A 72,089-nucleotide genomic window follows, 5' to 3' on the forward strand; every position below is an offset into this window, starting at 1 on the left:
TAAGCTCTTTTACTCAAGAACTTACCTCGGGTGTTGTCGAACGATTGCGATAGCTATTCGACCACTTTTTCCTTCCCTTTATCGGATTTAGTTCCCCTTTGCTCTTGAGCTTAATTAAACAAATAAATTGATCTAATCATTTGAGCATCGAAAAGAGGAACACAAGGCACTTAGCCCATATTTATACATTAGACATTAAAGTCACATATGTACGGAATCATGAATCAAACTCAACATTTTAGCTAATTTTTCCCCCTTGGCCGAATATGCATGTCTATTTTGGGGCCGATTTCAACACTTAATACATTCTACAAGTATGGTCACTTGTATTGACTAAACACCCTTTTGTTTCAAGTTCAAAACTTGGCTAATACACACATATACACACTAGTAAAGCATCCTCTCCCTTTCCATCAATTTAACACATGCATTGCTCATTAACATGCAAAAGTTATATTCGGCCTTAGCACACAACTTGCTAGCCGATTCTTCTCCATTTAGCAACCAATGCACATATGTGCTCACTCAAAAATGCTAAAAAGGAGGTTCAAGAATCATCAAGCCACCATCACATGCATCATTAACAAGCTTCATATTTAGCATGCAATGGCATTAACACAAACTCCACCTAGGCCGAATCTTAACTCATCCTCATGCCTCATCACCACAACATCAAACATCAACCAAGAATGATGCATCCATGGCCGAGTGTCATTTCCATAACATAGCAAGATTTAGACCATGGGCTAGGTAGAACTCAAGCTAACAACTAAAACATGCATGCATCTCATGGAACATCATCAAACATACCTTAGCCTAGCTACATGCATGGCCGAACCTCTTCAACCTTTCTTCTTCCTTCCTCCTTAAAATTTTTGGCCAAGGATGAACCAAAGGATGAGCATTTTTTTTCTTTGTTTTTTTTCTTTCTAGTTTCGGCTAAATGAAGATGAGAAAGGATGAACAAAAATTTTCTCCTTTCTTTTCTTTAGCTCACGGCAATGGGGGGGAAACAACTACACACATTTTTTTTTGTATTCATCATACTCCTTTTCATTATTTTATGCCCATGCCCCTTATTTTATTTTTTTCCTACATACCTCACTAGGCCAACATGTTCCCAACATGTTTCCACCCATAGCATGGCCAACCACTAGCTCAAATTTTGGGTAATTTGACATGCAAACCCATCATTTTCACAACATGCATTAATAGACCATTTTAAATTAGCCTATCATATTTTCACCATGTCTCATATCAATCCCTATTTAATAATTTCTCATGCAATTGGCAAAATTGGAGAATGAAACTTCCACATACTCATGTACACACATAATAAGCATAGAATATGGAAATCAATTATTTTTATGACTCAGTTTTGTGGTCCCGATACCACTTCCATACTAGGGTCAATTTTGGGCTGTCACAAAGGTTCCTTGCTGTTTCTTTAAATCGAAAAACACCTAAGAAACATTTTGAGACTCGGGTCAACAATTCATTATTGTTGGTTCATTCTTGGTCTTAGCCAGTTAATTTGTTATTGTTTCTTATCTATTTTTTTATTATCTTTATTTGAAGCCATTATCTCTACTTTGTTTGTTTAAAATTGAAATGAATCTATTCTACTCAATTCACGATCGGGTATCACTAACAACTCGAATCAATCACGAAACGAGTTCGTATCAAATTGGTATCAGAGCTAGCAAATTTGGAGTAAGAATCGATGTTGTCGGCATTACGGTATAGTAGTTTCTAGGAAAAAATCTCGAAAAAAAATTTTCGTGAAAAAAAATAGGGAAAAAAAGCTAGTTTTGAAATTTTGGTTTTGTTTACTACCCAAATTTTAGTCATTACTACCTTCTATTGTTTCGCCACACCTAACCTTTTCATTTCTTTTTTTCAAGCCTACCTTCCTTTGTCCTACAATATTCTTACCAAGCCCAAACATCAAGTTTGTAAGCTGACCCACAACAACTGCCATTTAAGTTTAAATAATTCCTAAGAACTTAGAGAGGAGGAGTGAGTGGAAAGAGGCAAGAGAGTAGTGAGACTAATCGAGAGTATGAAAGCCAAGTGTGTGAGATTTCTTTGTGAGTGGATAGTGAGGTTATTTGTTGGGAGTTCTTAAAAAAATGTCACGAAGTCCGAAAAGAAATTTAAATGTGGAAGGCAGGTTCCATCCTGTAAGAAACTTTGGAGGAGGTATGCCAGATTTTACACTCCCAGCCTTTACACATGAAATAGAGCATCTATTTGATAAAAAACTCGAACCCATCAAGAAAGGATTGGTTCGTGTCAAAGAGCGGGGCCATTGAGCAAGAACCCAACGGGATCAAATTTATCCAAGTGAAAGGACGAAAATGAGATCATTAAGGAAACGAACATCCAATGAATGTTCAAGAAGAGATTCTTATTTTGACTCCTATTCATTAAGGAATTCAAGACAAAGAGAAGTAAGCTTCGACTCTAAGATCTTTCAAGGTGACAAACGAGAAAGTACAAGTTATTCTTCATATGCCTCAAAGAAACCATCCACGGAGGAGTCCTTACGAAGGAGTGAACATGAATCATATGTAAATCATTCCATTCATACTCGACGGAAAACATCTTATTCTGATTCTTTTGTTTTATCTTCATCTTGTAAAGAAAAAATGAGAGAAAAAGAAATAAAAAGAAAAGAGAGACAATAGATGATAATGAGAGAAAATGAGTGGATACTAAACGAACTCGAGAGAAGGAAAAAAGAGAGTGAGAGTGAGAAAAAGAAAAACGAGATTGAGATTGAACAAAAATGTGAGAAAGAAAAGAAAATTGAAAAAGAGATTGAGATTGAAAAGATAAAAGACAGTATGGAAGAAACAAGTGTTGTCGATGAAATAGAAATGAAGGAAAAAGATGATAGTGAGCAAGAACAAGTGAGAAATGATTTAACTAACCAACGAGTGATTTGTCCTCGTGTTGTTTCTTCTTTTCAGGTTTCTAAAGATTCGAATGACAAGTTTCAACTTCATTACCTTCCTGATGAGAGATGATTCCATCTAATCGAAAAAGGTAAGGATGAAAGTGAAATCAAACAACAAGCGCTTAAAGGTGAGCAAGGTAAGGATTATTTGTTTTGCGAGTCTCAGAAAATTCACTCGCATGTTATTGATGAGATTGCCAAAAACTTAGTTTTTGAAAGAACTCCTCACCATGATCTGGCTGATTGTCATATTTTGAATGATGATGATTTTATTTTACCTAGCGATACGAAGCACTTTTCTACTAAGGAGCATAACATTGGCAAGATTGTTCATAAAGTAAGATTAGATCAGCCTGAACAAAATTTGGTATTTTGTGATAAAAAGTGGGCATGCGAAGCGCCTAGTCTGCTTGTGTGTAGTGATAATTTGAAATTTCTGATTTGTTGCGTAAATTCTCCATGTCTTTGCAAGTCTGTTCGAATGAGATTCATCATGTATGATTTTTTGAATGTTTTTATGTTTTCATCTTCTTTATTTGGCATGTGTGATGTCTTGGTGAAAGTGAAGTTTTTGTTACGTTACAGAACGACCGATCAAAATCATGTTTTTAAACCCGGAGCTTGTATTCCTATGTTGACGTCAAGCTAAGGTGAGTATCAAAATTGTATTTTGAATCAATGTGTTGACCCCTTCTATTTGCTTCAAGTTTTATCTTTATTTAGTTCGAAAACCAAACATGTGAATTTCGTTAGCTTGCCAAGTCAAAAACAAATTTTTGATTTTGGAGGTTGTTGTATATTGTTGCTTATTGGATTCGAACTTGTGTTGCATGATTTTAACTTTAATGTGCTTCAAGTTCTTCATAAGTTACTAGCTACAAATTTTTCTGGTCAAATTGAAATGGTGAACAAAAACTTTGTCTTTGATCCCGGTGAATGCTGTTCCAAATCATTGTTCGCGGGATTTGGACCATGGAATTCTAATTTCTGAAACTATAATCTTCAAATACCTTTTGAATCAGATTTTTTCCATTGAAGAAAAAGGTAATACCAATTTCTGTTTTTGATCCCGGCATTGATTCATGTGTTGTTCTTTTAAGTTTATTTGCTCAAGTTGTGACTAAAATCTTGGAAAGTTCTTTTGTGTTTAACCTTCATTGTGTCACTAATTTTTTTATTGTTTTGTAGGTGACGATGTTAGGTGGTACCCTTCTAAAGAAGGAGGGCATGCAAATAATCTACTTTCTTGTCGAGCCGTAAATGATTCTCACGTTCTTGAAAGTGACTTTGTCAGGTTTATGACCAACGGGGTTTGTGACCTTGAGAGCTTTGTCACGAGCAAATGGCCTGATTTAAGGACACCTTATCTTCAAGAGGGAGGGTATGATACGATCCCGGCTGCATCATGTTACGACACAACTCGATGCTACGGAGATTGGCCCAAACTCGAGGGGCCCAAGTGCAGAATGAAGTTTTTAATTTCAGTTTGTCAATTTGGCTGCTGGAAAGTAAGGACTTTGATTCATTAATTTTTAGTTATTTTAGTTTGTGTTTTTAATTATGTTATAGTTTGCACATCATTAATATGTTTTCTGCATTTAATAAAGTCATGCATTATGTAACTTTCATGTTACTTAAGTTTGCATGATTAAATTAAGTCAAGTTAGTTTAATAATGTAACTTTCATGTTAGTTAAATTTGCATTTCAAAACCATGCATTTAAGCATGTTAGTTTAATAAATGAGTTGTTGAACATTTATTCAACTCATCTTAGTTTTAATTAATAAGTGTTTTTGTTGAACTTTATTTAATAAGTGTTGTTCTTAATTAATCTAGTTCCTAGGATTATTTATTGATGCATGAGTTAAGTTCATTTAATTATGCTTCTTTAATTAAACTAGTTGCTGGAATAATTATTGCATATATGTTTTAGTTCATTTATTTAAGTAAGTAATAATGTGTGTTTTGATTAATAAGTGTTTTCATGTGTTTAATAAACTCATTTTAATGTGTTTATTCTAAGTGACTTTTCAGCTCACAGTGGTTACAATTTAAGGCTGTTATACATTGAATTAAGTGGTTGTTCAAGTTATTTTCAGTTACAATTAAAGGGGCTGTTATAAAGGAAGCTTAAAATTATTAAAGGAGTTTTTAAATAGCATTTTATGCCCTTTAAAATTCGACAACAACCCTTCTTGTTCCAGCCGTTTTTTGGAGCTTTCAAGAGAATTTAATCAAGCCTTTTAAATGTCATTAAGGAGCTGGTTAAAAGATGGTGTCTATTCAGCTGACCAAGGACAACTCAAGAGTCATTTTTAAGCCATTAAAGACATTCAAATCAACTGAATTGAAGTGATTTTATGGAAGGAGTTATTTGGTTCAAGCATAAGAAAAGACATGAGTGTTTATGGCACATTAAGTTGGATGTTTTTGACCATTCGGTTACCTTGTTCTAGCATTATAAATAGATGTAATCAGCCTGAGAGAAGAGACTTTTTTTGCTGAATATATATGAAATCTTTGAATTGTGAGTTATCCAATTCTCTTTGTTCTTATGGAATTGATTTGACTTATCAAGCATAGCTTGTGGCGTCTATCTTTTCTTGTTTACCGAACTTATCACATTTGGTGTGGCGTTCAATATACCTTTGGTTCCTATCATAGTTGATAGTGGGTCAAGGTTCCTTGCTCTTTCTTTAAACTGAAAAACACCTAAGAACTATTTTGAGACTCGGGTCAACAATTTGGAGTAAGAATCGATGTTTTCGGCATTACGGTATAGTAGTTTCTCGAAAAAAAACTCAAAAAAATTTGTGAAAATTTTTTTTTTGAAAAAAAAGCTAGTTTTGAAATTTTGTTTTTGTTTGCTACCCAAATTTTAGTCATTACTACCTTCTACTATTTCGCCACACCCAACCTTTTCATTTCTTTGTTTCAAGCCTACCTTCCTTTGTCCTACAATATTCTTACCAAGCCCAAACATCAAGTTTGTAAGCTGACCCACAACAACTGCCTTTTAAGTTTAAATAATTCCTAAGAACTTAGAGAGGAGGAGTGAGTGGAAAGAGGCAAGAGAGTAGTGAGACTAATTGAGAGTATAAAAGCCAAGTGTGTGAGATTTCTTTGTGAGTGGATAGTGAGGTTCTTTGTTGTGACCTCTTAAAAAAATGTCACGAAGTCCAGAAAGAAATTTAAATGTGAAAGGCAAGTTTCGTCCTGTAAGAAACTTTTGAATAGGTATGCCAGGTTTTACACTCCAAGCCTTTACACGTGAAATGGAGCATCTATTTGATCAAAAACTCGAACCCATCAAGAAACGATTGGTTCGTGTCGAAGAGCGGGGCCATCGAGCAACGACCCAACGGGAGTAAATTTATCCAAGTGAAAGGACGGAAATGAGATCATTAAGGTAAGGAACATCCAACGAATGTTCAAGAAGAGATTCTTATCTTGACTCCTATTCATTAAGGAATTCAAGACAAAGAGAAGCAAGCTTCGACTCTAAGATCTTTCAAGGTGAAAAATGAGAAAGTAAAAGTTATTCTTCATATGCCTCAAAGAAACCATCCACGGAGGAGTCCTTACGAATGAGTGAACATGAACCATATGTAAATCATTCCATTCATACTCGACAGAAAACATCTTATTCTAATTCTTTTGTTTTATCTTCATCTTGTAAAGAAAAAAATGAGAGAAAAAGAAATAAAAAGAAAAGAGAGACAAGAGATGATAATGAGAGAAAATGAGCGGATACTAAACGAACTCGAGAGAAGGAAAAAAGAGAGTGAGAGTGAGAAAAAGAAAGACGAGATTGAGATTGAACAAAAATGTGAGAAAGAAGAGAAAATGGAAAAAGAAATTGAGATTTAAAAGATAAAAGAAAGTATGGAAGAAACAAGCGTTGTCGATGAAAAAGAAACGAAGGAAAAAGATGATAGTGAGCAAGAACAAGTGAGAAATGATTTAACAAACCAATGAGTGATTTGTCCTCGTGTTGTTTCTTCTTTTCAGGTTTCTGAAGATTCGAATGACAAGTTTCAACTTCATTACCTTCCTGATGAGAGATGATTCCATCTAATCGAAAAAGGTAAGGATGAAAGTGAAATCAAACAACAAGCGCTTAAAGGTGAGCAAGGTAAGGATTATTTGTTATGCTAGTCTCAACAAATTCACTCGCATGTTATTGATGAGATTGCCAAAAACTTAGTTTTTGAAAGAACTTCTCACCATGATCTGGCTGATTGTCATATTTTGAATGATGATGATTTTATTTTTCCTAGCGATACAAAGCATTTTTTTGCAAAGGAGCATGACATTGGCAAGATTGCTCATAAAGTAAGATTAGATCAGCCTGAACAAAATTTGGTCTTTCGTGATAAAAAATGGGCATGTGAAGTGCCTAGTCTGCTTGTTTGTAGTGATAATTTGAAATTTCTGATTTGTTGCGTAAATTCTCCATGTCTTTGCAAGTCTGTTCGAATGACATTCATCATGTATGATCATTTGAATGTTTTTATGTTTTCATCTTCTTTATTTGGCATGTGTGATGTCCTGGTGAAAGTGAAGTTTTTGTTACATTACAGAACGACTGATCAAAACCATGTTGTTAAACCCGAAGCCTGTATTCCTATGTTGACGTCAAGCGAACGTGAGTATCAAAATTTTATTTTGAATCAATATGTTGACCCCTTCTATTTGCTTCAAGTTTTATCTTTAATTAGTGTTAAAACTAAACATGTGAATTTCGTTAGCTTGCCAAGTCAAAATCAAATTTTTTATTCTGAAGGTTGTTGTATATTGTTGCTTAATGGGTTCGAACATGTGTTGCATGATTTTAACTTTAATGTGCTTCAAGTTCTTCATAAGTTACTAACCACAAATTTTTCTGGTCAAATTGAAATGGTGAACAAAAACTTTGTCTTTGATCCCGGTGAATGTTGTTCCAAATCATTGCTCAAGGGGTTTGGACCATGGAATTCTAATTTCCAAAACTATAATCTTCAAATACCTTGTGAATCAGGTTTGTTTCCGTTGAAGAAAAAGGTAATACCAATCTCTGTTTTTGATCCCGGCATTGATTCATGTGTTGTTCTTTTGAGTTTATTTGCTCAAGTTGTGACTAAAATGTTGGAAAGTTCTTTTTTGTTTAACCTTCATTGTGTCAGTAATTTGTTTTATTGTTTTGTAGGTGATGATGTTAGGTGGTACCCTCCTAAAGAGGGATGGCATGCAAATAATCTACTTTCTTGTCGAGCCGTATATGATTCTCACGTTCTTGAAAGTGACTTTGTCAGGTTTATGACCAACGGGGTTTGTGACCTTGAGAGGTTTGTTGCGAGCAAATGGCCCGATTTGAGGACAAATCGTCTTCAAGGGGGAGGGTATGATACGATCCTGGCTGCATCATGTTACGACACAACTCGATGCTACCGAGATTGGCCCAAACTTGAGGGGCCCAAGTGCAAAATGAAGGTTTTAATTTCAGTTTATCAATTTGGCTGCTGGAAAATAAGGATTTTGATTTATTAATTTTTAGTTATTTTAGTTTGTGTTTTTAATTATGTCATAGTTTGCACATCATTAATATGTGTTCTGCATTTAATAAAGTCATGCATTATGTAACTTTCATGTTACTTAAGTTTGCATGATGAAATTAAGTCAAGTTAGTTTAATAATGTAACTTTCATGTTAGTTAATTTTGCATTTCAAAACTATGCATTTAAGCACCTTAGTTTAATAAATGAGTTGCTAGACATTTATTCAACTCATCTTAGTTTTAATTAATAAGTGTTTTTGTTGAACTTTATTTAATAAGTGTTGTTCTTAATTAATCTAGTTCCTAGGATTATTTATTGATGCATGAGTTAAGTTCATTTAATTATGCTTCTTTAATTAAACTAGTTGCTGGAATAATTATTGCATATATATTTTAGTTCATTTATTTAAGTAAGTAATAATGTGTGTTCTGATTAATAAGTGTTTTCATGTGTTTAATAAACTCATTTTAATGTGTTTATTGCAGGTGATTTTTCAGCTCATAGTGGTTACAATTTAAGGTTGTTGTACATTGAATTAAGTGGCTGTTCAAGTTATTTTTAGTTACAATTAAATGGGTTGTTATAAAGGAAGCTTAAAAATTATTAAAGGATTTTTTAAAGAGCATTTTATGCCCTTTAAAATTCAGCAGCAACCCTTCTTCTTCCAGCCGTTTTTTGGAGCTTTCAAGAGAATTTAATCAAGCCTTTTAAATGTCATTAAGGAGCTGGTTAAAATATGGTGTCTATTCAGCTGGCCAAGGACAAATCAAGAGTAGTTTCTAAGCCATTAAAGACATTCAAATCAGCTGAATTGAAGTGATTTTATGGAAGGAGTTATTTGGTTCAAGCATAAGAAAAGACATGGGTTTTTATGCACATTAAGTTGGATATTTTTGACCATTCGGTTACCTTGTTCTAGCATTATAAATAGATGTAATCAGCCTTAGAGAGGTGACTTTATTTGCTGAATATATATGAAATCTTTGAATTGTGTGTTATCCAATTCTCTTTGTTCTTACGGAATCGATTTGACTTATCAAGCATAGCTTGTGGCGTCTATCTTTTCTTGTTTACCGAACTTATCACCTTTGGTGTGGCGTTCAATATACCTTTTGTTCCTATCATAGTTGATAGTGGGTCAAGGTTCCTTGCTGTTTCTTTAAACCGAAAAACACCTAAGAACCATTTTGAGACTCGGGTCAACAATTCATTATTGTTGGTTTACTCTTGGTCTTAGCCAATTAATTTGTTATTGTTTCTTATCTATTTTGTTTATTATCTTTGTTTGAAGCCATTTTCTCTATTTTGTTTCTTTAAAACTGAAACGAATCCATTCCACTCAATTCACGATCGGGCATCACTAACGACTCGAATTAATCGAGAAACGAGTTCGTATCAATACCGTCATGTAGCAATCGTCGATCAAATTGCCACGGTCGTCCAAGTCACAAGTGGTCCGCGTGCATAGGGACGACGTCACATAGCACTTCGTCGGAATATTTTCCTATAGAGAATGAGACACGTACTTGCTTTGTCACTTTTAGCTCTCCTCCATCGTTGATCCATTGGAATTTGTATGGATTTGGATGTTTGGTGGTTGGCAAATTTAACTTCTCCACCATGAGAGTGCTTGCCACATTCGTACAACTTCCGCCGTCGATGATAACATTACAAAGTTTTCCTTGGACTTGGCAACGAGTATGGAAGATGTTTTCTTGTTGTTGCTCATCTTCCACGCTTTGAATGCTTAGGCTCCTTTTAACTACAAGGGGTTCTCCATTAAGGGCATGTTCGACTTCTTCTTCATTTTCAGAAACCGCTTCAGGCTCATCTTCTAGTTCTTCCTCCTCCGATTCAATTTCTCCATTTGTACGAACCACCATATTGCTACGATTGGGACATTGGCTGGCAATATGCCCCCTTCTGAGGCACTTAAAGCACTTGATATCCCTCGTTCGATTGGCAAATGAATCTGTTGCCTTGCCTTTGCTTGTGACGCCAATAGATTTATTTGTCTTAGCAGGCACCATTGGATCTTTAGCAGGACTTGGTGGATTATTTTTACTCGTGCTGTGTCCCCATCTCGTTGTGCTCGTGGTAAGATAACTTTAAATGGTGCCCTTTCGCTTGAGTTGCTTCTCCACCTTAATGGCCATATGCACCATGTCCACGATCTCGATATAATGTTGTAATTCCACAATGTTGGCTATGTCTCGATTGAGACCAACAAGAAAACGCGCCATCGTTGCTTCGCGATCTTTTTGGACGTCCGTACAGATCATTGTAATCTCCATTTCTTTAAAATAATCTTCAACACTTCTTGAACCTTGAGTGAGATTTTAGAGTTTCTGATAGAGTTCCCGATGATAGTAGAGTAGGATAAATCGTCGTCACATCACAGCCTTCATTTTAGCCCAAGTGGATATTGGTCATTCCCGTTCCTTCTCCTGCTTGTAGTGAGTTGGTCCCACCAAATCATGGCATAGTCTGAAAATTCAATGGCTGCCAACTTTACCTTCTTGATTTCGGAATAATTGTGGTAGTCAAAAACTAATTCAATATTTTTCTACAATTTTAAGTAGGCTTCCAGATTAGATTTTCCTTGAAAGGATGGAATGGAAAGATTGATATTCTTCAAGTCATCGTCCATCCATCCTCGATCCCGATTGCCTTGATTCCTTAGCCCTCTTTGCCTTTCATTTTGGTTCGACCCTTGATCACTTTCGGCTTCACTTGGGTCATAGAGGTCTTCTTGTTTGATTTCTGGTTGGCCTCGTTCTCTTCGTGGCTCTTGGGGAGTTTGTTCTCGTTGAGTCCTCTCTAGACTCGTTCGAATCACTCATTGAATGATTCCATCTCGTTCCGGAGTATGCTTTGGAATTCTCGCAACATGGCTTGTTGAGCCAAATCCGACACTCCACCTCCTCCGGGTGCAACATTTCAGATTGGTTGTCTTCCACCTCCTTCTGCCATTTTTTGTTCAGGACTTTGAGACATGAAAATAAAGACCTCACAACAAAAACCTCACAAATCTCTCAAAAAGAAAAGTTGGTGTCACTCACACTCGTGTTTGCGCTCGTTTTCAGCTTTTACCTCCACTATAATGCGCTCACACACTCGTACCTTGTAGTCTGCCGTACCCTTAACATCCAAATGAGAGATGATTTAGATAACCAAAGGACCAATATTTTCCATTCTAGGTGTTTTATAAAGGGTAACTTATGTTCACTTATTATTGATAGTGGGAGTTGTTCGAATGTAGTTAGCAGTTATTTGGTGGATTCCTTAAAGTTACCTTTTACCAAGTAGTCCTTGATCACTTTTAATCTCAAAAATTACGAGGATGAGGTATGGTGTGATGTGGTCCCAATGCATGAAGCACACTTGCTCCTTGGACGGCCTTAGCAATTTGATCGTGATGTTACACACCAAGGTAAGTTCAATAGATAGTCTATTGTGTTTAAAGGCTAAAAATTTACTTTTGCTCCTTTAAATCCCAATGATGTATATAAAGATCAATTAAAACTGATGAAATTTTGTGAGGGGGTGAGGGAGAAAGGACAAATAAAAAAGACAGAGAGAAAAGAGGCTAGTAGTGAAAAAAGTCAAAATTTAAATGGCCCAAAGGGGAGTGAATCCGCAAGTGGTAAAACTAGAGTGAAAATTTTAATTGCAACAAAAAAAAGATGTGCAGAGAGCCCTACTCAATAAACAGCTTTGTATCCTTGTGAGGTTTAGGCAAAACTATTTATCTCTATCTAACATTAATGAAAATTTGCCTTGTGTTTCAATGTATTTTGCAGGATTATGAGGATGTTTTGAGTGAGGCCCCTAAAGGTTTACCACCTGTACATGGGATAGAACACCAAATTGACTTAGTACCCGGAGCGTCAATACCAAATCGACTAGCCTATAGAAGCAATCTCGAGGAGACAAAGGGATTGCAAAGGCAAGTTGAGGATTTATTAGACAAAGGGTACATTCGTGAAAGCTTAAGCCCTTGTGCCGTTCCTGTCTTATTAGTACCTAAGAAAGATGGTACGTATAGAAAGTGTGTTGATTTTCGTCCAATTAACAAAATAATGGTAAAGTATAGACATCCAATTCCTCGACTTGATGACATGCTTGATGAATTACATGGTTCAACTATATTTACTAAAATTGATTTAAAAAACGGTTATCATCAAATTTGAATGAGGGAGAAGGATGAATGGAAAATAACCTTTAAAACAAAATATGGGTTATATGAATGGTTAGTTATGCCTTTCGGCCTTACTAATGCACCGAGTACATTTATGAGATTAATGAATCATGTTTTAAGGCCTCACTTGGGTAAATTTGTAGTAGTTTACTTTGATGACATTTTAATTTACTAAACTACATTAAATGATCATGTTTTCCATGTTAGAACTGTTTTAGACATTCTAAGAGCTGAAAAATTGTTTGCCAACCTTGATAAATGCACATTTTGTTGTGATAAGCTAATATTTTTAGGTTTCATAGTTAGTGCTCAAGGTATTCATGTCGATGAGGACAAAGTTAAGGCAATCAAGGAGTGGCCAACTCCTAAATCGATAATTGAGGTAAGATCTTTCCATGGTTTAGCTAGTTTTTATAGACGATTTGTGAAAGATTTATCCACTATTGCTGCCCCATTAATAGAAGTTATTAAAAAATATGTGGGTTTCAAATGGGGTGAAAATCAAGAAAAGGCTTTTCAAACCCTAAAAGCTAAGTTATGTTCTGCTCCTCTTCTTAGATTACCTGATTTTACTAACACTTTTGAACTTGAGTGTGATGCTTCAGGAATTGGCATTGGCGCCGTTTTAATGCAAGATAAGCAATCAATTGCTTATTTTAGTGAAAAATTGAATGGTGCACAATTAAATTTCTCAACTTATGATAAAGAACTTTTGGCATTGGTTCGTGCACTTCAAGTATGGCAACATTACTTGCTGCCTAATAAGTTTGTAATACATATAGACCATGAATCCCTTAAATGGTTAAAGAGACAAGGTCAGTTAAGTAAACGGCATGCCCGATGGGTGGAATTCATTCAAACATTCCCTTATGTGATAAAATATAAAACATATAAAAAAAATGTAGTTGCGGATGCTTTGTCTAGATGGTATGCTTTAATAACTACATTAAATGCTAAAGTATTAGGGTTTGAACATATTAAAGAGTTATATAATGATGATGCTGATTTCGGCCATATCTATAGTAATTGTGGAAATACTACTTTTGAGAAGTTTTACCTTGTAGATGGATTTCTTTTTCGTGTAAACTGGTTGTGCATACCAAATTGTTCCATGCGGGACTTATTGATTCATGAGGCCCATAGTGGGTGTTTAATGGGACATTTTGGAGTGACCAAAACACTAGACATCTTGCAAGAACACTTTCATTGGCCACATATGAAGAAGGATGTCGAAAAGGTATGTTCTAAGTGTATCACATGTAAACAAGAAAAATCTAAGGTAATGCCTCACGGCCTTTACACTCCTTTTCCGATTCCTACTTCACCATGGGTAGACTTATCCATGGATTTTATTCTAGGTTTGCAACGAACTGAGAAAGGAAGAGATAATATATTTGTTGTTGTTGTTGACAGGTTTTCCAAGATGGCACATTTTATTCCTTGTCACAAAATAGATGATGCTACACATGTGGCAGACTTATTTTTTAAAGATGTGGTAAGACTTCATGGCATCCCTAAAACAATTGTTCCCGACAGAGATGTCAAATTTCTTAGCCACTTTTGGAAGGTATTGTGGTGTAAGCTTGGTACGAAATTACTGTATTCAACTACATGTCACCCCCAAACCGATGGCCAAACTGAGGTAGTCAATCAAATTTTAGGAGCCTTATTACGATCTGTTGTGGGAAAGAACATTAAAAATTGGGAAGAATGTTTTCCAGTTGTTGAATTTGCATATAATAGATCTATTCATTCTACAACTGGCTATTCACCATTTGAACTTGTTTATGGTTTTAACCTACTAACAGTATTTGATCTTGCGCCATTACCACTAGAACATATTGTTAATTTAGATGGCAAATAGAAAGCTGAGTTGGTGAAATCCTTACACGAGAAGGCTAGGCAACGAATAGCCAAAATAAATGCCATCAACACCAAGAAAGCAAATAAGGGGTGCAAACGAGTTGTCCTTGAACTCGGAGATTGGGTTTGGGTCTATATGAGGAAAGAACGATTTCCTACAGAAAGAAAGATCAAGTTGGACCCAAGAGGCGATGTTCCTTTCCAAGTACTCGAGCGGATCAATGATAATGCATACAAAATTGACCTACCCGGTGAGTACAATGTAAGTTCTACTTTCAATGTGGCTGACTTATCTCCATTTGAATTTTCAAATTTGAGGACAAATCTTTTTGAGGAAGGGGGGAATGATACGAGGTCAAAGGCCAGGAAAATGCGTATGAAACTAAATGGAACCGTTCAAGACTTCATTAGCAAAGCCTTAGATGCGTATGCAAAGGAAAAAGAAAATCAAGATTCAATTTCTTGTTTTCAAAAAAATCAAGAAACCGAATCTTGGTCCAATTTTGCTGTTTTGAGCGATTTCAAGAATCAAGAAAATCAAGATTTCAAATATTGGAAATCTTGGTCCAAGAAACCGAATCTTATAGTTAAGGCACATTGGATCTCAGTTACGAGCATCAACGAACCAATTTCGGGAGAGAACGGATTACAAGCCCAAGTTCTTGAAGCTACGTCCCAATAAGATGTTCCAAGCCCAACCAAGAAGTTTAAATTAGACTTAGTTGAAAATCTAGGCAAATTGTCAAAGTGGCCCAATTTTTTAAATTTTAATTCTTTACATACTTAGTTTTAATTTTTAGACCGTATGAATAAATTTCTATGTAAAAATTCAGTCCAAGAGGCCCATTTAAAGGCCTTGGACAAAATTCCCTTGATAGTCAACAATTAGGTTTTTTTTAAGTTTTCCTAGTAGGGCTAGGAAAGTAGTTAGAAGGCCTATATGTATGGCTTGGCTGACCACCCTTAGGGGATTACATTGAATATCACATTAGATTCAGATTTTTGTTGAGTGAAAATTCTCTTTGAGTTTCTCCAAGAATTTTCTCTTGAGTTTTCTTTAGAAGTAGTTTTAACAATCTTTTTTATTGTGGGAGCCATCTTCAACCTTCTTCTTGCCGTGTTTTTACATTGGAGGGTAGATTCGAGCCGTTTGAAAGGAGTTGTGAAATCGTTCTTGATTTCAAGGCTTCTTAGGACTTTCTTTATCTTTCTTGCTGTTTGTTCTTCTTTATTTATTTTTTTATTTGCGCCGATTGGTTGATTAATTTGGTTTAATTGTTCTAGTTGCGTTTTCAGCCATTCCAAGACTCAAGAATCTGTTTTGCAACATTCTTTGGCATCAAGAAACGTCCTTTATTCATAATTTTCAATCTTTCTTGCCACCCAAGAATCCTATTTCTATTTCAATTTGGCTTTCTTGGTCTTGGAGTTTAATTTTCTATTTTTTTTGTGTTTCCATTTCAGATCCAAGTGTCACTAGTTTTCGTAGGATTTTCCCGTGACTTGGAAACTCGATCTTGGTCCACGCGCAACCTCCTATCACAAATTCGGCGGCAATTCATTAACAATATGCCAAAAAGTTCTTTTACAAAATGAAATTAAAAACTATTTATAAGCAGAGCCTAAGCTAGCCGAATAGTCACATACATTCTTATGAACTAAGCAAATGAACCCAATTAATTGAGCTAGCAAGATTTGGCTGAATGTAAGCTCCAATGGGCAGCTTCTAGAATGAACAATGGACTTGGAAGCTTGGGAAGATGCATGGAAGCAGCTAGGTTCGGTTAATAGGCTTAAATAAGCTCAATTAAATTGCAACTTTTGCTGGAAAGTGATCCGTAATTAAGGGGGAAATGATCAGCCATTTAAGGTGTGAAAACTCAGCTTTGAAGAGTCCTTGAGTGTGAACACTATGAACCGAACAGCCAAGATGTATCCAGCAATGTAAAAGAAATAAATGGGCAGCTTTGGAGAAAGAAACATCAGCTCCTTTGGCCGAATAGTCACATAGGAAACTTCAAAAATCAGCACACCATTTTGATTGTATCCCATGCATGTATCGCCAAATACATTGAATCTAACATGCACGTACCTTGCTTAAATGCACTCCCACATTCGGCCAACCTACAAAAGGAACAAATGATCTTAAATTGATTTTTATTCAGCTGAACATAATTAATAACATAATTCTGGACAAGTTAAATTCACATAAATAGAACAAGACACAATTAATTAAGTTAAGACCCAATTAATTCGGTTAAGACAAGACACATTGAAATCATGCAATAAAAACATATTTATAAGCTGTAGGAATTAAGATGACTTAATAACATGTAAGAAAAACACAATTAACATGCACACTTAAATTCGTCCAGATTTTAGACCAATTAAACAATGAAAATTAATTGAGCTGTGTATAACTAATTAACTAACTCAAATAAATATTTTAGCAATCAAATTAATGTCTAAATGATATTGAGCTGAAATTGAGCTAAGTTCAGCTCGCAACAAGGTGCATGGAAGACTCTTAGGGCTGGTTCGAGTCTCCTCGAGGTGTCCAACTAGGGTATCGTCTCACAGTTTGTCTATCAAAGTCATTAGTGCCCCTTTGAATTGCTTGGCACGCGATCAGGTAATAAGGCCTTGGGGCAGCTTCAAAGGGTCCTTGCTCGAGCTAGTTGTGACTTGGGGAGTGGCTGTATCATTCATGTGCTTTACGGATCAATATATCACGCATTGAACCCTGTGGAATGCATATCTTGTTTTCTTTGAAAAGATATATCCATCATGCCTGTAGAATTTTCCATCTGCTCATTTCTCACAAGCATTATACTTATCTCTAAAATCAGGATCATCAAAATATAATTCTCTAATATATGCAAATTGGATCAATTGTGAATCAAGGTAACTCAAAAGGGTATATCTACGTGATAATGTATCAGCAACGACATTGTCTTTCCCCTTTTTGTAACGAATAACATAAGGAAAAGATTCCAAAAATTCAACCCATTTAGCGTGCCGTTTATTCAATTTATGCTGGCCTGTAATATACCGCAAAGCCTCATGGTCAGTGTGGATGACAAACTCTTTAGGCAACAAATAATGCTGCCACGTCTCCAAATCCTGGATCAGTGCGTACATTTCCTTGTCATAGACAGGATAATTCAACGTTGCTCCGCCAAGTTTCTCACTGAAATATGAAACAGGCCTCTTTCCCTATTACAAAACAACACCTATACCATCTCCAGAAGCATCACATTCAATTTCAAACATTTTATCAAAATCAAGTAATGCTAAAACAGGCGCTTTTGTCAAATAATCTTTTATTTTTAGAAAGGGATCTTCTTGTTCTTTACCCCAAGAGAAGACGAAATTCTTCTTTATAATCTCGATTAAGGGAGCGGTAATAGAACTGAATTGGGGAACGAATCGACGGTAAAAACTGGCTAAACCTTGAAATGATCTAACCTGACTAATGGATGTCGGTCGTGGCCAATCTTGAATCGCCTTTATCTTCTCAGGATCAACCTCAACTCCCTGACAACTAATGATATAATGAAGAAATGTAAGTTTGTTAGTACAAAACACACATTTCTCCATGTTACTGGACAATTTCTCTTCTCGCAACGTCTACAAAATAGCTCGTAAATGTTCTATATGATCCTGCAAAGTCTTGCTATAAATTAGCATGTCATCAAAGTATACAACACAAAATTTGCCTATAAAAGATCGCAGAACATGATTCATCAATCGCATAAAAGTACTAGGTGCGTTCGTTAATCCAAATAGCATCACTAACCATTCGTACAAACCTAGCTTTGTTTTGAAAGCTGTCTTCCACTCGCCACCTTCTTTCATGCGAATCTGGTGATATCCACTCTTCAAATAAATTTTGGAGAAGATAGTCGCTCCGCATAATTCAACCAGCATGTCATCGAGTCGAGGAATGGGGTGTCGATACTTGATTGTGATTTGATTTACTGCTCGACAATCAACACACATCCTCCAAGTCCCATATTTCTTAGGTACCAGTAGCACTGGTACGACACACGGGCTTAAAGTCTCTCGAATGTAACGTTTGTCCAACAACTCTGAAATCTGTCTTTGAAGTTCCTTTGTCTCTTTGGGGTTACTTCGATAAGCTGGCCTATTTGGAATCATGGCTCTAAGAATGAAATCAATCTGGTGCTCAATGCCACGAAGAGGGGGTAAACCCTTAGGTGTTTCATCCGGAAACACATCTTGAAACTCCTGCAAAAGAGATGAAATGGAAGTAGGCAAAACATTAGAAGTTTCAAACAATAAACAAGAATATTTATACAACAAAATGAGCAAAGATTGTTGAGAGGAAAGACATTTCCTGATTTCTTTGCTACTTGCATACACATTCATCTTGTTTTTCCCACGAACTTCTTCAGTATTCTTTCACAATATCTCCTGATCTTCTTGCACTTGACTCGGTGTCAAAGGTGCTAAGGTGAACTTCTTTCCTTTGTGCATAAAAGAATATCTGTTTGTAAAACCATCGTGCATCGTCCTCTTATCAAACTTCCACAGACGACCTAATAGAAAATGGCTCGCATCCATTGAAACGACATCGCAAAGTACTTCATCCTTGTACTTTCCAATAGGAAACGGAACTAACACCTGCTTGTTTACTTTAATCTCTCCTCCATTATTCAGCAACTGCAACTTGTAGGGATTGGGATGCTTTGTCGTCTTCAGTCCTAACTTTTCAACCATCACGAAACTAGCAACATTAGTGCAACTACCACCATCGGTAATTACAACACATACCTTGTCATTGACGAGACATCTTGTATGAAAGATGTTCTCTTGCTACTGTTCTTCTTGAGTCGGTTGAGTGTTCAAACTTCTCTTGATAACAAGTACTTCACCAGTTGCAAATCTCTGCACATTGTTATCATCTTCATCAACATCTACTGTAAGGAGTTCTGGCTCTTCTTATTCTGTCTCGGACTCAATCTCGCCACTCTCTAATAGTATCATGGTCCTCCGATTTGGACATTGACTTGTAATATGTCCTCTACCAAGGCACTTGAAGCACAAAATGTCTCTCAAATGTTCTAGTTGCATTTGTTGTTTCCCACGCCCAACATCAACAACTGGAGCCTTGGGTTTGCTCGTTTCACCCTTTTCTTTGATTTGGAATGGTGTTTTCTTCCTGAAATTGTTAGGAGTACCCAAAGGATTGGAAAATGATTTAAATGGAGTATTACCTCTATTAGAAGACTTTCTACGTTGCTGTTTTTCAACTTTAATCGCCATATGCACCATGTCCTCTAACTCAACATAATGCTGCAACTCAACAATGTTAGAAATTTTAGAGTTTAAACCTACAAGGAATCGTGCCATAGTAGCCTCTCGATCCTCAACAATGTTGGCTCGCATCATGGACACCTCTATCTCCTTGCAGTAGTCTTTTACACTCCTATTTCCTTGTTTTATCGGTTGCAATTTCTGGAATAAATCACGATGATAGTAAGAAGGAACAAATATTTTGCACATGATTTGCTTCATTTCTGCCCAAGTTCTCACGGGACCTTCACCGGTACGTCTTCGACTTATCAATAATTGATCCCACTAGATCAAGGCGTAGTTTGTGAATTCCATCACAGCCAAACGAACCTTCTTCTGTTCTCAGTAATTATAACACTCGAAAACATGTTCTACCCGGCTTTCCCAAGCAAGATATGCATCAAGATCTGTTCGTCCCTGAAAAGAAGGTAAGCAACTTTTATGTTAGAAATATTATCATCAGCTGCGCATCCTGGTCGTTGATTCACCCTTGGTGAATGTTCGACGTCATTTTCATGATTCTGTTCATTATGGACAGATTGGGAACCACCCCCATCGATCTTGTCCAAACAAGAATGTATAGGCTCTAATGCATTTTCTAACAGACGTTGCAAGGTGCGAGTAAGAGCCTGCATTTACAAATCTGGTGGTTGATTTTCATCACGAATATGATCTTCTGATCCTTTCATACTTAAACAACACAAAGAATACTGATAAAAAGTTAAATAAAACAAAAATAATAAAATTCCTCACAGGACACTCACAAAACCTCTCGATTTTCACTCGAAAGAACAATGCACTCAAAATAGTCTCAATGCTCGTGTTTCACTTGAGAGAATGCTTGAATGGCTCTTTTTGTCTCCCCTTCTATTCTCACAACGCTCAATGCCTTTTTTTTCACTCGATCACTTGCAATCAGTTCTTTAGGGAACTAACCCGATCCTTCGGACTTGTTAATTGTGTCAAACTTACAAGAGAAAGGGAAAAGAAGAAAAATAAAGTTTAAAGAAACAAAAAGTTAAAGAAAGATATAGGACTGGAAAAGAGAAAAAAATGAAGAAACGAGGATGATAACAAGAAAGAAAACTCAATAACTTACTACAAAAGAAATGCTGACAATGATCCTATCACCGAATCAAACAAGAAAAGTTGATTCGGATGATTTTCACGCATTTCAAGGTATAATTTGAGCATCTTCCAACATGTCACACACAATTCAACACTATTCTTTTGTAATTTGCACAAAATTTCAAAAACTGATTTTAGATATTCGACATTTTTTATTATTATTATTTTTCTTTTTTTTTTAACTTTGATAAATATATTTTTTTATTTTGTTTATTTTTTTTCTTTTGGTGCAGAACGTGCTAAAATCCAACCTAAGCTCTAATTACCACTTGATATGACATTGCTTATCGAAACAACGAACCTTGAAGGATTGCAGATCTAGGATTATAGCAAACATCCTTTCTGCAGCATAAACAACAAAATCGAGGATGAAATACTCGAAAGAACCTGCACAATAGACTATGCAAACCTGAATCGAATATGTTTCATGTCGAAGGACTTGGACCCTCTAGATAGCAATCTAGGAACCCTAAGTATCAAGGAAGTTTTGACACAACAAACTAAGTCGAAATGTCAAAAGAAAGTTCAATGAAGAACCGAAATTGAGAGAAAATTCTCACAAGTATTTGTTTAATAACAATCATCTTCCCAGATTACATTGTTTGAACATCTATTTATAAGTACAAGGAAGGGGTTGTCGAATTTGAACTTGTGGCTGTAAATAAAGAATTCAAATTTGAATATGAAAGATTTATATCCTCTCTTAGCGCCATCAAATACCAGCCACACATTTAATATGTGTGAAACGTTTGAAATTCAAACATTTGAACTCTTGTTCTTATCTCTTTGAATTTTGGCGTCATATGTAGAGAAGAGGGCTGATTTCGGCCACACATGCACAAACATGTGTCAAGGCTATTATGTGTGTGATTTTTATACTGGGATGCCACCTAGGCTGCAACATGTGTATGGGACACTCCCCAACACATAAGACACCTTCCAGCTACTTCTGGACTTATCAGCTAGAGTTGAGCTGGTGGACCTAAAATTGAGCTAGCTGGAAATGTACTGAGTTGAAATGAGCTGGAAACAAACTTTCAGAACTATTTCAAGCTGAGAAGAGCTGCACACACATATTAAAGCTTCAACCGAGCTAGAAATGAGGCCTTAAGCTGCTGTCTATTATTATACCTATATCAAAACATATCAAACTTCCATCAAAGTCTTGTAAATTTAATGGAAAACACAATTACAAGCTGGAACACTTGCGATTCCTATTCGTTAACACACTTACAATTTAGAAACAACTTAGAAACAATACAAACACTATCAACCCAATTTCAGAAACGTACTTAGGATAACATATACATACTTAAACGCATGAACTAGTAATATAACCGAGATATGTCACATATCAGCATGCAACATGTTATAAAGCCTATGTTATAAGGCATGAACATAATCGAATGAATCTGGAATTGTAGCACAAGTAAGGAACAAGACTTCCCTGAATTTCTTTGCCTTAGAACGGGTAATAGATCCTAATGGTAAGACCTCTGGATCGGTTTGCTTTGTTGGCGTAGATGATAGAGGATCGCGCGTGGACCAAGATCGGGTTGCCAAGTCACGAAAAACTCCTATGAAAACGCTAGACACTTAGATATGAAATGAAACAGAAAATTAAACTTAGAACTAATAGATTTGAAACGAAACACCCAAAACAAGAAAGAATCAGCCAAGAATCGAAACACTTATTAATAGAGTTGATTGGAAACAAAGAAACAAAAATTTAGATTCAAGAAAAGACTTTCCCAAGCCGAATCTGCAAAGGAGAACACAAAACAGCGAAATAAACTCAAAACCCAGCAAACCGAATTGAATCAAAATTAGGAGGCTTGGGCGGAAAGATCTATTGAACAGTATGACTAAGGGACATTTCTTTAATGCCAAGAATGGTGCCAAACAGATTCTTTAAGATTGGAATGGCTAAAAATGCAACAAGAGAAATTAAATCAAGTTAATCAACCAATCGACATAAACAGAAACAACTAAAGAAGAAAGAACAGCAAGAAAGATGAATAAAGTCCTAAGAAGCCTTGAAATCAATAAAGATTTCATAACTCCCTTCAAATGGCTCGAATCTCCCCACCGATGTAGAACAACAGTAAGAAGAAGGCTGAAGATGGCTCCCACAATCAAAAAGATTGTTAAAACTACTTCTAAAAAAAACTCAAGAGTGAATTCTTGGAGAAAACACAAAGAGAATTATTCACTCAAGAAAAAATCTAATTTCAATGTGTTGTTCAATGTAATTGTGTATAAGGTGGCCGATCAAGCCTTATTATAGGCCTTCTATCTATTTTCCTAACCCTATTAGGAAAACTAAAAAAAAACCTAATTATTAACATCAAGGGAAATTCGACCAAGGCTTTTTTAATGGGCTTCTTAGGTTGAATTTTTTTACATAGGAATTTAATCATAAAGTGTAAAAATTAAACTAAGTATTTAAAAAAATAAACTTTTACAAATTGGGCCACTTTGACAATTTGGCCTGATTTTCAACTAAGTCTAATTTAAATTTCTTGATTGGGCTTGGAACATCTTATTGGGTCGTTTCTTCAAGCATTTGGGCTTGTAATCCATTCTCTCTCGAAATTGGTTCGTTGATGCTCATAACTGAGATCCAATACGCCTTAGCTGCAAGATTCGATTTCTTGGGCCAAGATTTCTAAGATTTGAAATCTTGATTTTCTTGATTCTTGAAATCGCTCAAAACAGCAAGATCGGACCAAGATTCGGTTTCTTGATTTTCTTGAAAACAAGAAAGTGAATCTTGATTTTCTTTTTCCTTTGTATACACATCTAAGGCCTTGGTAATGAAGTCTTGAATGATTCCATTTAGTTTAGTACGTATTTTTTGGGCCTTTGACCTCGTTATTGGGCCTTGTGGTAATTTCAACCCATCACGTTCTTAAGCTTGAGTTGGGCCTTTGTGACTCGTATCATTTCCCCCTTCCTCAAAAAGATTCGTCCTCGAATCTGAAAAATCAAATGGAGATAAGTCAGCCACATTGAAAGTAGAACTTACATTGTACTCACCGAGTAAATCAATTTTGTATGCATTATCATTGATCTGCTCGAGTACTTGGAAGGGCCCATCGCCTCTTGGATCCAACTTGGTCTTTCAGAAAATTGAATGAGCTCAAGACATAATGAATTCAGCAGTAAGACAGAGTAAAATTCGGCTGAATTTAGACATATGAAATAAAAAACAAGACACATTAATTAGATGTAATGAAGCAGACTTATTTATGCTATGTAATAACTAAAACATATTAAAAGCATGCATGAAACACATTAAACACAAATAATTAAATTTGTCCAGATTTAAACAAATTAATTACTAACACTTATTTAAGCTGAACTAAAATTAATTCTAACACTTATTTGAGTTGAATTAAATTTAATAAACTAACTCATTTAATTTATTCCAGCAAATTAAAAAAGCATGAAATTAAATAAAAGCAAATTAAGCTCAATGAGCTAGAATCAGCTTGAATTGAACTCGATGGAGCTGGAACTGTAACAGCCCAAAATTGACCCTAGTCGGGAAGTGGTTTCGGGACCACAAAATCGAGTCATAAAAATAATTAATTTCCATATTCTATGCTTATTATGTGTGTACATGAGTATGTGGAAGTTTCATTCTCCAATTTTTCCAAATGCATGAGAAATTATTAAATAGGGATCGATATGAGACATGGTGAAAATATGATAGGCTAATTTAAAATGGTCTATTAATGCATGTTGTGAAAATGATGGGTTTGCATGTCAAATTACCCAAAATTTGAGCTAGTGGTTGGCCATGCTATGGGTGGAAACATGTTGGGAACATGTTGGCCTAGTGAAGTATGTAGGAAAAAAATAAAATAAGGAGTATGGGTAATAAAGAAAGGAAAAACAAAAAAAAATGAGTGGTTGTTTCCCCCCCCATTGCCGTGAGCTAAAGAAAGGAAAAGAAAAACTTGTTCATCCTTTTTCATCCTCTTTTGACCGAAAATTCTAAGGGAGGAGGAAGGAGTTCTTGCTTCATGTTTGGTTTGGAAGAGAATTAGGAGGAAGTTTGGCCATGCATGTAACTAGATTGAGGTATGTTTGATATTATTCTTTGAGATTCATGTATATTTTAAGTTGTAAGTTTGAAATCTACCTAGCCATGGTTCAAACTTTGTTAAATGATGGAGATGATATTCGGTCATGCATGTTACATTCTTGGTTGGTATTTTGATGTTTGATGTTGTGGTGATGAGGCATGAAGATGAGTTAAGATTCGGCCTAGGTGGAGTTTGTGTTAATGCCATTGCATGCTAAATATGAAGCTTGTTAATGATGCATGTGATGGTGGATTGATGATTCTTGAATCCCTTTTTTTTTAGCATTTTTGAGTGAGCACATATGTGCATTGGTTGCTAGATGGGGAAGAATCGGTTAGCAAGTTGTGTGCTAAGGCCGAATATAATTTTTGTAGGTTAATGAGTAATGCATGTGCTAAATTGATGGAAAGGGAGAGGATGCTTTACTAGTGTAGAAATTATATAAAGATTTTAGAAATTATTTTTGGTTAGGTGTATGTATGATTAGGTATATTCGGCCATATGAGTAAATATATAGATGATGTTAAATTTGATTATGTATAATGGGCCATATAGGGTACACATTGTGATATTAACTTTGATTCTCTATAATTGGTCAAGTGGGTGATTAGTAAGGGTGATTGCCGAATATACTAACATACATATGCATGTGTAATTGGATTGTAAATATTTAGCAAGGCGGTTAAACTAGTTGATTTATTGATTAAGCTCAAGGAGTTAAAGGAGGAGAATCGAGCAAAGGCAAAGAAAAGATCATCGAGTAGCCGAGTTGGAACCATCTTACCCAACACAAGTAAGTCATTAAGCATATCTTTGGTATTGATTTAAAGGATCGTAATACCTATACCATTGTGTTTAATGAGATGAAATGTATACAAATGTATATGTAAGTAGAGATGAAATTTGTCGAATGTAAAAAGGAAGTGAAGCCTATTGAGTGGCTGGTTTTCGGCACTAAGTGTGCGGGCAATAAGTGTTCACGGTCATGAGATTGGCACTAAGTGTGCGGGTTTAAATTGTACAGCACTAAGTGTGCGAGTTTAAAGTACATGGCACTAAGTGTGCGCGGTTGATTATTAAGCACTATGTGTGCGAACCCAATATATATTTTCTATAAATTATTTACATTAAGGGTGCGACTTTACCGAGTCGATTTTGGACAGCGGAAAAGGTAAGTGTGCGAACTTGAAATGCATGGCACTAAGTGTGTGAGTTTAAAGTGCATGGCACTAAGTGTGCGCGGTTGATTATTAAGCACTATGTGTGCGAACCCAATATATATTTTCTATAAATTATTTACATTAAGGGTGCGACTTTACCGAGTCGATTTTGGACAGCGGAAAAGGTAAGTGTGCGAACTTGAAATGCATGGCACTAAGTGTGTGAGTTTAAAGTACATGGCACTAAGTGTGCGCGGTTGATTATTAAGCACTATGTGTGCGAACCCAATATATATTTTCTATAAATTATTTACATGAAGGGTGCGACTTTACCGAGTCAATTTTGGACAGCGGAAAAGGTAAGTACCTTGAGTTCACGGCTAATAGGCGCTATGTTTATATTTGGAGTTGAGCTTGGTAAGTTTTGAACCTATGTGACGATTATAGTTGAAGTCACGTACATAAGGTTCATTGTGGAATAGGTGAAAGTTCATTTAATTGTATGATTATAACGAAAATAAAATGATGTATGAAAGGCCAATGTAGGACTTGGTATGAGATTGAACCATAGGGTTTAAGGAACTATGGTATAGTTTGGTATGGATGGAGTACTTAACCTCATTTCATTGTTTCCTGTTGTGATAATTTTATTAATGGATGGTTGTGGAATGCTTATGGCTTACTAAGTTATATACTCATTCGGTGTTTGCTTGTCACCTATTCTAGGTTTCTTGGACTCGTCTCTTTTTGCGTGATCGTGCCGTCGTCGAAGTCATCACACCGGCTAGCAACCTTTGGTATTTTCTTCTTAGTTGGTCTAAGAGAACATTTCGGCATGTATAGGCTAATATGTTTTGTTGAAGTTTGGTATGTAAACTTTTAGCCATGCGAAAATGGCATAATATTCGGTTGAATTTGGTTCTAATGTTGGGTTGTAAGTCTTGGTAATACGATTTTTATGCCATATGTCATGGTTGATTATTTTGGTGTTAAAATTCATGATATGGCAATAGTGTAGTAGGGGGATGTTTGGCAATGATTAGCCTTTGGCATGGCTAGTCATGATCATAATTTGTGATATGTATGACGAATTACTAGTTAGATCAAGGAGAAATCACGAAATGGGCATAGTTGCTTTCATAACAGATGCTGGCAGCAGCAGTGACGTGAGATTGAAAAATCACTAAAAATAGTAGGAGTGGAATTAATTGATGAATAAATTATGTATTCGAAGCTCGATGAGTCTATTTTCATATAGAAGCAACGAAAAGATCATATGGACAGTATGTTAACAGAGATTCAGGTTCTCGTGAGACAGGGCCAGAACGGTTTCTGGATTCCCTGTTCTGACTTTGGAAATTCATTATAAATTAACCAGAGACAATTAGGAGTCATACCATATATGGATAGATTCCTTTCTGAGTCTAGTTTCTATAGAAAGAAACGGCATCAGTATTGAAGCTCTGTGCGGGGAGATATCCAGGTCGTAATGCGCAAAGGTCAGTGTAGTCGATCCCTGTAACATGGGAGACTTTGACTAATAAACTGTACTAATTGGCCCGACCAAAAATTCTAGAAAAAAATATGTAGATGGGCATATGAGTCTAGTTTCATGGAAAAATCACGAAACTGATTTTCAAGTTTTGAAACTCAAGATATGATTTTTAAAGTGACTAGTACGCAGATTGGCAGTGTCTGAGAAATATTTTTATAAAGGGTTTAAAGTCTGTTAACACCTCGTGTTCGACTCCGGTGTCGGTCTTGGGTTCGCGGTGTTACATTTGATTGGTATCAGAGCTATGGTTTAGTCGGTTCTAGGACTACCATAGCACGTATGAGTCTAGCTATACATGCCGAATGTTAATGTTTAACTGTGTGATGACTTCTGACGGTTAAAATTTATGTTTTGATTAGTAAATAGATCCCGGTGTAGAGAGAACCTTGGCGGATGACATTGAAAGTGTAGCGGCTGCTCCTGCACAAGGGACACCGCCTGTTGAACCTCAGTCATCTGCGAATAATCAAGGTGAGGGGGCTAAACAAGCCTTCTTTACCATGATGAATGAGTGGGTCGCGCAGTATGCCCGAACCAATCCGGCTGTCCAACAATTCCCGAATTTGAATAATCCACCCCTGGAGCCAGTAATGCCATCAGTTATTGATCCTGTGAGGCTGAGTAAGCCACCTGTAGACTTGATTAGGAAGCACGGGGCTGAGGAGTTCAGGGCCATAGTTACTGATGATGCTGAAAGGGCCGAGTTCTGGCTTGATAACACCATTCGGGTGTTTGATGAACTGTCATGCACACCCGATGAATGTCTAAAGTGTGCTATATCCTTGTTGCGGGACTCAGCCTACTATTGGTGGAGGACCCTGATTTCCATAGTCCCAAACGAACGAGTAACTTGGGACTTCTTTCAGACGGAATTTCGAAAGAAATATATTAGTCAACGGTTCATTGATCAAAAGCGTAAGGAATTCTTAGAACTCAAGCAAGGCCGTATGACAGTATCTGAATACGAACATGAATTCGTAAGACTCAGTAGGTATGCCCGGGAGTGTGTAGCTGATGAGGTTGCTATGTGCAAAAGATTCGAAGAAGGATTGAATGAAGATTTAAAGCTACTAATGGGTATTTTGGAAATAAAAGAATTCGTAACACTAGTCGAACGAGCCTGCAAGGCGGAAGAACTTGGAAAGGAGAAGAAGAAGGCTGAATTTGAAGCTAGAGACTATCGTAAAAGATCGACGGGTAAAGCTCCGTTCTCAGCCGTAAAGAAGTTCAGGGAGGACACTAATAAGTCGAGGACGACTGCGGGAATTTCCATCAGAGCAAGACCATCGACGGACTCCCGAGCTACTTCGGTAGCTAGTGTGGGCAATAATCGTCTAGAGAAACCTGAATGTCCCCAATGTGGAAGACGACACATAGGTGAATGTTGGGGTAAGTCTATTAACAGGGCCTGTTACGGATGCGGTTCGAAGGACCACTTCATTAGAGATTGCACGGAGCTTGATGAGAAGAATAAGATTCAAGGTGCAAGACCTAGTGGAGTGACAACTAGAGGTAGACCACCGAGAATTTTAGGAGGTAGGGGTGGTAGTCAGAGAGGGACCTCTGCTACGGCTGTTCGAGCTGAGAACCGTACTCCTGCTAGAGCATATGCCATTCGCGCACGAGAGGAGGCATCCTCCCCTGACGTCATCACTGGTACCTTCACTCTCTTTGATACTAATGTGATTGCATTGATTGACCCTGGCTCTACTCATTCATATGTATGTGAAACCTTAGCATCCAGTAAGACTCTACCTGTTGAGTCTACTGAGTTCGTAATTCGGGTGTCAAATCCCTTGGGTCGTTACGTGCTTGTCGACAAAGTGTGTAAGAGATGTCCCCTAGTAATTCGAGGTTCTTGTTTTCCGGCGGACTTGATGCTTTTGCCGTTTGATGAATTTGATGTTATTCTTGGTTTGGATTGGCTGACCGCGCATGATACGGTTGTGAATTGCAAAAGCAAGACTATTGATTTGAGGTGCGCAAATAACGAGGTAATCCGAGTTGAGTCTACGGATTTGGAGGGGTTGCCAGCTGTAATATCAGTAATGTTGGCCCAGAAATATGTAAGAAAAGGGTGCGAAGCATACCTTGCGTATGTACTTGATGATAAAGAATTAGAAAAGAAACCCGAATCTGTGCGGGTGGTTTGTGAATACCCGGATGTTTTTCCTGAAGAATTACCGGGTTTACCACCTGTTCGGGAGGTAGAGTTTGGTATTGAGCTTGTACCTGGGACTACGCCGATTTCGATAGCTCCGTATCGTATGGCACCAACCGAGTTAAAAGAGTTAAAATCTCAGTTGCAAGAATTGACGGATAGAGGTTTTGCTCGACCAAGTTTCTCACCTTGGGGTGCACCAGTATTGTTCGTGAAAAAGAAGGACGGAACCATGAGGTTGTGCATTGACTATCGTCAACTGAATAAAGTGACGATAAAAAACAAATATCCGTTGCCGCGCATCGATGATTTGTTCGACCAACTGAAGGGAGCCTTAGTGTTCTCAAAAATAGATTTGAGATCGGGCTATTATCAGTTGCGAATTCGAGATTCGGACATACCCAAAACTGCTTTCAGAACGAGGTACGGTCACTACGAGTTCTTAGTGATGCCGTTTGGGCTCACTAATGCCCCTGCAGTATTTATGGATTTGATGAATCGGATCTTTAGACCATATTTGGATCGGTTCGTAGTTGTGTTCATTGATGACATCTTGGTCTATTCAAGAGATGAGATCGAATATGCTGAACACTTGAGATTAGTGTTGCAAGTTTTGCGGGATAAGAAGTTATATGCTAAGTTCAGTAAGTGTGAGTTCTGGTTAAGAGAGGTTAGCTTCTTGGGTCATGTGGTATCCGCATCGGGTATTCGAGTTGACCCGAACAAAATCTCAGCCATACTTAACTGGAAACCTCCGAGAAATATTACTGAGGTTCGGAGCTTTTTGGGACTCGCCGGTTATTACCGATGATTTGTCAAAGGTTTCTCGATGATAGCCACACCAATGACGAAGCTACTTCAAAAGGATGCTAAGTTCGAATGGACGGAGAAATGTCAGAAAGGCTTCGATCAACTGAAAACTCATTTGACTGAAGCTCCAATTTTAGTGCAACCCGAATCAGGCAAAGAGTTTGTCATTTATAGTGACGCATCCCTACTCGGGTTGGGTTGCGTATTGATGCAAGAAGGTCGAGTTGTGGCCTATGCGTCGAGACAATTGAAGCCACACAAGAGAAATTATCCAACCCATGATCTCGAGCTAGCCGCCATCGTATTTGCTTTGAAAATATGGCGACATTATTTGTTTGGCGAAAAGTGCCATGTATTTTCGGATCACAAAAGTCTCAAATATTTGATGACTCAAAGAGACTTAAATCTACAACAAAGACGTTGGCTTGAGTTGTTGAAAGATTACGAGCTTGTCATTGATTACCACCCGGGAAAGGCTAATGTGGTTGCGGACGCCTTAAGCCGAAAATCGCTGTTTGCTTTACGAGCGATGAATGTGCACTTGTCTGTTCTACCCGATAATGTGTTAGTAGCTGAATTAAAGGCCAAACCATCATTGATTCATCAAATTCGTGAAGCTCAGAAAGTCGACGATGAATTGGTTGCAAAACGGGATGAATGTATTCCGAATATGGAATCCGAATTTCAAATTGATGATGACGATTGTTTGAGGTTCAGAAGTCGGTTGTGTGTTCCAAGAAATTCAGAACTCATTTCGATGATTCTGAACGAAGCTCATTGTAGCCGAATGTCAATTCACCCGGGGAGTACGAAAATGTACAACGATTTGAAACGTCGATTTTGGTGGCATGGTATGAAACGGGACATCTCCGACTTTGTTTCGAGATGTTTAATATGTCAACAAGTGAAAGCGGAACATCAAGTGCCTTCAGGATTACTTCAGCCGATCATGATACCCGAGTGGAAATGGGATCGAGTCACAATGGACTTTGTGTCCGGACAACCATTGTCAACAAGTAAGAAGGATGCGATTTGGGTTGTTGTTGATAGACTGACTAAGTCGGCTCACTTTATCCCCGTGCGTACGGATTTTTCATTGGATAAACTAGCCGAATTGTATGTTTCTCAGACTGTGAGATTACATGGAGTACCTATTTCTATCGTGTCGGATAGAGATCCGAGATTCACCTCGCGATTTTGGAAGAAATTGCAAGAAGCTTTGGGTACCAAGCTGCATTTTAGCACCGCTTTTCATCCCCAAACCGATGGTCAATCCGAGCGGATAATTCAGATACTCGAGGATATGCTGAGATGCTGCATCCTTGAGTTTAGTGGTTCATGGGAACGGTATGTACCTTTGATTGAATTCGCTTACAACAATAGTTTTCAATCAAGTATTAAGATGGCACCTTACAAGGCTTTGTACGGTCGTAAATGCCGTACACCATTGTTTTGGACCGAGCTCGGTGAAAGTAAAATTTTCGGAGTTGATTTGATTAAAGATGCCGAACAGAAAGTAAAGGTAATCCGTGAAAGTCTGAAGGCAGCCACAGATCGTCAGAAATCGTATGCGGACTTGAAACGAAAGGACATTGAATATCAGGTGGGAGATAAAGTGTTCCTTAAAGTTTCGCCTTGGAAAAAGGTACTCAGGTTTGGCCGTAAGGGCAAGTTGAGCCCGAGATTCATTGGGCCGTACGAAATCTCCGAACGAGTTGGTCCGGTTGCGTATAGATTGATTTTACCCCCTGAGCTTGAAAAGATTCACGACGTCTTTCATGTTTCGATGCTTCGACGCTATCGATCTGATCCATTGCATATAATTAGCCCATCAGAGGTTGAAATTCGAGCCGATATGAGTTATGAAGAAGAACCGATACGTATCCTAGCTCGTGAAGTGAAGGAGTTGCGAAACAAAAGGGTTCCGTTAGTGAAGGTGTTATGGCTCAAACATGGGATCGAGGAAGCTACTTGGGAAACCGAGAGCTCGATGAAAGAATGATACCCAAACCTATTTACCGGTAAGATTTTCGGGGACGAAAATTTCTTAAGTGGGGGAGAGTTGTAACAGCCCAAAATTGACCCTAGTTGGGAAGTGGTTTCGGGACCACAAAACCGAGTCATAAAAATAATTAATTTCCATATTCTATGCTTATTATGTGTGTACATGAGTATGTGGAAGTTTCATTCTCCAATTTTTCCAATTGCATAAGAAATTATTAAATAGGGATCGATATGAGACATGGTGAAAATATGATAGGCTAATTTAAAATGGTCTATTAATGCATGTTGTGAAAATGATGGGTTTGCATGTCAAATTACCCAAAATTTGAGCTAGTGGTTGGCCATGCTATGGGTGGAAACATGTTGGGAACATGTTGGCCTAGTGAAGTATGTAGGAAAAAAATAAAATAAGGAGTATGGGTAATAAAGAAAGGAAAAACAAAAAAAAATGAGTGGTTGTTTCCCCCCCCATTGCCGTGAGCTAAAGAAAGGAAAAGAAAAACTTGTTCATCCTTTTTCATCCTCTTTTGACCGAAAATTCTAAGGGAGGAGGAAGGAGTTCTTGCTTCATGTTTGGTTTGGAAGAGAATTAGGAGGAAGTTTGGCCATGCATGTAACTAGATTGAGGTATGTTTGATATTATTCTTTGAGATTCATGTATATTTTAAGTTGTAAGTTTGAAATCTACCTAGCCATGGTTCAAACTTTGTTAAATGATGGAGATGATATTCGGTCATGCATGTTACATTCTTGGTTGGTATTTTGATGTTTGATGTTGTGGTGATGAGGCATGAAGATGAGTTAAGATTCGGCCTAGGTGGAGTTTGTGTTAATGCCATTGCATGCTAAATATGAAGCTTGTTAATGATGCATGTGATGGTGGATTGATGATTCTTGAATCCCTTTTTTTTTAGCATTTTTGAGTGAGCACATATGTGCATTGGTTGCTAGATGGGGAAGAATCGGTTAGCAAGTTGTGTGCTAAGGCCGAATATAATTTTTGTAGGTTAATGAGTAATGCATGTGCTAAATTGATGGAAAGGGAGAGGATGCTTTACTAGTGTAGAAATTATATAAAGATTTTAGAAATTATTTTTGGTTAGGTGTATGTATGATTAGGTATATTCGGCCATATGAGTAAATATATAGATGATGTTAAATTTGATTATGTATAATGGGCCATATAGGGTACACATTGTGATATTAACTTTGATTCTCTATAATTGGTCAAGTGGGTGATTAGTAAGGGTGATTGCCGAATATACTAACATACATATGCATGTGTAATTGGATTGTAAATATTTAGCAAGGCGGTTAAACTAGTTGATTTATTGATTAAGCTCAAGGAGTTAAAGGAGGAGAATCGAGCAAAGGCAAAGAAAAGATCATCGAGTAGCCGAGTTGGAACCATCTTACCCAACACAAGTAAGTCATTAAGCATATCTTTGGTATTGATTTAAAGGATCGTAATACCTATACCATTGTGTTTAATGAGATGAAATGTATACAAATGTATATGTAAGTAGAGATGAAATTTGTCGAATGTAAAAAGGAAGTGAAGCCTATTGAGTGGCTGGTTTTCGGCACTAAGTGTGCGGGCAATAAGTGTTCACGGTCATGAGATTGGCACTAAGTGTGCGGGTTTAAATTGTACAGCACTAAGTGTGCGAGTTTAAAGTACATGGCACTAAGTGTGCGCGGTTGATTATTAAGCACTATGTGTGCGAACCCAATATATATTTTCTATAAATTATTTACATTAAGGGTGCGACTTTACCGAGTCGATTTTGGACAGTGGAAAAGGTAACTGTGCGAACTTGAAATGCATGGCACTAAGTGTGTGAGTTTAAAGTGCATGGCACTAAGTGTGCGCGGTTGATTATTAAGCACTATGTGTGAGAACCCAATATATATTTTCTATAAATTATTTACATTAAGGGTGCGACTTTACCGAGTCGATTTTGGACAGCGGAAAAGGTAAGTGTGCGAACTTGAAATGCATGGCACTAAGTGTGTGAGTTTAAAGTACATGGCACTAAGTGTGCGTGGTTGATTATTAAGCACTATGTGTGCGAACCCAATATATATTTTCTATAAATTATTTACATGAAGGGTGCGACTTTACCGAGTCAATTTTGGACAGCGGAAAAGGTAAGTACCTTGAGTTCATGGCTAATAGGCGCTATGTTTATATTTGGAGTTGAGCTTGGTAAGTTTTGAACCTATGTGACGATTATAGTTGAAGTCACGTACATAAGGCTCATTGTGGAATAGGTGAAAGTTCGTTTAATTGTATGATTATAACAAAAATAAAATGATGTATGAAAGGCCAATGTAGGACTTGGTATGAGATTGAACCATAGGGTTTAAGGAACTATGGTATAGTTTGGTATGGATGGAGTACTTAACCTCATTTCATTGTTTCCTGTTGTGATAATTTTATTAATGGATGGTTGTGGAATGCTTATGGCTTTATATACTCATTCGGTGTTTGCTTGTCACCTATTCTAGGTTTCTTGGACTCGTCTCTTTTTGCGTGATCGTGCCGTCGTCGAAGTCATCACACCGGCTAGCAACCTTTGGTATTTTCTTCTTAGTTGGTCTAAGAGAACATTTCGGTATGTATAGGCTAATATGTTTTGTTGAAGTTTGGTATGTAAACTTTTAGCCATGCGAAAATGGCATAATGTTCGGTTGAATTTGGTTCTAATGTTGGGTCGTAAGTCTTGGTAATACGATTTTTATGCCATATGTCATGGTTGATTATTTTGGTGTTAAAATTCATGATATGGCAATAGTGTAGTAGGGGGATGTTTGACAATGATTAGCCTTTGGCATGGCTAGTCATGATCATAATTTGTGATATGTATGACGAATTACTAGTTAGATCAAGGAGAAATCACGAAATGGGCATAGTTGCTTTCATAACAGATGCTGGCAGCAGCAGTGACGTGAGATTGAAAAATCACTAAAAATAGTAGGAGTGGAATTAATTGATGAATAAATTATGTATTCGAAGCTCGATGAGTCTATTTTCATATAGAAGCAACGAAAAGATCATATGGACAGTATTTTAAGAGATATTCAGGTTCTCGTGAGACTGGGCCAGAACGGTTTCTGGATTCCCGGTTCTGAATTTGGAAATTCATTATAAATTAACCAGAGACAATTAGGAGTCATACCATATATGGTTAGATTCCTCTCTGAGTCTAGTTTCTACAGAAACAAACGGCATCAGTATTTAAGCTCTGTTCAGAGAGATATCTAGGTCGTAATGTGAAAAGGTCAGTGTAGTCGATCCCTGTAACATGGGAGACTTTGACTAATAAACTGTACTAATTGGCCCGACCAAAAATTCTAGAAAAAAATATGTAGATGGGAATATGAGTCTATTTTCAGGGAAAAATCACGAAACTGATTTTCGAGTTGTGAAACTCAAGATATGATTTTTAAAGCGACTAGTACGCAGATTGGCAGTGTCTGAGAAATATTTTTATAAAGGGTTTAAAGTCTGTTAACACCTCGTGTTCGACTCCGGTGTCGGTCTCGGGTTCGGGGTGTTACAGGAACAAGTTCATTCAACTTGCGAAAGTTTTTGAATGGCGCTTGATGAACTGAACCAAGGGCGTTTTCGGGGCAGGGTCGTATCATCCCCCGTTCTTCGAAGTGGCTTGTACTCAAGTCGATGCATTGGTTCACTCGAACATAGCTCATCTTACTCGACTTTACTCGATCGAACGGGACTAATGGCAATTGAGTCCACTGAAAAGAATAGCCATGAGTTAGTAAATAGCAACGCAAACAAGCTTGATGTCCAATCATAAGCATAACAAAACAAGTATAAGGCATGCGAATGGACAAATTCAGATTACAATGCAAACAAGCTAATTTACTTGCTAATGCCTCGTCAAGTATTCGAAACAAAGTTCGACATGTTTTAAGGAATTCAATCATCTCAAATTGTTTCCACAAACCATGAATAAATCGCGAGTAATAAATCAAATGGTAAACGTAATCGTCACAAGTAGGTATTTGAAAAGGTTTACCCAGTTCACAGAGTTGCACAATCATACCATGCATTAATCGACAGACTATAGATTCACTCACACATGCATCATAAAAATTATCAAAAAAATAATCTTTTTATCAACCATCAAAATAGATAGATCATCAATAAATAAAATAGGACAGTCAAGAACGTTTTGATCTAAGTGTTTTACAAAAATTAAATCATCAACACGATCTTTGTCACTATCCGAGGAGTACAAAAGTTTCAAGCATCTTTCCTTTATAAGTAGAAGAATAAGGGTCGATTTTACCTTTTCCATTTAATACAAACCTTCGCTCATCGGGGGCATAGTGTAGTCGAAGCTCCGTTGTTGAGTTAACCATTGTCAAATGGAACTCAAACTTCGTGTACAACCACAGAAACTGTTTAAGGCACGAATATAAATTGAAAAAAAATTTGGAAAATTTCGTTACCTTTTTCAAAAACCAAGTATCAAAACAATAGAAAGTATTTGCACACAATAGATGATGTTTGATTTTCCAACAAAATATACCAAAAAAGATTTCGGGTTTAAAAACTTGATTTTGATTAGTCATGCCGAAGTGTAACAAAGATTTCATTAAACCAATCAAGTTAAACCATGAGGATTTTCGCATACATACCAACATACATTCAAAACTTTTTTTATTCTCCAAAACAGATTTGCACAAATTTGCGGATTTTACACAAGGCAAATAGAGAGAATAACAACTCACGCTTCCTTTCGTAATGACTTTATCAACCACAATCGAAGAATAACAATTAATCAGGTCAAAATGAGGGGATCTTTTAAGAACTAAGTCACTAAAAGTTTTATCAATAATTTTCAAATTTGCACGAGACTCGGTTGCTAAAATTTCCTTACCTCGCTTACCTTTGGGCTCATGTAGTGTGATTTCATCTTCAACCTTGCCTATGTTGATCGTATGAAAGCATCTTTCATCGAAAAGGTATTGAAGTTGAAAGTTATCTTTCGGTCTTTTGGGAACCTGAAAAGTAGCAACACAACAAAAATTCATATCTTGGTTAGTGGAAACATTCCTCACTACTCGTTCCTTGTCTTTTCTTTTGTTTCTTTTTCTAACCCATTTTCTCTTCTTTCTTCAATTTCTTTTTCAATTTTCTTGTCTGTTTCACATTCCTTTTCACTCTCAATCTCTTTTTTCTCTTTTTCATTCTCTTTTTCTTTTTCGATTTCTTTTTCTGTCTTCCTTTCAATACAAGATAGAGATGTTACAAATGAATTAGAGCGAAAAGACTCTCGTTGGGTATGTACGGAATGACTTGCATACGAACAATGATCACCTTTTAGAATTTGATTCTCAATGGACGAGTACCTTGGGGCATACGAAGGATTACTTGTGATTTCTTGTTCGTCACCTTGGCATGTGTTCGAAGTATGGCATGTGTTTGTTTGAGTGCAGCAGTCTGTTCGTCTAACTATTGTTGGAACTCTATAAATTTATCATGGACCTCATTATGGTCATTATTCTCATCATCGACTTGACCCAATCTATGCATCTTATTTTTTTTCCTTTTGGAATACCTGAAAAACAAATACTCAACACTTCCAAAAAAAAACTAACAAACCTCACCGTTAATCAGTAAAAAAGGAAAATCAAATTCTCAAAGAGGTAGAATTCAATCTTGTGAGTTCTTTAGTAGAGTCTATATCAATCAATTAGAAAGTGTATGAATCGTAACTACCAAAGAATCCTAATTGCACTAGGAATCCAAAAAGTGACGAGACAGCAATTGATTTGTGTTGCATCGAGGAAGAATTGTGCACACTCTTAAATCCTACTAACACAAGAAACAAGAATGTGTTAGATAGTGTAAAGGAAGAATAAACGTAAAACAAATGAAATCCTACAACTAAGAATCAATAAAAATTGCTGATACTCGAAAACCCGAAAAAACTGTTGAGTAACTTGACAACTTTGTTCAAGCTGTTCCCCATCTCCAAAAATCATGAAATTTAAAATGGAATTTCCTTAAATAATTTATATTTGATCTGGAAAGTTTTAGCACTAAACTCAACCCGCTATTTTTTTTTTAATTTTTTCCTTGATTTCGTCTTTTTCAAATTTTTTGACTTTTTCTACTGATTTTTTTTTGCGGGAAATATTTGTTAATATTCTATCACAGTGCCACAAATGTGCATATAAAATTTTAGACGAATCAAACAACGTTTACCCACTGAAAAGAATATTTTTCCAAAAATTTTTCTGGGTAAAAAACTGCTATTTACTGTTTCTAAAAGGAGATTAGTTTAGAAATCAACCAAGAACACCCAAAACCCCCAAAATATGAGACCAAATGATAGAGGGTTGCGCGCGGACCAAGATCAAGTTGCCAAGTCACGGAAAACTCCTATGAAAATGCTAGACGCTTGGATCTAAAACGAAACAGAAAATTAAACTTAAAACTAACATATCTGAAACGAAACACCTAAAACAAGAAAGAATCAGCCAAGAATCAAAACACTTATTAATAGTATTGATTTTAAACAAAAAAACAAAAATTTAGTTTCAAGAAAAGACTTTCCCAAGCGAATCTGAAAAGAAGAACACAAAACAGAGAAATAAACTCAAAACCCAGCAAACCGAATTGAATCAGAATTAGGAGGCTTGGGCGGCAAGATCTCTTAAAGAGTATGACTAAGGGACATTTCTTTAATGCCAAGAATGGTGCCAAATAGATTCTTGAAGATTGGAATAGCTGAAAACACAATAAGAGAAATTAAATCAAGTTAATCAACCAATCGGCATAAACATAAACAACTAAGGAAGAAAGAACTACAAGAAAGATGAATAACGTCCTAAGAAGCCTTGAAATCAAGAAAGATTTCACAACTCCCTTCAAACGGCTCAAATCTCCCTTCCGATGTAGAACAATGGTAAGAAGAAGGTTGAAGATGGCTCCCACAATCAAAAAGAGTGTTAAAACTACTTCTAAAAAAAACTCAAGAGAGAATTCTTGGAGAAAACACAAAGAGAATTATTCACTCAATAAAAAATCTGATTTCAATGTGTTGTTCAATGTAATTGTGTATAAGGTGGCCGGCCAAGCCTTATTATAGGCCTTCTATCTATTTTCCTAAACCTATTAGGAAAACTAAAAAAATCCTAATTATTAACTTTAAGGGAAATTCAGCCAAGGCTTTTAATGGGCTTCTTGGGCTAAATATTTTTACATAAGAATTTAATCATAAAGTCTAAAAATTAAACTAAGTATTTAAAAAAAATAAAATTTTACAAATTGGGCCACTTTGACAATTTGACCTGATTTTCAACTAAGTCTAATTTAAATTTCTTGATTGGGCTTGGAACATCTTATTGGGCTATTTTTTCAAGCATTTGGGCTTGTAATCCGTTCTCTCCCAAAATTGGTTCGTTGATGCTCGTAACTGAGATCCAATGTGACTTAGCTGCAAGATTCGGTTTCTTAGGCCAAGATTTCCAAGATTTGAAATCTTGATTTTCTTGATTCTTGAAATCGCTCAAAACAGCAAGATTGGACCAAGATTCGGTTTCTTGATTTTCTTGAAAACAAGAAAGTGAATCTTGATTTTATTTTTCCTTTTTATATGCATCTAAGGCCTTGCTAATGAAGTCTTGAATGATTCCATGTAGTTTCGTACGCATTTGCCTGGCCTTTGACCTCGTTATTGGGCCTTGTGGTAATTTGAGCCCATCACGTTCTTGAGCTTGAGTTGGGCTTTTGTGACTTGTATCAGTAGAAGTGCTCACATCACCACCAAACATCGTTACGGTACTAGAGCAAAAACTGAAGACATGGACCAAAGACTGGATAGACTTGAACAGCTCCAGAAGGAGATGTAAGATCAACTTCAACTGAAAATGCAAGAGCAGCTAGCTAAGATTCAGCAAGATATGATGGATAAAGTGTTGGAGTCTCAAAAGAGCATGATGACTCAGTTAACTCAATTGTTAGCTAGAGGAAGCGATAAAGGAAAGGGCTCTACGCTCAATGTTGAAGAAGGAGACAGTGAGGGACCTCTTCATCCCACAAGCTTCACCCCTCCACATGGGCAGACCCAAGTTGAGGTATATCCACGCAAATCCTCTGTTACCATTATGCCTCAACAGTTTCAAGCCGATGCCTCAATACCAATGAATTTTCAAGCTGGATCAGGCTCTAACCCCAGGGAAAACCTTGTTAATTCTACTATCCCTAACTTCGATGAAACAATTGGAAAAGAAAAAACGAAGGATGAATTGCCAAAACAACTAGAGGAAAAGTGTAAATGGCTCGAAGAAAAATTTAGGGCGATGGAAAGTATTGAGAGCTATCATGGGATTGATGCTAAAGAATTGAGCTTGGTTCCAGATTTGGTACTCCCTTACAAGTTTAAAATGGCAGAGTTTGAGAAGTACAATGGAACTAGTGGCCCCGAAGCTCATATCACCATGTGTTGTAGGCGGATGACTGAGTATGTTAACAATGACCAATTGTTAATACATTGTTTCTAGGATAGCCTCACAGGGGAATCATCTAAGTGGTACAATCAGTTGAGCCGTACCAGGATTAATTCATGGAGAGATTTAGCACAAGCATTCATAAAGTAGTACAGTCACATAACAGACATGGTTCCTGATAGAATCACTCTAAAAAATATGGAAAAGAAGCCGAGTGAAAGTTTTAGGCAATACGCACAAAGATGGAGGGAGGTTTCCGTCCAAGTTCAGCCATCTCTTTTAGAAAGAGAAATGACCATGCTCTTTGTTAACATATTGAAAGCCCCATTTATCACACATATGTTAGAAAGTGCCACAAAAATCTTTTCTGACATAGTTATGAATGGTGAAATGATTGAAAATGCTATAAGGAGTGGGAAGATTGATGCTGGAGAAAGTACCAGAAGGTCGGCCTCGAAGAAAAAGGAAAATCAGGTCAACAACACGGGTACATATAGCCAGGGTTATTCAAAAATGATTACGGTGAATCAACCGAGAAAGGTGGCTGCTAACCAACAAGGTCATCAAAACAAGGATCTGATACAAGGCAAAACATGGAGAAGCTCCAATTCACGCCAATTCCAATGTCGTATAGTGAGCTGTATCAAAATTTATTTAATGCACACATTGTTTCCCCTTTCTACTTAGAACCTCTACAGCCTCCCTACCCCAAATGGTATGATACGAATGCACAATGTGATTATCATGCGGGAATCACAAGATATTCTATAGAAAATTGTACGGCGTTTAAAAAGCTAGTTGAAAAGCTCATCAGTATGGGCATTGTCAAATTGGATGATTCGCCCAGTGCAGAGAATCCATTACCTAATCATACTGATAATGGAGTGAACATGATAAGCTAAAATACGGGTAGGAGAATTAAGGCAGATATCGCAGAAGTGAAAATTCCTTTAAGATGGGTTTGGAAGAAGATGGTAGAAAGGGGATTGTTTGTTTTGGATTTAGAAAGAAGCTTTGGAAAGGTAAAAAACTACTGTGAGTTCCATCACGAGGAGGGACATGAGATTCAAGAGTGTATAGAATTCAGAACCTTAGTTCAAGGCATGATGGATGATAAGGAAGTGGAGTTCTACGAAGAAGTTAAGGAAGAAGGAAGTATATGCACATCTGAATCAATGAAGGTTCCAAAAGTAACTCATCCTATAGTCATCATCTCACGACCAAAGAATGATGAAGTGAAAGTACCAGTAATGCCAAGGATCATAATTAAGAAACCTGCAACTTTTTCTTACAAAGACAGCAGGAAAGTTTCATGGAACTATGAGTGCAATACAACTGTCCCTAGAAAGGAGATTACAGAGGATCAGGGTATAAGTTCTTATCCAGGACCTGTGAGAGGAAAGGCCATAACAACAGAACAAAGGATGGGGAAAATAGATGAGCCTATGTTATCCATCAACGAACCAGTAAAAGAGGAAGAAGCTATGGAATTCCTCAAGTTTTTGAAGCACAATGAGTGAAGTGTTGTCGAATAGTTGCATAAACAATCAGCTCGTATATCTGTACTAGCCTTACTCTTGAGTTCAGAAGTACATTGAAGTGCGTTGATCGAAGTGCTGAATGAAACCTATGTAGCCAATGATATTTCTGTCAATAAATTAGATCGACTGGTTAATAATATTAGTGCTGATAACTTTATATTCTTCAACGATGATGAAACACCACCTGGGGGTACGGGGTCTACTAAGGCTTTGCATATTACTACACGATGCAAAGGGTATACCTTGCTAGGAGTTTTGATTGACAATGGATCAGCATTAAACGTATTGCCCTTATCCACACTTAACAGGCTTCCTGTAGACAACTCGCACATGAATACATGCCTAAACATAGTGAGGGCATTTGATGGTATAGAAAGAAAGGTCATGGGAAGAATTGAGATACCCTTACTGATTGGCCCAACAGTTTACGAGGTGGATTTTCTTGTTATGGATATCAAGCCCTCCTACAACTGCTTATTGGGGAGACCATGGATACATTTGGTGGGGGTTGTACCGTCATCATTACATCAAAAGGTGAAGTTAGTGTCAGAAGGTCAGCTGGTGACAATAAATGCTGAAGATGATATCATAGCAGTTGTATCTAATGAAGTGCCGTATGTGAAAACTAATGATGAGGTGGTGGAATACTCCTTTCGTTCTTTCGAATTTGTAAATGCAACATTTATTCCTGAAGGGAACAGAATTCCAGTACCTAAATTATCCAAAACTACAGAGATGTGGTTATATTTGTTGGTAGGGAGAGGAGCTTTACCCAGAAGAGGATTAGGGAGACATCTTCAAGAAAGAATTGAGACTCCGGTGTTAAAAGAAAAACAAGATCACTTTGACTTAGGGTATAAGCCCAATAGAAGACAGAGAAATTAAGAGTTAGAAAAAAGACAGGAAAGAAGAAGGGCACGTCTAAGTGGGGAGGAAATTAAATGGGAACTAATGATAATTCCCCACATATCCAAAACTTTCGTATCAGGAGGGATCATTCATTCTGAGAGAAGGATACTGGTTGAGGAAAGCCTCGAGGAGACGTTGGAAAATATGCACATCAATGCCATATATGAGGATGCAAATGAAGAAATGAGCTTGTTAGACATTTGTCCTTATGAACTTGGGAGTGTTCTAAATAATTGGACTGCGAAAGAAATACCTGAAGTCTTTAGAACTTTCTCAAAGTAATGTTAAGAACAAACTTGTTGTTTTAGCCTAGAGACAATAAGAACTCTTTTGTGAAATAGGCTTATGTTCAAACATCATTATTTTAATAAAATACATCTTTGCAATTGTTTCGAGCAAATATTCTTTCATTCTTTCAATACGAGTAAATATTTTAAATTATTCTTTCATTTATAATCATATTGCACAAATAATTATACATAAATTCATACATTCTTTTGTAACCATAATAGGTCCCTATATATCAATGACGTGAATGGTGCCGCTACAAACTCAGAGTTTCCTTTGGAACAAAACATGTGTTTAGAGGGAGGATTGCAAGCCAGTTCAATAGAAGCTCAGAAGAATGAGGCCTGATAATGTGCTTAACATAAAAGAGGAAGTCAAGAAGCAGTTTGATGCTGGATTTTTACAAGAGGTCAAATATTCTGAATGGGTAGCCAATATCGTTCCAGTCCCTAAAAAAGATGGAAAAGTATGAATGTGTGTGGATTACAGAGATTTGAACAAAGCTAGCCCAAAAGACAATTTCCCATTGCCACATATTGATACTTTGGTGGATAATATGGTGGGATATTCACTGTTTTCTTTCATGGATGGTTTCTCGAGATATAATCAGATAAAGATGCATCCTTAAGATATGGGAAAGACTACATTCATTACTTTGTAGGGAACATTTTGCTATAAAGTGATGCCATTCAGATTAAAGAATGCGGGAGCAACATATCAAAGAGCCATGGTAGCCTTGTTCCATGATATGATGCACAAGGAGATTGAGGTTTATGTTGATGATATGATTGCAAAATCCAGAACAGAGGAGAAACATGTGCAGGTCCTGAGAAAATTATTCTTAAGACTAAGAAAGTTTCAGCTCAAGCTTAATCCAATGAAATACACTTTTTGAGCCAGGTCAGGAAAGTTGTTGGGCTTCATAGTCAGTGAAAAAGGAATCGAGATTGACCCAAACAAAGTCAAGGCGATATGAGATTTACCGTCACCACGTACTCAGAAAGAAGTTCGAGGTTTCTTAGGAAGACTGAATTATATTGCTCGGTTCATTTCACAATTGACCGAGAAATGTGACCCCATATTTTGTCTTCTGAAGAAACATAATCCAGGTGTTTGGGATGAAGAATGCCAGGAAGCTTTTGAAAAGATAAAGCAATACTTATCCAATACTCCAATGCTATCACCACCTAGCCCGGATAGACCATTGATTTTGTATTTAACAGTGTTTGATAATTCCATGGGATGTGTGTTGGGTCAGCATGATGAGACTGGAAAGAAAGAAAAGGCGATGTACTATCTTAGTAAGAAATTCACTGATTGTGAAATGAGAGATTCACGTATTGAAAATTTATGTTGTGCCCTGATCTGGACGACAAAGAGATTGAGGCAATACTTGCTCTACCATACGACTTGGCTAATTTCAAAATTAGACCCTTTAAAGTATATGATGGAATCAACTGCGTTGAATGGGAGGATGACTAGATGGCAAATTTTTCTCTCCGAGTTTGATATAGTATATGTAAATCAAAAGGCCATCAAAGGGAGTGCGATAGCAGATTTCCTGGCTAGCAGATCTTGTCTTCCTGTATTGGCAGCAAAGTAGATCGAAGATAGCAGATCTTGTCTTCCTGTATTAGGCCGGTGCCCAGAGGAGAAGAGGGGAGGGGAGAGTGTTTTATGTTTTTTTTAAAGGAAGGGAAAAAATGAAAATATTTCGAAGGTTTTTTGGCTTAAATAGCCTAGTGAAACGACACCGTTTCACTTGGACTCCCCAAGCGCCAAAACGGCATCGTTTTGGGGAGGCCGACCCGAAACCTACTCAACCTAGGTAGGATCCACATGTTTTCTATGCGGAGGGGTAAATTGCGCTTTTAGCCCCTCCGCTTTCTAATGTTCTTTCAATTGAGTTTTCTTTTATTTTTAAATTTGCCCCTTTAATTTATTTTCAATTTCAATTTAGTCCTATTCGAATGATGCCGTTTTAGAGGAGAAAGGAGAATTTTCTTTTCAGCCCCTCTATTTCTTCGTGTGTTCAATATGGCCCTTTAGTCTTCATTAATTTGTGGATTTGCCCCCAGATTTCTATCTCCAGTTCAAATTAGTCCTTTTTGTTATTTTTTTAGGGAATTAATTAATTTCAATAATGGAATCATTATTTCTATTTTTATAACTTATATATGTAATCACTATTTTCATAATCTATATATACATACATATCTATTTTTATAACTTATATATGTACATATATATACTTATATTTTTATACATATTTTATAATTATATATATATATATATCTATATTTTTTTCAGTTTTCGTAAATGCATTAATACATACTTATATATATATATTTTATATGCATATATATACTTATTCTTTTTATGTTTATAATTTTATTCATCTTCTTTATTCAATTACTTATTTACATTTTGTTATTATTTTTAAAAGAATTAATTTTTATCTACCTGTATATTTGTTATGTTGCACGATGTTGATTTGTCATTTAATTTATTTTATTTTGTTGCTATTGCTTGTATTACTTATGCTCATATTATCATATTCATAATTGTCATTTATTAATGCATTATTTATACATATAATGTAACATTATATCGATTTTACTCAAATTTATGAAAATAAAAAACTTCTAAAATAAAGGCAATACTCGTATTTAGGATTTCTGAAAGGATTGAGCCCTAACGTATTGGGTTCCAATTTTCTTCGTTGAATCTAATAATTGAGAATGCTCTTTAATCAAAAATAAAATAAAAAGCTCGTTGTCGGGAATTCAATATGTTGAGTCCTAACGCATTGGATGTGACACGTTGATTTCTCGAGATGAAGATTTTTCTAAAATATAAGAAAGGCAATATTCAATGTTTAGAATGTTCAGAAATTGTGCCCTAATGTATTGGGTTGCGATTTGTTCATATGACTTAAACAATTGAATATCCTTTTAAATTTTATTGCACGAGTCTTTTGGGCTAGCTCATTTTTGAGGAAGTAGAATATCGTGCCCTAACTCATTGGGTGTGACATTTTCTTTCTCTAGAATGAGAGAGTCTTAATGAGTAACTTGTTTTATATAAGTTTTTACTAAGGATCGTATTTTTCAACTCTCAACATTAAGACACTAATTAATCAACTAGGTACCAATTTTTAGGCGTTACGAGGGTGCTAATCCTTCCTCGTATGTAACTGACTCCCGAATCCATTTTTCAAAAACTCGTAGACCAAAGTCATTTTTAGGGGATCCAATTACACCTCAATAAAAGATTGGTGGCGACTCCCAATTTTCATTTTTTAAGTCAATACTAATTTTTATTTTTTCAAAATAAAAATATTTCCGACACATACAATTCCTTATCATACGTTGGATAATTCAACGTAGCCCCGTTGAGCTTTTCGCTAAAGTACGTGACAGGCCATCCTTCTTGCATTAAAACAGTGCCAGTGCCAATGCCAACGCCTGAAGCATCACATTCAATCTCAAATGTCTTGTTAAAATTAGGTAAGGACAATAATGGAGCGTTAGTAAGACATTCTTTAATTTTATTAAAAGCATTCTCTTGCTCATCAGTCCAAAGAAAAGGAGAGTTTTTCTTAATTATACTTGTTAAGGGCGATGCTAAAGAACTAAAATTTGGCACAAACCTCCGGTAGAAGCTGGCCAATCCGTGAAAACTCCTTACTTGGATGATGCTAGTTGGACGCGGCCATTCGTTGATCGCCTTGACCTTTTCTTGGTCAACTTCCAAGCCATGAGCGCTTACAACAAAGCCTAGAAAGACAACTTCCTTAGTGCAAAAAGAACATTTCTTTAAGTTAGCAAAAAGTACCTCTTTTCACAACACCTCAAGCACCGCACGCAAGTGTTGAACGTGGTCCTCCAAATTTCTACTATAAATCAAAATATCGTCAAAGTACACAACATAGAATTTCCCAATAAAAGCACCTAAAACATAATTCATTAACCACATAAAAGTGCTAGGAGCGTTCGTGAGACCGAATGGCATTACCAACCATTCGTACAAACCATACTTAGTTTTGAACGCGGTCTTCCACTCATCTCCTTCTCGCATTCGTATTTGATGATATCCACACTTTAAGTCAATTTGTGAAAAGGGTTAAGCTCCGCTAAGTTCGTCGAGCATATCGTCAAGATGGGGAGTAGGGTGTCTATATTTGACGGTGATTGTGTTGATGGCGCGGTAGTCAACGTACATTTACCATGATCCATCTTTCTTAGGTACCAACAAAATAGGAACCGCACACGGGCTTAAGCACTCACGAAAGTAATCCTTCTCCATGAGCTCGCCTACTTGCTTCACCAATTCCTTCATTTCTTCAGGATTACTTCTATATACCGGCCTATTTGGAATTGCCGCACCTGGCATGAAGTCGATTTGATGTTTGATACCTCGAACGAGAGGCAAACCACTCGACACATCTTCAGGGAATACATCTTCAAATTCCTGTAACAAAGAAACAACGAAGAGGGCAAAGTATCTTCAATTTTGTTAGTTTCAAAAAGATATTCTTTGTACATAAGCACAAGAATGGGCTGTCTCATCAAAAGCACTTTTCGGATTTCTCTGTTCCTCGTAAAGACACTCGTTTTTTTACTCTCACTCTCATTTTGGTTTTCTTTTTCTACATAGATTTTCAACTCATTTTTCTCGTTCTTTCCTCTCTCTTTTTTCCACTTTCTTTTCCTTTTCACTATTTTTATTTTGTTCTTCTTTTGATTTTTCCACAGATTGTTTCATTTTGATTTGATCTTCATAAACCTACTTCGAGGTAAGTGGTGCTAAGGTGATATTCTTCCCAAAGAGCTTGAATGTCTATCGGTTTGTATAGCCATCATGGGTCACTTGCCGGTCAAATTTCCATGGACGCCCCAACAGGAGATGTCCCGCGTGCATAGGGACTACATCACATACCACCTCATCTTGGTATTTACCGATTGAAAAGGCCACCACAACTTGCTTAGTTACCTTGAGTTCACCACCGTCGTTTAGCCATTGTAATTTGTACGGATGTGGATGTTTCGTGGTGGCTAAGCTAAGCTTTCTGACAAGCATACTACTCGCAACATTGGTGCAACTTCCTCCGTCGATTATCATCCTGCACACTTTGCCTTTAACGAGACAGCGAGTGTGAAATATATTTTCCCATTGTTGCTCTTCTTCAACGCTCTGAATGCTTGAGCTCCTTTTGACAACGAGAATCTCGCCTTCGACGGGATATTCAAGTTCTTCATTTTCTTTGTTGATAGGAATTTCAGGCTCCTCCTCTTTTTCTTCCTCCGATTCGATTTCACCATTTGGTCTAACCACCATCACTCGACGGTTGGGAAATTAACTAGCTAAGTGTCCCCTCCCTTAGCACTTGAAGCATTTAATTTTTCGAGAACAGATGGGGGCAAGATCGTTCTTACTTTTACTTGCCTCGCCGCTCGATAGATGGCCTTTGGTGTTTGCGTTAGGCTCTTTGGGATGTATTAAAGGTTTACTAGTCCCTTGGCTCCACTTGCTGGTAGAAGAGGTAGGATACGCTCGGCTGACTCACTTTCATTTTAATTGCTTCTCAACTTTGATAGCCATATAGACCATGTCCATCACTTCAACATAGTGTTGTAATTCCACTATGCTGGCGATGTCACAGTTCAGCCCCGCTAGGAATCTAGCCATCGTTGCTTCACTATCTTCCTTGACATTGACTCTTATCATAGTAACCTCCATCTCCTTATAGTAATCTTCGACACTCCGGTTGGCTTGGGTGAGGTTTTGTAACCGCTGATACAAGTCACGGTGATAGTGTGAAGGGACGAAACGCTTCCTCATAGCCTTCATATAGACCCAAGTTGAAATAGGTCTTTCCCCATTCCTTCTTCGACTTATTACAAGTTGGTCCCACCATACGATTGCGTAAGTAGAAAATTCTATGGCCACGAGTTTTACCTTCTTACTCTCCGAGTAGTTATGGCACTCGAAGGCAAGCTCGATTTTCTTCTCCCATTCCAGACATGCTTTGAGATCGTTCTTTCCTTGGAATGGTGGGATAGTCATCTTGATGTTCTTGAGGTTGTCATCAGGACGCTCTCTTCTATAGCCCCGATTTCATTGACCTCAATATCGCACACTTCGAGTAGATGAGTGGTCACTCTCTTGCTCACCTGAGTCATAAAGTTCACCCCAATCTTGGTTTGGACGTCCTAGGCCCTATCTTGTAACTTCGGGGGTTTCCTCATGTTGTTCTCGTCTTTCAACTCAAAATAGCCAATCTTCAATGGGCTCGAGTTTTCAGTCGAACAGCCGCTCCATCTCTCGCATAAGAGCTTGTAATGTCAAATGAGGAACTCTTCCACCAACGTTCCTTACGGGATGAAATCTGCCTCCCTCATTTGGGTTTCTTTCAGACTCTGTGACATTTTGGAAACTCCTTTAATCTCACAACAAAAACTCACCAGTCACTCACAAAGAATTTGCTCTCACTTCAGCTTTTATTTCCCTCGGATAGTCTTACCAATCTCTCTTGCCTTTTACCACTCAGTTTTTGCCTCTCAAAGTTCTTCGCAAACTAAGTTGATGAATCAGTACCGTTTGGGGTCGGTTTACAAAATTGATTTGGCTTGGTGGGTAATAATGTCGGGAATGGGTAGGTATCAAACAAAGAGAATAAATGGAAAGGTTAAGTGTGGCTGGAAATAAATTTAGTACTTCGAGCAGCAACTTACACCTTTACAATTCGGCAACAATGAAATTTGTCACACTTTTTTTTATAATTTCGAATTCCTTTTTTTTACAAAACTAGATACTGAATACAAAAGGAGAAATTGAATACATTTTTTTTTGAATATATTTTTTTTCAATTACAATATCGTAGTGCCGGAAATGTCAATCTTACTCTGATTCAGCTGGCTCTGATACCAACTTGATACGCACTCGCTTCGATGAAGAATTGAGTCGTAATTATTTACCCGGTAGTGAATGGAGTAATTTTTAACGCTTGCCGAAAGTAGGTTTAGAAAGAAGAGATGAAGGCTCAAATTGGTTTCAAGAGAAGTTATGGGATTTTTTGAGGTTGATAGATTAACGTAAACCAAGTATTCAAGTTGAACTAACACAGTATAAGTGTGTTAACCCGAGACTTATGTGAATGCTTAGGTTGAAATAATAAAGGCTGGAAGATAGGTTAAAGAAATGCAACATTGACCCACTATCAATATTGATAGGAACCTCGGTATAATTTGAACACCACACTTTATGGACAAAGTGATAACTTCGAAAGACAAAAAATGGGTTGATGCCACAAGGGTTACTTGATAAGTCAGACCAGTTTTTGGAGAACAATGAGAGTTGAAAACAAACTCACAAAGCACATAAAACTCATAAAAGATTCAAAAAGTCCTTACAAAGTGCAAATGAACACATATTTATAGTCTAAGCCTAAGGTAGCCGAATGGACTAATAAGATGCTGAATGGTCAGCCAAAATTAAAACAAAAGAGGCTGGAAATTTCTAGGAAGCTTCCTAGAACATCCTTGAGAGGTTTCATGCATGAAGAATTCAAGTGGACAACTTCTAAATGTAGTCCATTCAGCTGGACATTAATGGAAGGGTTGGTGAGCTGAATGGAGTGTCTTGGTTCGGCCTAGAAGCTTTGAAAAATTTGCCTTGGTGTTGAGTCAAGTCGTATTTGAGTTTCCCGATCGTGAATTGAGTAGGATAGATTCGTTTTGGATTAAAGTAAACAAAATAGAGATAATGGCTTCAAACAAAGGCAGTAGACAAAATAGATAAGAAATAATAACGAATCAATTGGCTAAGACCGAGAATAAACCAACAATAATGGATTGTTGACCCGAATCTCAAAATGGTTCTTAGGTGTTTATCGGTTTAAAGAAACAGCAAGGAAACTTGACCCTCTATCAACTATGATAGGAACCAAAGGTATATTGAACGCCACACCAAAGGTGATAAGTTCGGCAAACAAGAAAAGATAGACGCCACAAGCTATGCTTGATAAGTCAAATCAATTTCGTAAGAACAAAGAGAATTGGATAACTCACAATTCAAAGTTTTCATATATATTCAGAAAAAAGTCCCTTCTCTAAGGCTGATTACATCTATTTATAATGCTAGAACAAGGTAACCGAATGGTCAAAAACATCCAACTTAATGTGCTATAAAAACTCATGTCTTTTCTTATGCTTGAACCAAATAACTCCTTCAATAAAATCACTTCAATTTAGCTGATTTGAATGTCTTTAATGGCTTAAAAATGACTCTTGAGTTGTCCTTGACCAGCTGAATAGACATCATCCTTTAACCAGCTCCTTAATGACATTTAAAAGGCTTGATTAAATTCTCTTAAAAGATCCAAAAAACGGCTAGAAGAAGGGTTGTTGCCGAATTTTAAAGGGCATAAAATGCCCTTTAAAAGCTCCTTTAATGATTTTTAAGCTTCCTTTATAACAGCCCCTTTAATTGCAACTAAAAATAACTTGAACAACCACTTAATTCAACGTATAACAGCCTTAAATTGTAACCTCTATGAGCTGAAAAGTCACCTGCAATAAACACATTAAATTTAGTTCATTAAACACATGAAAACACTTATTAATCATAACACACATTAAACTTACTTAAATAAATGAGCTAAAACATATATGCAATAATTATTCCAGCAACTAGTTTAATTAAAGAAGCATAATTAAAAGAACTTAATTTATGCATCAAAAAATAATCCTAGGAACTAGATCAATTAAGAAGCATCTTATTTAATAAAGTTCAATAACTAACTCATTTATTAAAACTTAAGATGAGTTGAATTAATTGATCAGCAACTCATTTATTAAACTAAGATAAGTTTAATTAAAATAAACAAATTCAGCTTGCAATAAATTGCAAATGACGCCTATTGAACAGTTAGAAGCACGAGTATCGAATTCGGCTACTTGCTCTCCCCAAGCTCGTTCCACATAGCTTGCTATTGCATTTTGAAATCTCTTAACTCGTGATCAAGTTATTGGCCCTCGTGGTAGCTCAATGGATTCGGTAGTATTTTCCTGGGCTAAGGTCGCATCATTCCCCCCTTTTCGAGGTGATTTGTTCCCAAATCGTCACCTACATCAAAAAGGGATAAATCAACAACATTTAAGGTGGCATTAACCCCATACTCACCAGGTAAATCTAACTTATAAGCGTTATCATTAATCCTCTCCAAGACTTGAAAAGGTCCATCTCCTCGTGGTAAAAGTTTGGAACGTCTTTAAACAGGAAATCTCTCCTTGCGCTTGTGAATCCAAACCCAATCACTAGGTTCAAATATCACTCATTTACGACCCTCGTTAACTTGATGAACATATTGCTCCATTCTTCGTTCAATATTATCCCTAACTCGCTGATGCAATTGTTTCACAAAATCTGCCTTTTTCTTTCCATCTACATGCACCAACTTATCAGAAGGTAAAGGCAACAAATCTAATAGAGTTAAGGGATTAAATCCATACACTACCTCAAATGGTGAAAACTTGGTAGCTGAATGTACCGATTGATTGTATGCAAATTCAATGTCAGGTAGACACTCTTCCCAAGTTTTTAAATTCTTACAAGTAATGGCCCGCAGTAGTTTTGACAAAACTCTATTAACAACCTCCGTTTGGCCATCAGTTTGGGGATGACTTGTTGTGGAAAATAATAGCTTAGTTCCAAGCTTTCCCCATAAAGTCCTCCAAAAGTGGCTGAGAAATTTAGTGTCTCGATCCGAAAGAATGGTTCTTGGAACACCGTGCAATCGTATAATCTCCCTAAAAAATTGATTGGCAACATTTAAAGCATCGTCAATTTTGTTACATGCAATGCAATGAGCCATTTTTGAAAACCGATCAACTACAACAAACACAGAATCTTTCCCATTCTTTATTCTAGGAGGACCCAAAACAAAGTCCATAAAAATATCCATCCATGGCATTTTTGGGATCGGTAATGGAGTATAGAGTCCATGTGGCTGGACCCTTGATTTTGCCTTCTTGCAAACAGTACAACGATTGCACACTTTAGCCATATCTCAATAAAACTGTTCTTGAAGAATGGCCAAAGTTTTGGCAGTACCAAAATGTCCCATTAAACCCCCACTATGTGCTTCATGGATCAGCAAATTTCTAGTTGATCCTTGGGGTATGCACAACTTATTTTCTCGAAATAGGAATCCATCTTGCCGATAGTACCTATCATACACACCTTGCACACATAGCTTGTAAATTTCTCCAAAATCAGAATCATCAGCACATAATTCCTTTAAATAAGAAAAAACAAGTAATTTGACATCCAAATAATTTAAAAGAGCATACCTTCGCGATAAAGCATCCGCAACGATATTTTCCTTACCTTGCTTATATCTAATCACATATGGAAAGGATTCTAAGAATTCTACCCATTTTGCATGTCGTTTGTTAAGCTTAGTTTGCCCTCTCAAATGCTTCTAATAGGAGGTTGCATGCAGACCAAGATTGAGTTGTCAAGTCACGGTGATACGAGACACAAAGGCCCAACTCAAGCTCAAGAACGTGATAGGCTCAAAATACCACAAGGCCCAATAACGAGGTCAAAGGCCAGGCAAATGCGTATGAAACTAAATGGAACCGTCAGACTTCATTAGCAAGGACTTAGATGCATATACAAAGGAAAAAGAAAATCAAGATTCACTTTCTTGTTTTCAAGAAAATCAAGAAACCGAATCTTGGTCCAATTTTGCTGTTTTGAGCGATTTCAAGAATTAAGAAAATCAAGATTTCAAATCTTGGAAATCTTGGTCCAAGAAACTGAATCTTGTAGCTAAGGCGTATTGGATCTCAGTTACGAGCATCAACGAGCCAATTTCAGGAGAGAATGGATTACAAGCCCAAGTTCTTGAAGATATGACCCAATAAGATGTTCCAAGCCCAACAAAGAAGTTTGAATTAGACTTAGTTGAAAATCAGGCCAAATTGTCTAAGTGGCCCAATTTGTAAAATTTTAATTCTTTAAATACTTAGTTTTCATTTTTAGACTTTATGAATAAATTTCTACGTAAGAATTCAGTCCAAGAGGCCCATTTAAATGCCTTAGACGAAATTCCCTTGAAAGGCAACAATTAGGGTTTTTTTTAGTTTTCCTAGTAGGGATAGGAAAGTAGTTAGGACCTTTATCCATCTTTTTGCTGTTTGTTCTTTTTTTTAATTATTTTCATTTGTGCCGAATTATTGGTTAACTTGTTTCATTATTCTTGTTGCGTTTCAGCCATTCCAAGCTTCAAGGATCTGTTTTGCAACATTCTTTGGCATCAAGAAACGTTCTTTATTCATCCTTTCTTGCCGCCTAAGTATCATTCTATTTCAATTTGGTTTTCTTGGTCTTTAAAGTTTAATTTTCTATTTTTTGTTTTCGTTTCAGATCTAAGTGTCTATAGTTTTAGTAAGACTTTTCCCCGTGACTTGGCAACTCGATCTTAGTCTGCGCACAACCCCCTATCACACAGTAAAATTCCTACGAAAACTATAGACACTTGGATCTGAAACGGAAATAGAAAATTAACATTAGCAGTAAAAGATCTATAAAGAAACACCCCAAAACAAGAAAGAATCAGCCAAGAGTCAAAACACTTATTAATAGGGTTTCTTGGAAGCAAAGAAATCAAAATTTAACTCTGAAAGACTCCCAAAAACTGAATGTTTATTGACGCCAAAGAATGTTGCCAAAACAAATTCTTGAAGCTTGGAATGGCTGAAAACGTAACAAGAACAATCATGCCAAGTTAATCAACAATTCGGCACAAATAAAAATATATAAAGAAGAACAAACAACAAGAAAGATAATTAAGTCCTAAGAAGCCTTGAAATCAAGAAAGATTTCACAACTCCCTTCAAACGGCTCGAATCTACCCTCTAATGTAAAAACACGGCAAGAAGAAGGCTGAAGATGGTTCCCACAATCAGAAAGATTGTTCAAACTACTTCTAAAGAAAACTCAATAGAGAATTCTTGGGGAAACTCAAAGAGAATTTTCACTCAAAAAAATCTGAATTCAATGTAATGTTCTTAAGGGTGGCCGGCCAAGCCATTTATATAGGCCTTCTAACTACTTTCCTAGCCCTACTAGGAAAACTAAAAAAAATCCCTAATTGTTGACTTTCAAGGGGAATTTCGTCCAAGGCCTTTAAATGGGCTTATTGGACTGAATTCTTACATAAAAATTTATTCATAAAGTCTAAAAATTAAAACTAAGTATTTAAAGAATTAAAATTTTACAAATTGGGCCACTTTGACAATTTGGCCTGATTTTCAACTATGCTAATTTAAACTTCTTGGTTGGGCTTGGAACATCTTATTAGGTCGTATCTTCAAGAACTTGGGTTTGTAATCTGTTCTTTCCCGAAGTTGGTTCATTGATGCTCGTAACTGAGATCCAATGCGCCTTAGCTGCAAGGTTCAATTTCTTGGACCAAGATTTCCAAGATTTAAAATCTTGATTTTCTTGATTCTTGAAATCGCTCAAAATAACAAGATTGGACCAAGATTCGGTTTCTTGATTTTCTTGAAAACAAGAAAGTGAATCTTGATTTTCTTTTTCCTTTGTATACGCCTTTAAGGCCTTGCTAATGAAGTCTTGAATGGTTCCATTTAGTTTCATATGCATTTTCTTGGTCTTTGACCTCGTTATTGGGCCTTGTGGTAATTTGAGCCCATCATGTTCTTGAACTTGAGTTGGGCCTTTGTGACTTGTACCATTCCCCCTTCCTCAAAAAGATTCATCCTCGAATCATAAAAATCAAATGGAGCTAAGTCAGCCACATTGAAAGTAGAACTTACATTGTACTCACCAGGTAGATCAATTTTGTATGCATTATCATTGATCCGCTCGAGTACTTGGAAAGGCCCATCGCCTCTTGGGTCAACTTGGTATTTCTTTTTGTAGGAAATTGTTCTTTCCTCATATGGACCCAAACCCAATCTCCGAGATCAAAGACAACCCGTTTGCGCCATTTATTTACTTTGTTGGTGTTGATGTCATTTGTTTTGGCTATTCGTTGCCTAGCCTTCTCGTGTAAGGATTTCACCAGCTCAGCTTTCTGTTCGCCATCTAAATTAACAATATGTTCTAGTGGTAATGGCGCAAGGTCAAGTACTGTTAGTGGGTTAAAACCATAAACAAGTTCAAATGGTGAATAGCCAGTTGTAGAATGAATAGATCTATTATATGCAAATTCAACAAATGGCAAACATTCTTCCCAATTTTTAATGTTTTTTCCCACAACAGATCGTAATAAGGCTCCTAAAATTCGATTGACTACAGTAATTTCGTACCAAGCTTACCCCACAATACCTTCCAAAAGTGGCTAAGGAATTTGACATCTCTGTCGGAAACAATTGTTTTAGGGATGCCATGAAGTCTTACCACATCTTTAAAAAATAAGTCTGCCACATGTGTAGCATCATTTGTTTTGTGAGAAGGAATAAAATGTGCCATCTTGGAAAACCTGTCAACAACAACAAATATACTATCTCTTCCTTTCTTAGTTCGTGGCAAACCTAAAATAAAATCCATGGATAAGTCTACCCATGGTGAAGTAGGAATCGGTAAAGGAGTGTAAAGGCCGTGAGGCATTACCTTAGATTTTGCTTGTTTACATGTGATGCACTTAGAACATACCTTTTCGACATCCTTCTTCATATGTGGGCAATGGAAGTGTTCTTGCAAGATGTCTAGTGTTTTGGTCACTCCAAAATGTCCCATTAAACCCCCACTATGGGCCTCATGAATTAATAAGTCTCGCATGGAACAATTTGGTATGCACAACCTGTTTACACGAAAAAGAAATCCATCTACAAGGTAAAACTTCTCAAAAGTAGTATTTCCACAATTACTATAGATATGGCCGAAATCAGTATCATCATTATATAACTCTTTAATATGTTCAAACCCTAATACTTTAGCATTTAATGTAGTTATTAAAGCATATCGTCTAGACAAAGCATCCACAACTACATTATCTTTACCTGTTTTATATTTTATCACATAAGGGAATGTTTCAATGAAATCCACCCATCGGGCATGCCGTTTACTTAACTTACCTTGTCCCTTTAACCATCTAAGGGATTCATGGTCTGTATGTATTACAAATTCATTAGGCAGCAAGTAATGTTGCCATACTTGAAGTGCACGAACCAATGCCAAAAGTTCTTTATCATAAGTTGAGTAATTTAATTGTGCACCATTCAATTTTTCACTAAAGGGAAGGCGCAGGAAAGCCTAGCACGTGGCAGTGCTAGGAAACCCTAAATAAGAATTGGTTGCTTACCTTGCATTAAAACGACGCCAATCCCAACTCCTGAAGCATCACACTCAAGTTTAAAAGTGTTAGTAAAATAAGGTAATCTAAAAAGAGGAGCAGAACATAACTTAGCTTTTAAGGTTTGAGAAGCCTTTTCCTAAGTTTCACCCCATTTGAAACCTACAGATTTTTTAATAACTTCTGTTAATGGGGCAGCAATAGTGGAGAAATCTTTCACAAATCGTCTATAAAAACTAGCTAAACCATGGAAAGATCTCACCATAGTTATCGATTTAGGAGTTGGCCACTCCTTAATTGCCTTAACTTTGTCCTCATCGACATGAATACCTTGAGCACTAACTATGAAACCTAAAAATATTAGCTTATCACAACAAAATGTGCATTTATCAAGGTTGGCAAACAGTTTTTCAGCTCTTAGAATGTCTAAAACAGTTCTAACATGGAAAACATGATCATTTAATGTTGTTGAGTAAATTAAAATGTCATCAAAGTAACCTACTGCAAATTTACCCAAGTGAGGCCTTAAAACGTGATTCATTAATCTCATAAATGTAATTGGTGCATTAGTAAGGCTGGAAGGCATAACTAACCATTCATATAATCCAAATTTTGTTCTAAAGGCTGTTTTCCTTCTCTCATTCGAATTTGATGATAACCACTTTTTATATCAAATTTAGTAAATATAGTTGGACCATGTTGATATGAATCAGCTCAGGTTAAATCGAGTCGTTTCACAAGTTTGCCCGATCGTTGAAGAGGAGTAGTTAGAGTGGTCGAAAATGGGTGATTTAGGCTAAGGATGTGGAAGCTTATAAAGGGTTTTGGATATGAATGGTAGGGTTAGTAAAATGTAGTAGGTTCGGTTTAATAATAAATTAAGGAAAAAATAATTGGATAATTGATGGAAATGGAAAAGGAAACTTAAGCGTAATGTTTGATTTGATACTATAACGGATATCTCCCCGGGACTTATATGACTTAAAGTGATCGATGTAAATAGAAGGATGGACCTCGACCCGTTACTTAGAAAAGTAGGAACCAAAGGTCTATTGAGATGGATGAACGAAACACCGAGATTGGTGATAAGCTCGAAAAGAGTTCGGTTGATGCCACTAGCACGCTAGATAAGCCAAATCGAGACTCACAGGAAATATGAGAGGGAGAAACCTCACAAGAACAATAGTTCATTCAGAAATTTGACAAAAAGTCTTTTACAAAAATGAAATAACAACTATTTATAGGCAAAGCTAAGGCTAGTCGAATAGCCACATACATCCTTAGAAAATTAAGCAAATGAATTCATCTAATGGCCTTAGCTAAATTCGGCTGAACATTGACAGTGATAGAGGGTTGCGCGCGGACCAAGATCGAGTTGCCAAGTCACGAAAAACTCCTATGAAAACTCTAAACGCTTGGATCTGAAACGAAAACATAAAATTTGGCTTAGAATCAGTTAGATCTGAAACGAAAATACCCAAATCAATAAAAGATCAGCCAAGAATTAAAAACACTTAGGAATAGCTCATCTTGGAAGCCAAGAACACGGAATTGAATTCAAGATTGGTTCCAAACAGCCGAATCTAAAAAGAAGAACACAAAACAGCAAGTTAATTTCAAAAAAAACTCAGCAGATCACGAAAACAATTAGATCTAGGGTTTGGACAGCAAAAAAGAAGGATTTTGTGAAATCAAAACGTTCGTTGTTTTCCAAGGTTGATGCCGAGCAAATTCTTGAAGGTTGAACGGGATGGAGACGCAACAAGAGAGTTTAAACAAGTTAGATAATGAAATCGACACAAGTAGAAAATTAAAAAGATTGAACAGCAAGAACAATAAAGATAAAGTCCTAAGAAGCCTTGAAATCGAGAAAGAATTCACAACTCCCTTCAAACAGCTCTAATCTCCCCTTCAATGAAGAACAATGGCAAGAAGAAGGCTGAAGATGGCTCCCACAATAAAAAAGATTGTTAAAACTCCTTCTAAAGAAAACTCAAGAGAAAATTCTTGGAGAACTCAAGGAGAATTTTCACTCAACAAAACCAATCTGATTTCAATGTATTCTTTAAGTAATTGTGTATAAGGGTGGCTGGCCAAGCCATACATATAGGCCTTCTAACTATTTTCCTAGTCCTGATAGGAAAACTAAAAAAAAACCTAATTGTTTTTACTTTAAAGGGGAAATTTGGCCAAGAACTTTAAATGGGCCTCTTGGACTGACATAGAAATTTATTCAGAAAGTCTAAAAATGAAAACTAAGTATTTAAAGAATTAAAACTTAACAAATTGGGCAACTTTGACAATTTGGCCTAATTTTCAACTAAGTTTAATTTAAATTTCTTGACTGGGCTTGGAACATCTTATTGGGCCCTGTCTTCAAGAACTTGGGCTTGTAATCTGTTCTCTCTCGAAATTGCCTTGTTAATGCTCGTAACTGAGATCCAATGCTCCTTAGTTGCAAGATTGAGTTTCTTGGACCAAGATTTCCAAGATTTGAAATCTTGATTTTCTTGATTCTTGAAATCGCTCAAAATAGCAAAATTGGACCAAGATTCGATTTCTTGATTTTCTTGAAAATAAGAAAGTGAATCTGAAAAATCAAATGGAGATAAGTCAGCCACATTGAAAGTAGAACTTGTAGTCCAATCATAAGCATAACAAAACAAGTATAATGCATGCGAATGGACATATTCAGATTACCATGCAAACAAGCTAATTTACTCGCCAATGCCTTGTCAAATATTCGAAACAAAGATGGACATGTTTTAAGGCATTCAATCATTTCAAATTTTTTCCACAAACCATGAATAAATCGCGAGTAATAAATCAAATGGTAAACGTAATCATCACAAGTAGGTATTTGAAAAGGTTCACACGGTTCACAGAGTTGCACAAGCATACCATGCATTAATTAACAGTCTATAGATTCACTCACACATGCATTATCAAAAACAAGAATCTTTTTATCAACCATCAAAACATATAGAACATTAATAAATAAAATAGGACAGTCAAGCACGTTTCGATCTAAGTGTTTTACAAAAATTAAATCATCAACACGATCTTTGTCACTATCCGAGGAGTACAAAAGTGTTTCAAAATTTTCAAGCATCTTACCTTTATAAGAAGAAGAATAAGGGTAAATCTTACCTTTTCCATTTAATACAAACCTTCGCTCACCAGGGGCATAGTGTAGTCAAAGCTCCATTGTTGAGTTAACCTTTGTCAAATGGAACTCAAACTTCATGTACAGCCACAGAAACTATTTAAGGCATGAATATAAATTGAAAACAAATTTGGCAAATTTTGTTACCTGATTCAAAAACAAAGTATGAAAACAATAGAAAGTATTTGCACACAATAGATGATGCTTGATTTTTCAACAAAATATACCAAAATAGATTATGGGTTTAAAAACTTGATTTTGATTAGTCATGCCAAAGTGTAACAAAGATTTCATTAAACCAATCAAGTTAAACCAGGAGGATTTTCGCATACATACCAACGTATATTCAAAACTTTTTTTATTCACCAAAACAGATTTGCACAAATTCGCGAATTTTACACTTGGCAAATCAAGAGAATAACAACTCACGCTTCCTTTCGTAATGACTTTATCAACCAAAATCAAAGAATAACAATTAATCGGATCAAAATGAGGGGATCTTTTAAGAACTAAGTCACCAAAAGTTTTATCAATAATTTTCAAATCTGCACGGGACTCGGTTGCTAAAATTTCCTTACCTCGCTTACCTTCGGGCTCATTGATCGTATGAAAGCGTCTTTCATTGGAAAGGTATTCAAGTTGAAAGTTATCTTTTGGTCTTTCGGGAACCTGAAAAGTAGCAACACAAGAAAAATTCATATCTTGGTTAGAGGAAACATTCCTCACTACCCTTTCCTCATCTTTTTCTTTTGTTTCTTTTTCTAACTCATTTTATCTTCTTTCTTCAATTTCTTTTTCAATTTTCTTGTCTGTTTCCTTTTCACTCTCAATCTCTTTTTCCTCTTTTTCATTCTCTTTTTCTTTTTTGATTTCTTTTTCTGTCTTCCTTTCATTACAAGATAGAGATGCTACAAATGAATTAGAACGAAAAGACTCTCGTTGGGTATGTACGGAATGACTTGCATACAAACAATGATCACCTTTTCGAAATTGATTCTCAGTGGATGAGTTCCTTGGGGCATACGAAGGATTATTTCTGATTTCTTGTTCGTCACCTTGGAAAACTTCACACTTGAAACTTACTTTGCATCATCTTGAATTTCTCGTTGAATAGGAATCATGATATGAATATCTTCTCGAATATTCGTTGGATGTTCATCTTCTTGGCACTCTCATTTTTGCCCTTTCACTTGAATTAAGTTGTCCACGCTGGACTCTTTTCTCCACTCGGTCCAATCGTATCGCATTGATAGTAGCACTCAATGTTTGAAGTATGGCATTTGTTTGTTTAAGTGCAGCAGCCCGTTCGTCTAACTGTTGTTGGATCTCTTTAAATTTATCATAGACATCATTATGGTCATCATCAACTTGACCAATTCTATGGATCTTATTTTTTTCTTTTGGAATACCTACAAAACAAACACTCAACCCTCGAGAAAAAAAACAAAATTAACAAACCTCACCGTTAATCACTCAAAAAGGAAAATCAAATTCTCAAAGAGGTAGAATTCAGTCTTATGAGTTCTTTAGTAGAGTCTATGTCAATCAATTAGAAAGTGTATGAATCGTAACTACCAAAGAATCTTAATTGCACTAGAAGTCCAAAAAGTGATGAGACACCAATTGATTTGTGTTGCACCGAGGAAGAATTGTGCACACTTTTAAATCCTACTAACATAAGAAATAAGAAGGTGTCAGATAGTGTAAAGGAAGAATAAAGGCAAAACAAATGAAAACCTACAGCTAAGAATCAATAAAAATTGCTGAAACCCGAAAACCTGAAAAACTGCGGAGTAACTTGACAACTTTGTTCGAGGTGTTCTCGATCTCCAAAAAATCATGAAATTTAAACAGGAATGTCCTTAAATATTTTATATTTGATCTGAAAAGTTTTGGCACTAAAATCAACCCGCTGAATATTTTTTTAATTTTTACTTGATTTCATGTTTTTTAATTTTTTTGACTTTTTCTACTGATTTTTTTGCGGGAAATATTTTTTAATGATCTATCATAGTTGCAAAAATATGCATGTAAAATTTTAGACCAATCGAAAAATGTTTACCCACTCAAATGATTTCTTTTCCAAAAATTTTTCTGGGTAAAAACTACTGTTTAATGTTTTTAAAAGATTAGTTTAGAAATCGCCTAAGAACACCCAAACACCAAAATCTGATACCAAATGATAGAGGATTGAGCGCGGACCAAGATCGAGTTGTCAAGTCACGGGAAAATCCTACGAGATCTATAGACAAATTGGCTGCAACCAAAACAGAAAACAAAGAACTAAACTTGTCAGATCAAGAAACCCAAATTGAATAGAATAAGAAATACTTAGGCGGCAAGAAATCTAGAAATTATGAATGAAGAACGTTTCTTGATGCCTAAGAACGAAGCCGAATTAGATCTTGAAGTTTGGAATGGCTGAAATGCAACAAGAACAATTAATCCCAAGTTAATCAATAAATTAGCACAAGCAGAAATTAATAAATAAGAACAAACACAGAAAATTCGGCTTAGAATGAATTAGATCTGAAACGAAAATACCCAAATTAATAAAAGATCAGCCAAGAATTAAAAACACTTAGGGATAGCTAATCTTCGAAGCCAAGAATATGGAATTGAATTCAAGATATGTTCCAAACAGCCGAATCTGAAAAGAAGAACACAAAGTAGCAAGTTAATTTCAAAAAAACTCAGCAGATCACGAAATCAATTAGATTTAGGGTTTGGACGGCAAGAAAGAGGGGTTTTGTGAAATCAAAATGTTTCTTGTTTCCAAGTTTGATGCCGAACAAATTCTTGAAGGTTGAACGGGCTGGAGGCGCAACAAGAGAGTTTAAACAAGTTAGATAATGAAATCGACACAAGCAGAAAATTAAAAAGATTGAACAGCAAGAACAATAAAGATAAAGTCCTATGAAGCGTTGAAATCGAGAAAGAATTCACAACTCCCTTCAAACGGCTCTAATCTCCCCTCCAATGAAGAACAATGGCAAGAAGAAGGCTGAAGATGGCTCCCACAATCAAAAAGATTGTTAAAACTCCTTCAAAAGAAAACTCAAGAGAAAATTCTTCGAGAACACAAAGAGAATTTTCACTCAACAAAACAAATCTGATTTCAATGTATTCTTCAAGTAATTGTGTATAAGGGTGGCTGGCCAAGCCATACATATAGGCCTTCTAACTATTTTCCTAGTCCTAATAGGAAAACTAAAAAAAACCTTTTACTTTAAAGGGGAAATTCGGCCAAGGACTTTAAATGGGCCTCTTGGACTGAATTTTTACATAGAAATTTATTCATAAAATCTAAAAATGAAAACTAAGTATTTAAAGAATTAAAACTTAACAAATTGGGCCACTTTCACAATTTGGCCTGATTTTCTACTAAGTTTAATTTAAATTTCTTGATTGCGCTTGGAACATCTTATTGGGCCCTGTTTTCAAGAACATGGGCTTGTAATCCGTTCTCTCCCAAAATTGGCTTGTTAATGCTCATAACTGAGATCCAATGCACCTTAGTTGCATGATTCGGTTTCTTGGACCAAGATTTCTAAGATTTGAAATCTTGATTTTCTTGCTTCTTGAAATCACTCAAAACAGCAAAATTGGACCAAGATTCGGTTTCTTGATTTTCTTGAAAACAAGAAAGTGAATCTTTATTTTCTTTTTCCTTCGTATAAGCATCTAAGGCCTTTGTGAATCGTATCAGACAGCTTCTAGATTAAGCATTGAATCTTGGAAAATTTAGGAAGGTGCATGGACGAGCTAGGTTCGGCCAATGAGCTTAAATAAGCTCATATAAGATGCAACTTTTGGCTGAAAGTGACCAGCAATTAATAGGAAATTGAACAGCCAATTGAAGAGTGAAAGCTCAGCTTTGAAGAATCCTTGAGTGTGAACACTATGAACCGAACAGCCAAGATGTATCCAGCAATGTGAGAGAAATAATTGGCAGCTTTGGTGTAGTAAACATTAGTTCCCTTGGCCGAATAGTCACATAGGAATCTTCAAAAATTAGCACACCATTTTGATTGCATTCCATGCATGTATCGCCAAATACATTGAATCCATCATGCATGTACCTTGCCTAAATGCACTCCCACATTCGGTCAACCTACAAAAGGAGCAAATGAACTTAAATTAATTTATATTCAGCTGAAACATAATTAAATCATAATCTGAACAATTTAAATTCACATAATTAAAACAAGACACAATTAATTAAATTAAGACCTAATTAATTCGGTTAGGACAAGACACATTGAAAACATGCAATAAAACATATTTATAAGCTGTAGGAATTAAGATGATTTAATAACATGTAATAAAACGCAATTAACATGCATAATTAAATTCATCCAGATTTAAGACCAATTAAACAATGAAAACTAATTGAGCTGTGTATAACTAATTAACTAAGTCAAATAATTATTTCAGCACCTATATTATCGCATAAATGGAATTAAGCTAGATTTTAGTTGAGTCGAGCTCATTGAGCTGAAATGGAGCTTAGTTCAGCGCGCAACAAATTTTTGAATGGTGCTTGATGAATTGAACCAAGGATGTTTTCGGGGCAGGGTCGTATCATCCCTCTTCTTCGAAGCGACTTGTCCTTAAGTCAATGCGTTGGTTCACTTGAACATAGCTCCTCTTACTCGACTTTCCTCGATCGAACGAGACTAATGGCAATTGAGGCCACTGAAAGAATAGCCATGGGTTATTAAATAGCAATGCAAACAAACTTGTAGTCCAATCATAAGCATAACAAAACAAGTATAATGCATGCGAATGGACAGATTCAAATTACCATGCAAGCAAGCTAATTTACTTGCCAATGCCTCGTGAAATATTCAAAACAAAGATGGACATGTTTTAAGGCATTTAATAGTCTCAATTTGTTTCCATAAGTCATAACCAGATCGTGAATAATGAATCAAATGGTAGACATAATTGTCACAAACCGGTATTTGAAAGGATTCACACGGTTCACGAATTTGCACAATCATACCATGCATTATTCGACGGACTATAGATTCACTCACACATGCACCATAAAAATTATCAAAAACAATAATCTTTTTATCAACCATCAAAACAGATAGATAATTAATAAGTAAAATGGAACAACTAAGCACAACACAGTCTAAGTGTTTTACAAAAGGTAAATCTTCAACACGATTTTTAACACCATCCGAGGAGAACAAAAGTGTTTCAAAAGTTTCAAGCATCTTATGATACGAGTCACAAAGGCCCAATTCAAGCTCAAGAACGTGATGGGCTTAAATTACCGCAAGGCCCAATAACGAGGTCAAAGGCCAGGCAAATACATACGAAACTAAATGGAACCATTCAAGACTTCATTAGAAAGGCCTTAGATGCGTAAACAAAGGAAAAAGAAAATAAAGATTCACTTTTGTGTTTTCAAGAAAATCAAGAAACCAAATCTTGGTCCAATTTTGCTGTTTTGAGCGATTTCAAGAATTAAGAAAATTAAGATTTCAAATCTTGGAAATCTTGGCCCAAGAAACTGAATCTTGCAGCTAAAGCGCATTGGATATCAGTTACGAGTATCAACGAGCCAATTTTGGGAGAGAACAGATTACAAGCCCAAGTGCTTGAAGATACGACCCAATAAGATGTTCCAAGACCAACCAAGAAGTTTAAATTAGACTTAGTTGAAAATCAGGCCAAATTGTCAAAGTGGCCCAATTTGTAAGATTTTAATTCTTTAAATACTTAGTTTTAATTTTTAGACTTTATGAATAAATTCCTATGTAAAAATTCAACCCAAGAGGCTCATTAAAAGCCTTGGTCGAATTTCCCTTGAAGTTAATAATTAGGGTTTGTTTTTAGTTTTTCTAGTAGGGTTAGGAAAATAGTTAAAAGGCCTATAATATGGCTTGCCCGGCCACCCTTAACAGTAATTAGAATGAAATCAGATTTTTGTTGAATAAAAATTCTCTTTGAGTTTCTCCAAGAATTTTCTCTTGAGTTTTCTTTAGAAGTAGTTTAACAATCTTTTAGATTGTAGGAGCCATCTTCAGCCTTCTTCTTACTGTGTTTCTACATTGGAGGGTAGATTAGAGTCAATTGAAGGGAGTTGTGAAATCTTTCTTAATTTCAAGTCTTCTTAAGACTTTCTTTATCTTTCTTGCTGTTTATTCCTCTTTAATTTTTTCTGATTGTGCCGAATTATTGGTTAACTTGTTTTATTGTTCTTGTTGCGTTTCAGTCATTCCAAACTTCAAGAGCTATTTTTGCAACATTCTTTGGCATCAAAAAATGTCCTTTGAGGTTTGGGTTTCTTGATCTTTGAGGTTAATTTTATGTTTTCTGTTTCTGTTTCAGCCCAAGTGTTATAGCTCTCGTTGGACTTTCCCGTGACTTGACTACTCGATCTTGGTCTGCGCGCGATCCTTTATCATTTGGTATTAGATTTTGGGTGTTTTGGGTGTTCTTGGTTGATTTGGGTATTTGTGGCACTGTGATAGAATATTAAAAAATATCTCCGGCAAAAAAATCAGTAGAAAAAGTCAAAAAAATTGAAAAAGACGAAATCAAATAAAAATTAAAAAAAATATTCAGTGGGTTGAGTTTAGTGCTGCAACTTTCCATATCAAATATACAATGTTTAAGGACATGCCAATTTAAATTTCGTGATTTTTGGAGATCGGGAACACCTCGAACGAAATTGTCAAGTTACTCCGCAGTTTTTTGGGTTTTTGGGTATCAACAATTTTTATTGATTCTTAGCTGTAGGATTTCATTTGTTTTGCTTTTATTCTTCCTTTACACTATCTAACACCTTCTTGTTTCTTGTGTTAGTAGGATTTAAAAGTGTGCACAATTCTTCCTCGGTGCGACACAAATCTATTGGTGTCTCGTTACTTTTTGGACTCCTAGTGCAAATTAGGATTCTTTGGTAGTTACGGTTCACTTTCTAATTGATTGATATAGACTCTACTAAAGAACTCACAAGACTGAATTCTATGTCTTTGAGAATTTAGTTTTCCTTTTTGAGTGTTGAGTGTTTGCTTTGTAGGTATTTCAAAAGAAAAAAAATGTCTAGAATTGGTCAAGTTGATGATGACCATAATGATGTCCATGATAAATTTAAAGAGATCCAACAACAGTCAGACGAACAGGCTGCTGCACTCAAACAAACAAATGCCATACTTCGAACATTGAGTGCTGCTATCAATGAGATGCAATTGGATCAAGAGCCTCAGTATTGGGGTCCAATTAAAGATGACGTGGATAACCAGACTCGTGCTCATAGGCACGTTCCTAGATGTGTCCCTAGAGCTGACTATGAATGTCATGATCGTGGACAGCCCTCTTTGGCAAAACCAAAATTCACAATTCCTCAATTTCGTGGTAAGAATGATCTAGAAGCTTATTGTGAATGGGAATCTAAAATTGAGCTTATGTTTCGCTATTATAAATGTCCAGATGATGAAAAAGTATCGTTAGCAACACTGGAATTTTCAGATTATGCATTAAGTTGGTGGACTCAACTTGGGGTAAATCGTCATAGGAATTATGAACGTGAGATTATGACATGGGATGAGTTGAAACAAGTCATGCATAAAAGATTTATTCCGCCTCATTACTATAGAGAGGTTAAAACAAAACTTAGACAACTTGTTCAAGGTAGTAGGACGGTAGATGAATACTTTAAAGAGATGGAAATGCTCATTCAGAGAGCTAATGTAGAGGAGGAGGATGAAACAACTATGGTTCGATTTATTGATGGTTTAAATAGGCCAATTGCTACTACATTAAGGCTACAAACATACATTGATTTAGAAGAAGCAATTCATAAAGCCATTGAGATCGAGCAACAATTAAAGGAACAAAGGGCTAGTTCCTTCTCTACTTCACAATATTATTGAGGTAACACTTCCAATTCTGATTTTAAATGTTCAAAACCACCTTTTGTTACTAGTAAGTCTTCTTTGAGTAGTGGTATTAAGCAATCAGATTGGAAGAAAGGGGCTCCTATTAAAACGCAAACACCTTCTAAGCAGCCCAATTTAGGTGATTCGAATGTAAAGAAGACTCGTGAGATTGAATGTTTTAAGTGCAAAGGGCGTGGTCATTATAGTAAAGAATGCCCTAACACGAGATTTCTTATTATGAAAGATAATGGTGAGTACATTTCTGACTCCGATAAAACAGATCCAGAAATGCCCGAACTTGTGGATGATAGTGCTAATGAAGAAGAGTTGGTTGAACCACCAAAAAAAGGGGACTTTGCCAATTTTCAATGCCTTGTAGTCCGCCGCACCCTTAACATCCAAATGAGAGACGATTTGGATAACCAAAGGACCAATATTTTCCATTCTAGGTGTTTTATAAAAGGTAACTTATGTTCACTTATTATTGATAGTGGGAGTTGTTCGAATGTAGTTAGCAGTGATTTGGTGGATTCCTTAAAGTTACCTTGTACCAAGCACCCTAAGCCGTATCACCTTCAGTGGCTTAATGAATGCTTGGAATTTAAAGTTACAAAATAGTCCTTGATCAATTTTAAGCCCTAGAATTACAAAGATGAGGTATGGTGTGATGTGGTCCCAATGCATGCGGCATACTTGCTCCTTGGACGGCCTTGGCAATTTGATTGGGATGTTACACACCAAGGTAAGCTCAATAGATACTCTGTTGTGCTTAAAGGTTGAAAATTCACTTTTGCTCCTTTAAATCCAAATGATGTATATAAAGATCAATTGAAAATGATGAAATTTTTTGAGAGGATGAGGGAGAACGGACAAATAAAAAAGACAGAGAGAAAAGAGGCTAGTAGTGAAAAAAGTCAAAATTTAAATGGCCTAAAGGTGAGTGAATCCGCAAGTGGTAAAACTAGAGTGAAAAAATTATTTGCAACAAAAAAAGATGTGGGGAGAGCCCTAGTCAATAAACAGCCTTGTATCCTTATTCAAAAACCAAGTATCAAAACAATAGAAAATACCCGCACACAATAGATGATGCTTGATTTTCCAACAAAATATACCAAAACAGATTCCGGGTTTAAAAACTTGATTTTGATTAGTCATGCTGAAGTTTAACAAAGATTTCATTAAACCAATCAAGTTAAACCATGAGAATTTTTGCATACATACCAACATACATTCAAAACTTTTTTTATTCTCCAACACGGATTTGCACAAAGTCGCAGATTTTACACAAGGCAAATCAAGAGAATAACAACTCACACTTCCTTTCGTAATGACTTTATCAACCACAATCGAAGAATAACAATTAATCAGATCAAAATGAAGGGATCTTTTAAGAACTAAGTCACCAAAAGTTTTATTAATACATTTCAAATCTGCACGGGACTCGGTTGCTAAAAATTCCTTACGTCGCTTACCTTCGGGCTCATTTAGTGTAATTTCATCTTCAACCTTGCCTATGTTGATCGGTTGAAAGCGTCTTTCATCGAAAAGGTATTGAAGTTGAAAGTTATCTTTCGGCCTTTCGGGAACCTGAAAAATAGCTACATGAGAAAAATTCATATCTTGGTTAGTGGAAACATTCCTCACTACCTTTTCCTCATCTTTTTCTTTTGTTTCTTTTTCTAACTCATTTTCTTTTCTTTCTCAATCTTAATTTCTTTTTCAATTTTCTTTTCTTCATTTTCTTTTTCTCTTACTTTTTTGATTTCTTTTTCTTTCATTTCTTTTTTTCATCTCTCAATCTCATTCCATATTCGCTCATTTTCTCGCATCAACATCTCTTGCCTCTCTTTTCTTTTTATTTCTTTTTGTGTCTTCCTTTCATTACAAGATAGAGATGTTACAAATGAATCAGAACGGAAAGACTCTCATTAGGTATGTACGAAATAACTTGCATACGAACAATGATCACCTTTTCGAATTTGATTCTCAATGGACGAGTACCTTGGGGCATACGAAGGATTACTTGTGATTTCTTGTTCGTCACCTTGGAAAACTTCACACTTGAAACTTGCTTTGCATCATCTTGAATTCCTCGTTGAATAGGAATCATGATATGAATCTCTTCTCGAATATTCATTGGATGTTCATCTTCTTGGCAATCTCATTTCTGCCCTTTCACTTGAATTAAGTTGTCCTCGTTGGGCTCTTTTCTCCACTCGATCCAATCGATCATGCAATTTATCAAATTTTGATTTCACCATTCTACGCCATCTCTTGCATTAAATATTGGAATTCTGATTTGGAAAATTCTTCTTGAGAAATAATAATTTTTTTTGCTGAAAATTAAAGTGGTTAAAATAAAATAGAAAGTAAATACCTCACCACAAAATTTCACGTTTCGCTCTCAAATAAGACTTCACTCACTCTCGTGTTTGAACTCTCTCTTTTAGGCTTTTGCTCGCTCTAATGCACTCACCAAACTCTTGTGCCTTTTACCGTTCTTCTCACTCTCGTGATTTCGTATTTTGTCTCGTATAAACCTATGCAGCTTTGGGGTTAGCTTCAAAATGGGTTACAAGGGATAACGTCGGGTGTAGGGTAGGCTGAACAAATAAAAAAAATTGGTTTAAAGTGTGGCGTTGGAAGGGGTAAATAATGGTAGGAAGGG

Source organism: Gossypium hirsutum, chromosome D04 (assembly GCF_007990345.1).
Source record: "Gossypium hirsutum isolate 1008001.06 chromosome D04, Gossypium_hirsutum_v2.1, whole genome shotgun sequence".
In the NCBI taxonomy this organism is placed as follows: domain Eukaryota; kingdom Viridiplantae; phylum Streptophyta; class Magnoliopsida; order Malvales; family Malvaceae; genus Gossypium; species Gossypium hirsutum.